Raw genomic sequence first — 72,089 nt, 5'->3', positions numbered from 1 at the left:
AATCTGATGAGTTATGTTGAATTTATAAAAAAAGTTAGTGTAGTGATTTCAGAAAGAGATATTTTATTTAGGCTGTCTACTTTTTTTTACGTAAAATTTTAAAGAATTGCAAAATTTCGAAAAAGAAAACTTGACGTATAGAACTCTGTACCTCAGCAACTAAAAACGATATCGGAATTGTGTAAACTACACCTTATAATACATCCAAAGCGGACAGCTATCATATATCCATACACCACCCCGAAATACACCACTAAGTTGTGAATCTTGCATTTGCAAAAGCCTTCCAAACATTATAGCAAATTCACGGAAGTTTTATGGTATAGCAAAAAAAGTTGTTTGCTTTTGATGCTCCAACGGGTACAGTTTATAGAAATGCCATATTTGTTTTTTCATGGCTGAGTTACTGATTTGTAGACGTCATGCTTCTATTTTTGTTTCCAAGTTTACCAACATCCTGCAATTCTTGTAAAAACATTACACTATATTAACGAAAATTCTCATTGCTGCACTCTCTGCAATTTAAGTTTCACTCTTAAATGCAACAAATTTCATTCAAATTGGTTCAGTGGTTTTCTCCTAAAAGCATTCCTGCGTTTTACATGTATTTGAGTATCCGCCATCGAAGATAGGCCCGAGCTAAAGCTTCCTCTTAAACAATGGATCACGCCAGTTCTATAGGAAACCCATGAAGCAGAACCCTGACGTATGCGTAAGACCATGGCCACAGTGGTGCACAAATAAAAGTCACAGGCCTGCGCGGCACACGCAGCAGAATCACAGCGTAAGCTGGTTGAGCGGCGCAAGAGTAGCTCCAATTTCTGCACCACGCACAACAGGGTATTCGCGGCAAGGTGTCTTCGCCTCGATTTTGACGAGAACGATCTGGACTCTCCGCCCAGCGTCGACGGCGAGCTGCGGCTTGTAATGCTCTCTGCACAGCAGTCTGCTGAGCCCGATCAAGCCTGGTTGTAGCCGCGCACGTAGCTGTACGATTCGCTTCTTCAGCAGCGATTTGTACCTTGCGAGGAGTCGCCATATCGTGTACCGAAGAGGTGTCCAGAATACGTGGCACACATCTCGCATCCCTTGACCCGTGGCACGGTACGTTGTTGTTGATGATGATGATTGTTTATTGGAATCTTCAAAACGGGATGGTGACAAATAGTCACCTAGCCTGCTTGAGTGAACCAGGTCCAGTTACATGCAGCATGCAATTGCTATATGCAACTTGCGTTTGCAGGCACCTTAACTAGATTGCGCCACCATACTGACGGAGGCTCGTGGAGCTCGGGATCGCGTTGATTGCGCGCCTCGTCTGAATCGCATCTCGTCGTCTGCGCCTGCACACGCTGCGCTTGAAGGCGTCTTAACTAGATGGCGCCACCATACTTGAGCAGGCTCGGGTCGTCTGCTCCTGCCTAGGGAGCGTTTATGGGGCATTTTTCCAACGCCCGATAGCAAGCGCTTGCGTGTCTCAGTAGTAGAGTATCTGCCTCCCACGCATGCCGCGTGGGTTCGATCCCGGTTGAAACCGGATACTTTTTTCGCATTTCCGGCGATAGCGGTTATGGTCCCCAGTGGAGGCGGCGGTGGCGGACACCATCGCGAACCGAAACGGCTATTGGAATGAGCCCATAACATTACACAGTAAAAAACAAGCACGATTCCACTGCTGTGAATGTGGATTACCAGCGAAGCTGTTTAGCACACGACATACAGGGGACACAGAATTTAGGTCAAAGGTATCAGCAAATTTTACTTCTCTTGAGCAGTGACGGTGGTGATCCCGAAGAACAACACACGCACATTTTATTTTGATCGGCAGCATACATTCACGTGGAAGACTGTCGCAACCTCGGGAAGCCGGAGGAAAGTAGACACGCACGACGGGACTTCTACGCCGGGAGAGCGTATGGAGGAAACTCGGCATGCAAGCGCTTTGAACGACGACAAAGAGAGGGTGGTGCGGGCGTACATATTGGCCGACGCGGGTCGCACATCGGCAAATATTTGAGAAACCCTTATTATCTACCTGACAGTCTACTAATCTTGAAAATAGTGATTACTAGTCTACTGGAAATGCCTATCCAAGTGATGAGTCGTATAAGCTTTTGCGTAAACGAAGCAATTTTGCATCGAATTCAGGAGCTGAGTTTTTGCACACGCAGATTTGTTGACGAATACGAAAAATGAACGCAACTCTAGCCACAGGCAACTTCGCTGTAAAAAAAGAAAAAAAGAAAAGAAAAAGGCTGCATCGACAGGTGACACTACAACCTCCGCCATCGACAAATCAAGTACCAACCAGGAGATCGGGTTCTGGTATGGACTCCTGTCCACCGCAAAGCCCTGTCCGAGAAACTTCTCAGCCGGTAATTTGGGTCTTACAAAGTGTTGCGGCGAGTGAGTGACCTCAATTACGAAGTTCTTCCTGACGGAAGCCAACGAACTCGACGTCGAAAAGAGCCATCCGAGATTGGACACGCTGTGCGGCTAAATTCATATCGCACTGCATAACCACTACGGTCTTTTTAGCAATGGCGGTTTTGTCGCTGACCAATCACTTAGTGCCTGAGTGCCAAAGTGCGCTCTATGAGTACGGATCAGCAGGCTTTTAGTGAGCCGCCATGGTTTCTTAGTGGCTATGGTGTTTGATTGCTAAGCAGGAGGTCGCAGGATCCAATCTCGGCTACGGCGGTCACATTTTGATGGGGTCGAAATGCGAATAAACCTGTTTAGTTAGATTTAGGTGTACGTTAACGAACCGTAGGTGGTCCAAATTATTCTGGAATCCTTCACTATGGCGTGCCTCATAATCAGAGCTTGGTTTTGGCGCGTTAACTCCCATAATTTTTTTTTCAGCAGGCTTCTGTGTGCGCATGTGACTTTTCGCATCTGCTTTTGCAGTGCTCTCGGATTGAAACGCGACAGGCAGCATTTAATAGAACCTTGAATATGTGCGCGTACTACCATGTCATTTCGCTAGGAATCTGGTCACCCAAGGTGACGCAGACTCTGAACTAACTGTACGCGCCAAAATTACGTCGATGTCACACGAACTGCAGACGGTGGAAACGAAAGTATGCGCATTATTTAGCCCTAAATTGACGCGTTTATTCCGTGAGCACTGTACGTTCCCCCTATAGTATGCATGTGTAACCGGAAGTGACTGCAGGTTTTGAGATTGCTTTTTTTCGCTCCCAGTGACTGGAACTGTGTGCATGTGTGTACGTATATATCATTGTTCCGAGCCCGTCTGTGCTACATTGTGTACCTCGAAACAATGTCGCGAGGTAATCAATTTATGATTCACGCGTTCGTTGCTTTCAGGCTGAATGACCTGGACACACAGACCAGAGATTCTTTTAAGGTAAGCGCGCATGTGACCGCCTATGCGCAATATGAGTTCTGCCTGCGTATCTCTAACCAATAATGAAAAAAAAAGAGGCATAGATGTCTACGATATTAATGTCACTCGAACAGTGTACTGAGAGGAAATTTTACTTCAGCTGCTTCTGTCTAAATACATGAAGATGGAGAAGTTGTCTTGCTTTTCATTCACTGCATTGAGTTAGATTTACTCTATTGCATTTAAAAATCAAGGTTAAAGTCTACCACTTGTACACGGACCACGTATATTTTTTTTATTTAGGCCACTACAAATTGCATGAAATATGAAGACAATATGAAAATAAACAAAAGGGGCATCAAGTTTACAGCTTTGTCTTTCAGCACTGAGGAGACATATCACAATTTTGCAAATACTTGGGACAAAACTGACATAGACCGCTTTGAAAAAAATCACAGCATATCCACGGGGTGAATGATGATGAGTGGGCGAAGCTCCGGAGGGAATCATCGGATCTCCCGCTTAAGGGGACGCTAGCCCAAACGCGTTAGAAACGTGCAGTACTCTCTAGTAAGGGGGAGCGGCCACAGCGTCTTACGCAGCCATTTACACATGCCGGAACGTGCACCGCGTTTGCCGACGCCATCACATGACTGCTGAGAGAGTATACCCCCCGTATTCATAAACGCTCCTCGACTTGAACTTGACTTGCCACCGCTTTGGGCAGCGCGTTCGAAACGCATTGAAGGTAAGGTGGAGAGGCCACAGCGTCTTACACCAGCTTCTTACACGGGCCGTAACGCGCTAGCACAAACGCGTTAGAAACGCGCTAGAAACGCGGCCTTTCGTTAATGTTCGGTATTTATAGCCATCGTGGTGCGTTTGTCCATGTCAGCTTCGTGGCGTAGTGGGCTAACGCCGCGCGCTCGGAAGCGAGGGGTCCCTGGTTCGATTCCGCGCTACGGACACAACTTCAGAATTTTTTTCTCATTTTTCTCAGACTGGTTACACACTACTACTACTACTACTATGACGGGGACGGAACGGGTGCCGCCATAAGGAGCTTCGCCCCTAATATACAGCTGGTGGATAAGATTTCAGCAAACACCGGTAAACGATAACGTTTTCATGTAAGCCGTGAAACGATACGTTATATCAGTTATTTCACTCAAAATGTTGTAACAAGCCCGGCGTGGTGGCTCAGTGGATATGGCTTACTGCTCTGTGCAGTCGGGTGTTAGCCTGAATGCCGGCGTCTGCGGTAGCATTCCGATTGGGGCGGAAGGCAAAAAAACGGTCGTGTGGCTAGACTTATTAGGTGCACACTGTAGAACCTCAGGTGGTGTAAATTAATGCGGACCTTCTGCGGTGTTTCACATTGCCTGTGTGTCGCTTTGCGATGATAATCTCCATGCCGTATTTACTCATATGGCTTAGAAGAACTTTTTGTGGGCCTTGTTGGTGCATGCTTGATAAACTTTTTAGAGCGCAAACAAGAGACACGGCACAAAAGAGAGGTCAAACACAGGAAAGGCGCTACTTTCAACTGTTTATTCCACAAGGCGTCATGAAATATATATGAAAAAGGCTCATGAGCAGAAACGTACATGAAAATGAACAAAAAAGCACCATAAGGAAAAAAAAGATGATAAAGACAATGTATAAGAAATTGCTGACTAATATACATGCGCGTCGAGGTATCTAAACATTTTTGCGTGGAGACTTAAAGAGGGTTCACTAATGCAACCTTCCCCCCTCTTTCTTATGTGATAAGCTTCCCGTAACAATCGGGCCTGCTCATTGTGGCTCCTACCAAGAATCCTCGCGTCAAAAAATGATGCCTCACATCCACAAGAGTTCACATGATCCGCCAAATGCGTTCGCTCCTTCTTTTAATATTCAAGGCGTGTTCTCTAAATCGGTCATTAACACACTTTCCTGTTTGACCGATATAGCTTTTGCCACAGAGCAAAGGAATTTCATGGACAACTCCGAAGATGCAGCTGAGATAGGGCGAAAGGTGGCTCTTACGGCAACCTCGCCTTGTTTCACCTGCTGTGGCTATGCGGGGGCAAAGTCGGTCGAGTTTGTTGGGGGCAGAAAAAACCACTCCAACTTCGTGCCTATTGGCCACCTTCTTGAGGTTATGCGAAACTTTGTGGTTGTATGGAACAACCTCAAGCGCACGTTTCTTCCCGCCGAAATCATTGTCCTTTTTTTCTTTCTTAAACTTCTGCAACAGACCCTCAGCAACCGCAGAGATGACTGTTGGAGGGAAACCTGCCACCAGCAGTTACTAGTAACTTTATAACTTTGTTATAGGCCTACTTGCTCTCCACCTTTGTATCTTATGACGACAAATTCTTTTTGCAGAGGGAGGGCATTTGCATTGGCTCTTGTGTGGCGCCAATTTTATGCGACATTTTTTTATCCCAGGTCGACCGCACACTTGACCATGCCTTTAAAGAAGGCGGGAAGGTTTTACATGTTTTTAGATTTGTAGATGATTTTTTTTGTTTTGATAAAGCGACAGGCTCGCATCGCGAGTTGAGGTGATTTTGGCCCTTTTTAATCGGCATGGGAAGGGACTGACCTTCACCCATGAACTCCCCACGCAGAACTGCCTCCAGTTTTTAGACATTAATTTAGTTTTTCTAACGAACATGTGTGCTGGTCTTATAGACCTCGGGCTAGGAAGGGGATCCTACCTTATGACTCCTCTCACTCTAAGATAGTGAAAAGAGCCATAGCTTCTCTTTGCCTCGAGTCCTCGTTTCGGAAATAGTGCCACCACACGATGCAAGACAGCTTCCAGACGCAGGTGAAAAACTGCTGGTGGCAGGTTTCCCTCTAACAGTCGTCTGTGCGGTTGCTGAGGGTCTCTTGCAGAAGTTTAAGAAAGGAAAAAACGACAAAGATTTCGGTGGGAAGACACGTGCGCTTGAGGTTGTTCCATACATCCACAAAGTTTCGCATAACCTCAAGAAGGTGGCCAATAGGCACGAAATTGGAGTGGTTTTTTCTGCCCCCAACAAACTCGACCGACTTTGCCCCCGCATAGCCACAGCAGGCGAAAAGAGGCGAGGTTGCCGTAAAAACCACCTTTCGCCCTGTCTCAGCTGCATCTGTGGAGTTGTCTATGAAATTCCTTTGCTCTGTGGCAAAAGCTATATCGGTCAAATAGGAAGGTGTGTTAATGACCAATTTAGAGAACACGCCTTGAATATTAAAAAGAAGGAGCGAACGCATTTGGCGGATCATGTGGACTCTTGTGGATGTGAGGCATCATTTTTTGACGCGAGGTGTCTTGCTAGGAGCCACAATGAGCAGGCCCGCTTGTTACGGGAAGCTTATCACATAAGAAAGAGGGGGGAAGGTTGCATTAGTGAACCCTCTTTAAGTCTCTACGCAAAAGTGTTTAGATACCTCGATGCGCATGTATACTAGTCAGCCATTTCTTATACATTGCCTTCATCATCTGTTTCTTTTCCTTATGGTGCTTTTTTGTTCATTTTCATGTACGTTTCTGCTCATGTGCCTTTTTGATATATATTTCATGACGACTTGTGGAATAAACAGTTGAAAGTAGCGCCTGTCCTGTGTTTGACCTCTCGTTTGTGCCGTGTCTCTTGTTTGCGCTCTAAAAAGTTTATCACTTATTTACTCGTTTGTAACGCCCCCTTAATTGTGTCGAGCACCAGATCCTCGTGGCCGGAACGGAAAAAAATGCAATGTCATTCAGTGTAAATCGAGTACCATGTTTTGTAATTAAAAAAATTATAAACTCAGTGCTCTTGACTGTTCACTCAAACAGTTTGGACAGTGCTAATAATTTTTTCTCACTTATAAAAAGAAAACTTATTGTGTCCGAGTTACAGTAGACTGAAAATAGATCATCGTCGCGTCAGCCCCTCCCAAAGACAAGTTCATCTGTGAAAAACGCTTATGGCTCCATGCCCAGGATTATAGTGTTCAACAAGTGTAGGTTACTTGCAGAATAAAACAATAGTGACAGAGAATGAACTTGCACTGCGGATGCGTATTGTAACCAGTACTTGGAAAATGTGTGCTTATTGGTGGACCCCCTTCCCGAAAAAAAAGAACTAAATGCTGGCTGCAGTGATAAGTGGTTTTAATTCTCTGCATGTCTTCATATCTTTGTGTTATTTCTTCTCTTAAACTCTATCCCATTAGATTTCGAACATTTTCTTTCAGATTGTCTTTCAAACTGCTTGTGAGTGTGCCTGCGCGTACAGTCTTTTTTTTTCTAACTGCTTTACTTGCAGCCTTTTTGTCACTTGCACCTTGTTCATTTTTTCCTTCTCCTTCCCGTATTTCGATTTCGCATTTGTATGTTGATGTCCACCCCCTTCTTGGGGAGAAGCCAGACGTTGTGGCTCCCCGGTGGCAGTTGCCAGTCTGCTTCTTGCGTTCTTTATCTCTCTTTTAAATATAAGTGACGCTTGCAGGCCAAATATAATAATCAATTATCAATCATTCATTTATTGTGCCCAGGAACAACCATGAGGTCTAAGTGCTGGCGCACGTATACATAGAAAAAGAAATACAGCAGGGGAATATCAGTAAAAAAAACAATGAATAAACAATAACAATATTGACAATAAAAGTGTAGATACAACAAGGCGTAAAAGGCATACATAAGAAAAAAGGAGGAGAAGGGAAGTTGAACAATATGTGAAACTAAGAGACAACAAATATTAATAATAATAATAATAATAATAATAATAATAATAATAATAATAATAATAATAATAATAATAATAATAATAATAATCTGCACAGCCATCGCGACTTTTTAGTTTTAACCAGATATTGTGAAGAAACAAAATAAGCCGGTAAAGGTGTTCAGTCAAATAAAAAAATTATGCGGTTTTACCTGTCAAAACCACGATCTGATTATGAGGTACGCTGTAGTGGGTGACTCCGGAAATTTCGACCACCGGGGGTCCTTTAACGTGCACATAAATCTAAGTACACGGGTGTTTTCGCATTTCACCCCCATCGAAATGCGGCCGCCATGGCCGGGATTCGATCCCGCGACCTCGTACTGCAGCAGCCCAACACCATAGCCACTGAGCAACCACGGCGGGTAGTTGAATAAAAACAATAAATACAGTTCTTGGGCAGCTTGGTTGAGTTACGTTGAAGCGTGGTTCAAGTTACGTGAAAGACCTGGTATGTAGTAAAATGAAGACAACGCTTGACTTACAAATGCATTACCAAAGTACTTTTGTATAGAAATTACGTCCGAAGCAATGCTTTTCAAGCATCAAATGCTTTATTCCAAGATATTTTGAACAACACAGCACTAGTTTGCAAAAGTTTTTCAGGCAGCTAGAAATTCAGGCATCAGTTCACGACTGTTAAGCGACCGACAAAAGAGGCATATTACACGTGAAGGCTCCGGCAAGTTTGCAGGACCAGGAAGTCGAAGCCTTTGGCGACAAACCAGCAGACAGAACCCTGAAAAAAATTAAATACTAATAAAAAAACTATAGTATACCCGCGCATACAATTACTATAGGTATATACAAAGATCCCAAAGTAAGAATCAGTATCGGGTCATAGTTGACCGAGCGAATAAATCCTCCGGGAGGTTAAATCTTCGTGTTGATCAGCTTGGTTTGCCCATAAGCTTACATGCTCATTATTTTGAACCAGATAATTGAGTACTGCATGTCACCCTAGTGCAGGAAAGACTGCGAAAGTAACCTGCTCTGTATGAACACTATCACAGTGAGATATCCGTTATCAAGCAACAAAATAGCTGGTTATTGACATTGTAATCGTTAAGCTATATTTATAATGCCAAGAAGCCTCAGCACGATATCGAACGGACTAGTCGCCCGACGTTCGTCGTAGCAGGATTTAAGATGAAGCATTAGCTCGTGGACTCCTATATAAATACATGGCAAAGGAGAAACCATTTTTCTCGGCACACTGCATCAAATTTGATGAGGTTTGTTGCATTAAAATAAAAAGTTAAAATTTTAGTGATGGTTGGTAGCGAATTTTCCTTTGCAACTTTTCGATAAAAACTGTAAATATTCTAAAGAAATTAATAAATGTGAGCAGAAATTTTGCAATACACTTGTAAAAAATGTAACAAATTCGCGTAAGATATAAATTGATACATCAAATTTGTCCGCTTTGGATGCTCTAACGGATGCAGCTGACAGAACTGCTCAATCGGTTCTTGGTACAGAGCTACGAAATTGTTAACTTCGTCCTTCTATTTTTTAATACCTACCAATTTCGGAACTTTTTTTTTAAACTTCAGGCCATAAATCAAAATTCTGCTACTAACAGTCACTAGAGTTTAACATTCTTTCTAAACTGCAATATATTTCATTGAAATCGATCGACTTAGTTATTTCAGAAAAGCATTTCTGGGTTTTACATGTATTTGAATAGGTGGCATCAGAGGTGGTACTGAGCTGAATAGAAGCATCAAGACTGAAGATGCCGGCAGGCAGCCGCGCAACACCTCTGTAAATAGAGCCAAATGAAGTGTTACAACAACAATAACAACAACGAAATAAATAATTATAGGGTTTTACGTGCCAAAACCACCATCTGATTATGAGGCACGACGTAGTGGGGGACTCCGGAAGTTTGGACCACCGGGGGGGGGGGGGGGGTTTAACGTGCACCTAAATCTAAGTACACGGGTGTTTTCGCATTTCGCCCCCATCGAACCATAGCCACTGAGCAACCACGGCGGGTTAACGACAACGAAGCTGCCTCTTAAGAGGCGAAAGATCTGGCATGCGTGTGCTCAGAAATGGAATGACGGGGACGACGAAATTCTTTCCTATTGATTCTTGCAAGCGTTGACGAGCGCCATTTTACAGTTGCGTAAATTATGCTCAACTTATCGGTAGTGTGTATTGCTTCTATCGTCGTTTAGACAAGCACCTGCGGCGTGTTTGCAGGATCGCAGTGTTGGAGGGAGTGGCGCGGAGCATGGCGGCAGGTTTCCAGGCGAGTGTGGCCACGGAACTGGTGAGTCTGCTCTCATCGGTGGCGTTCGCACCCACGAGCCGCGGACGTCGCGCGACCAAGTTGGTCACACATAATCACGTTGACAGAAAGCGAGCGTGTTTCGCTCAGTCGCTCGCTGCGCGATTTTTTTCAGCTTGGTGACATTGAGTTCCAAAACTGCTGAACTTATCAGCAGAACCGGACGTTAGAATACGCTTATGGTTTATTTGGCGGGGCCATGGTTTCGAGAGCATACGTGAACGGCAGAAGTCACTGAACACTTCGATGTAGCTGCAAGCAGTTTGTCTTTGCCAGTGTGAACAGCGGCTGACGCGTGAGTCGCTGCCTAATCGCCAGTAGGCGTCAGTCGCGCGACCTATATCGCCGCTGTGAATGCCGCCATGGTGCGGTGCAACTTTGTCCCGCTTGTCGGAGCAGAGAGTTCACTTATGCAGAAGTGTTGCATTCCGACAAAGGCAACACATCTGTGATCGTTGCCAATGCACGAGTTTATCATCGTACTAAGCAGTTTTGTTGTAATATCTACTGCCCTTTATTGTGTATACTCTCGTTCATCGTATTTAAACGGAACTGTTCCAAACACACTTTCAAAGCGACGCTTTCTACACGAACCATCCTGGACCTGGCTGACAGCGGCTGCCGCTGCTGTCCTGCCGAATAGATCATACAAAGGACAGCACTCATATCAATAATATCGGCTTCTATGTATCACCATCTGTACTACAGCTGAGCCACTTGCCAGTTTTGTACGGAATTACGCTGTGAAGAAATGAACGTTACCTAACTATTACTCCAAAAAATATACAATTTGAAGCTCATAATTCATTTCGCAAAGCGAAGCTTTCTACACATTTTCCTCCCGGATAGGTTGCGTCTTCTCGGTTGGCTTCTTGCCGAGTGAGGTGAACCGACCCTGCATTTGAATCTATATAATGGCACCGCGTATGGCCACCGTTGAAACGGGTTATTTATGAGGCTTGTACGGCAGCGGGATTTCTATTCCGCGCTTCTCGAGGAACACGGCGCCACGGAAGCCTGCGCGTGGCCTCCGAAATGCATGGCACGCTGGTGCGTGCGAACGCTGAGAAACGCGCATGCGGCAACCGCGATCCTCTCTCGCGATTCTTTCTGGACACACTGCGCTATCTAGAGGCATTACCTAGAAGTCAGCGCGTGGCCTCTGAGACGAGAAGCGTGGCGCGCCGGTGCCTGCAAATGCTGAGAATTGTTCCCTCGCACACTCCGTGGCACATAGTGACACAAGTTGCCGAGAGGTTCATTAAAGAGCGGCGCATACCCTGTGCATTCTTGGGGCAGCTCGCTGAAGCGCTGGCATGAAATGCGTTCATTGAAATGCGGCAGATACCAAGCGAATTTGTGGCGCAGCCTGCTAATGCGTCGGTTTGCTGTCCTTGGGGAACGCTTCAGACGTGGGTTCACGTCTGAAGACGGGACGACGAAATTCTTTCCTATTGATTCTTGCAAGCGTTGACGAGCGCAATTTTACATTTGCGTAAATTATGCTCAACTTATCGGTAGTGTGTATTGCTTCTATCGTCGTTTAGACAAACACCTGCGGCGTGTTTGCAGGATCGCAGTGTTGGAGGGAGTGGCGCGGAGCATGGCAGCAAGTTTCCAGGCGGGTGTGGCCACGGAACTGGTGAGTCTGCTATCATCGGTGGCGTTCACACCCACGAGCCGTGGACGTCGCGCGATCAAGTTGATTACGTGTGACCAACTTGGTCGCGCGACGTCCGCGGCTCGTGGGATCGCGACGTCCGAGGGATCGTACACTCAGCATCCGCAAAATTGAAGGGATCTTTTTCGTAATTGTAGAGCAGCACATTCCCCTTGGCACAGACCTAGTTACCCTGGTTGGCGGCAAAGACGTGCCACACACCTGCTGGCGCATAATCAGTGGCCCGATTCGGCATCAAAGAGGTTCCTTGAAGACCAGCACAGACCCAGTGGCAACTACCCATTGCGCCAAGTGGGCATCACAGTTTCTTTTAAGAGCGGTATACCTACCCAGTCCCGCATTCACAGCGACCCATGTCAGCGTAAAAAGTGGTTTGTTGAATAGCGGCACATATGAGAGCATTGCCACCTAATCAGTGACCCAAGTTGGTTTCGAACTCTGTTAGCTCAGCACAGCAGACCGATGCGCTATCCATTTGGCCACGGACTATATACGCAGTGTCTCAGGTTGGCAGTTAAACGGCTGCATACCAACATATAGATAGATACAAACATAGATAGTAGTTGGCCCCCAGAAAGTACGTGAACTATCCTAAGAATGCGAATGCATTACAATTTTTTCCCTTATTTGCTTCGCATCTATTTCCTTCCCATCTCGGTATTATCTGTACACTCCGCTCCCTGATAACAGGCAGATGTCTCCCTTTCCGCGATAGGTACACCGCGTAGCCTACGGTAACTACGGTTCAGCTACGCGGTATGGAATGTGGATATATGTATATATATATACATATATATAATATCAGAGAAAGGTTGAGAGATCGGCCTGAATCAATGTTCTGACCTGCTACTCGGCGTTGGGGGGAACAGGAATGGGTGTTGAAAGAAGGAAAAGAAAAGACGTTCATTATGAGGATGAAGATGGTGGTGAAAAAACTTGCACGAACCAAGACTCTTTAAAGTCTCTTGTCCATTCCGCTTTCATACAAACATTTCTTGAGAGCCTTCAGAATAACAGGCTGATGACGAGGATCAGGCGAAGGTCCCAATAAAGCATTTTGACTTAGTGGTGCAACTACACACTTGGACAAGATGTCTCTCATCGATTTTCTCTACTTCAAATCGCGGGCAGATGCACAAGAGGTGTTCTATTGTCTCAGGAATACCGCATTCCTCACAATTCGGACTGTCGGCCCGGCCGATGCGAGGCAGGTAGCAACGTGTGAATGCCATGCCTAACTGTAATCTGTCCCGCAAGTTTGCATTGCAATTTTCATGGCGGGTGCTATCTGTATTTTCATCTCTGGCTCGAGTTCGTCAAGGAGATGATGACGAAGACCTGGCGAACACAAATATACTGCGGTATTATCGCGCAGAAGTCTATACACTAGGGCTTTAGTATCTGGTCATGAAAATGGGATGGACACTGGTGTGGCATTAATGTTTGCCTCCACGTAAGTGAACTCATTTCCATGTAAGCCACAGTGTACCAGTATCCACTGAAACCTCATGCAAAGGCCAGCTGTTAGTGCGACATCGTGTGATTCGATCACCTCTATAGCAAGGACATAGTAAGGTCCTCGTCTAAGTGCAGAATCGATCACTTGAAGTGCCGGCTTGGAATCGCAAAATATAATCCAAGCCTGATGCGGCTCCATCGAGATATAATGAATTGCCTTGCGAATGACACCAATCTCTGTGGATAACGCGAAGAAAGTCTCTTACTCACGCGCCTTCGCCGATGACAAAACCTGTCTCGACATGAAGCCTAATGTGACTGAAGAGGCTATCATTGGTAAAACGAAAAGTCTGCTGTGGTTGTACGGTGGTGTCCGATTGCGCTGCATTAATTTGTCGTATAATTTAGGGTATTCTTTCTCTCTCTCTCTCTCTATATATATATATATATATATATATATATATATATATATATGTTGAAAGGCGGATTTATTGAAACTCGTCCGAGGGATTGCAAGTGGCTTTTTAGGCACAGTCCTAGCTGTTGGCATCCGCAGCTCGAGCTCGGGTCTCGCGCCGAAGCGACGGCACTGCCTACGGCGCCTACATGCATATTCCCCACTACAATTGCCCCCGCTGCAAAGGTGAGCCATCCTGGCGACCTAAGGTGATGACACTACGAGGGGGTCGTGGTACGGCTTCAGGCGGCTGGTGTGAACCGTCTCGCGGCCACGGCGGCGCTTGTCCGAAGATGGTGTCACCGGTTCGACCACATAGTTGACAGGCGATGTACATTCGACGATCCGGTACGGACCCTGATATTTTGGAGCAAGCTTTGGGCTAAGGCCTGGAGATTGGAATGGCAGCCGAAGCCAGACGTGAGAATCCACGGCGAAGGACTGTTTTGGCTGATCGTGGTCGCGGCGATCTTTTTGGATGCCTTGCCTATCCGGCGTGAATGAGAGAGCCAGTTGATGGCACTCTTCAGCATGTCGAGCAACTTCTGAAAGGGGGGTGAATTCAGAGGCGTCCGGGTGATACGAAAGTATGTGTGTCAAGGGTAGATGATGGTTCACGTCCATAAAGAAAAAAAATGATGAAGAGCCTGTGGTAGCCTGAGTGGCGGTATTGCACGCGTAAGTCACAAAAGGGAGGACGTCGTCGCAATGGAATGATCCGACGCAACGTACATTGTGAGCATGTCACTAAGAGTGCGGTTGAACCGTTCCGTTAGACCGTTAGTCTGTGGGTGATACGCCGTAGTGGTGCGGTGAATAGTGCGGCATGCTGCCAGTAGCTCATTAATAACGTTCGACAAGAAGACGCGGCCTCGGTCGCTGAGCAGCTCTCGCGGTGCGCCCTGCCGTAAGATGAAATGCCGTAAGAGGAACGCTGCGACATCGCGAGCAGCAGCCGAAGCAAGTGCAGCAGTTTCGGCGTATCTTGTTAGATGGTCTAATCCGACAATTATCCAACGATTTCCGTTAGCAGTGCATGGAAGGGGCCCATACAGGTCGATCCCGACTTGGTCAAAAGGACGTGCAGGAGACGGTAAAGGTTGCAGTGGGCCTGTCGTATGAGGAGTTGTGTTGCATCGCTGACAGGCTGCACATGACCGAATGTATTTGCGCACCTAAGAATACATGCCTCGCCAATAGTACCGCTGGCGGAGCCGCTCGTACGTTTTCAGGACGCCAGAATGTGCTTGTTGTGGGTCGGCGTGGAAATACGTGCATATGTCGGAACGCAAAAGGCGAGGGATGACGAGCAGCCAATTGCCACCGTCTGGCTGATTGTTCCGGCGGTACAAGATGGCGTTCCGCAGCACAAAATGGGTGGCTTGGCGACGAAGGGCTCGAGGACATGTATCCGATGAAGAAGTAGTTAGAATGTCAATGAGAGACGCAATCCACGGATCCTTTCTCTGTTCAGAAGGCATCTCAGAAACAGTAAGCGCAGCAACCGGGCAGTCCCTGGATTGCGGGTGGCGTGTCATCGGGTCGCATGGGTGAACTGGAGAGGGCATCCGCGTCAGAATGTTAGATGACGGAGCGATAGATGACGCGACATCCGGAGCGATAGATCCGACATCCCGGAATGATAGATGACGCGAATGTCAAATTCCTGGAGTCGAAGAGCCCAACGTCCAAGACCCCCCGACGGGTCTTTCAGTGACGCAAGCCAGCCCAGCGCGTGGTGGTCTGTCACAACGTCAAAGGGCTGGCCATACAAGTAAGGGCGAAATTTGCTTAAAGCCCAAACAATAGCCAAACACTCTTTTTCTGTGACAGAATTATTGGTTTCTGCATTTGTGAGGGCACGACAAGCGTAGGCAACCACATATTCCGGGAAGCCAGGCTTGCCTTGCGCAAGGACGGCTCCAAGACCAACGCCGCTAGCGTCCGTGTGAACTTCGGTCGGAGCACTCGGGTCGTAGTGGCGGAGAATGGGCGGTGAGGTAAGTAGACGACGCAGAGTGGTAAAGGCTTGTTCACATGCCGGAGTCCAATCACGAAGGTCACCAGGCCCAGCCAGGAGCTTCGTCAGAGGTGCGACGATGCAGGCAAAATTGCGCACAAAGCGATGAAAATAAGAGCAGAGACCTACAAAACTTCTGAGCTCTTTCACTGTAGTCGGCCGCGGAAATTCTGCGACAGCACGGTGCTTGTCAGGGTCGGGACGGACGCCGTCTTTGGAAACGACGTGACCAAGTATGGTCAACTGGCGGGCTGCGAAGCGGCACTTTTTCAAGTTAAGTTGAAGGCCGGCGGTGGCAAGGCAAGTCAGAACTTCGCTTAGACGAGTGAGGTGAGTGGTGAAATCAGGGGAGAAACTACTGTGTCGTCTAAGTAACACAAACACGTCTTCCATTTGATGTCTCGCAAAAGATTGTCCATCATTCTTTCGAATGTCGCGGGTGCATTGCATAGGCCGAATGGCATCACCGTAAATTCGTACAGGCCGTCAGGCGTAATGAAAGCTGTCTTCGAGCGGTCGGACTCATCCCTCGGGACTTGCCAATAACCCGATCGCAAGTCCAAAGAAGAAAAGAATTCGGCACCATGTAGACAATACAGGGCGTCATCTATACGCGGTAGAGGGTAGACATCTTTTCGTGTAATCTTGTTAAGGCGACGATAGTCCACACAGAAACGAATCTAGCCATCTTTTTTCTTAACTAGTACCACGGGAGACGACCAAGGTCTACATGAAGGTCTGATAACACCACGTTTAAGCATATCCGCAACTTGCTCAGTAATGACACGATGCTCGGTGGATGACACGCGGTACGGTCGCTGGCGTAATGGTGCGTGTCGCCCCGTATCAATGTGGTGAGAAACAGTACTGTTGTGGCCTAATGACGCTTGGTTCAAGTCAAAAGAGGCGTGAAAGTCAGTTAGAAGGGTAAGTAGGCGATCACGTTGTGTCGGGTCGAGGTCATCGGCAATAGAGCGACAAAAAACATCTGGTGAAATCCGGTCAGATGGCACATGGGGCGTCAGTGCTGTTACGTTAGTTGTAGCCTGGTCGTCGGCAGCAGTGAAAGACACAATAACGTCAGCGTCCACAGTCTGGATGGTGCCAATAGTCTCGCCACAGCGCAAAGCCAAAGCGTTCGAATTTGGGTTAGAAACCAGTATTTCCGCAGCACCATGGTGAACCGTGAGGAGGGCGAAAGGCAACGATATAGGGTGGCGGCGATTGAAGACGGCAGCGGCTGTGAACAAGACCATCGCGTCGGCAAGCGATGTGCATGAAAGAGGGACAAATACAGCACTGTGTGGAGGAAGGCCAGTATCTGAAGCTACACATATCCTGCTAACATCAGGAACTTGCAAGTCGTGAGATGGCAAATCGCACAGAACGGAGAACTGAACCTCAGCACGTGCACAGTCAAAGACGGCATGATGGCGCGACAGAAAATCCCAGCCGAGAATCACATTGTGGGAGCAACAGGTTAGCACAAAGAATTCAATCGAGTACAAAATGTCTCGAATCAGCACCCTGGCAGTGCACATAGCGACGGGCTGAACTTGTTGAGCGGTGGCTGTTCGAAGCGATAGTACCGAAGGCGTCATGATCACCTTCCGCAATAAACGACAAAGCTTTTCAGTAATCACGGATATGGCGGCACCTGTATCGACGAGCGCAAAAGATTTGATGCCATCCAATGACACTTCAATAAGGTTAGCGGGGGAAAAGCGAGGACTTCGATTTTCCTACGACGACGCAGTTCGTGCCTCAGGAACTGCGGAAATCAGTTTTCCGCCTCAGTACGGGCACTGGGCTGACGACGCATAGGTGAGAGAGAGCGACGGCGAGGGGAAGGCGAGCGACGAGCACCAAAGGACTGGTACACCGGAGCTGGGACGTCATCAGCAACGTAGACTTCCGGTGGCGGCTGTTGTGGCATACGAAATGGTCGGAATGCGTAGTTGGGGGCTCGCATGGTGCCCATCAAGGCCGGGAAACGCCGGCGGCAGAAGCGCGCTACATGTCCCGGGGTGCCGCAGGCGTAGCATATGGGGCGGTTATCAGCAGTGCGCCAAGGATTTGCATCCTGCTGTTGTGCACTGAAGAAGTGAGCCGCCGGCTGCCGAGGCAAAGGCTCAGGAGAGAACAGCGGCGGGCGAGGCGTTGAAGGCGGAGGAGAGAACACCGGAAGGCGAGGAGCCCGTGCAGCCGCCTCAGCATACGTCAGAGGTGTGGCCACGGGAGCCGGCTGAGACGAAGATGGAAGAGCTTCGGTCACTTGATCTTGAATCATCTGCCGGATCGCTGGAGCCAAAGAGTGAGAAGGCTTCTCCGTGGTCGGCAAAATGGACAAAATGACGAATTCAGCCGCCTACACAGGTCAATGACATCTTCGATAAAGCTGGTGAACGTTTCACCGTGATGTTGTGCGCGCCCACGTAGGTGTTCTTCAGCGCGAAGCTTGCGCACAGCGGGGCACCCGATAATTTCTGCAAAACTGGTCTTGAATGCAGTCCATGTGGTGAAATCGTGTTCGTGGTTTCGGAACCAGAGGTTCGCGACGCCGGTAAGGTAAAACAACACGTTGTGCAACTTGGTGGCGTCGTCCCACTTATTGTGCCGGCTTACCATCTCGTACGATGACAACCAATCCTCCACGTCATGATCATCAGTGCCGCTAAAGACGGCAGGATCACGCTGGCGCAACACACCAGAAACGATGACCGCTGGAGGCTGAGGAGTATCTTCCTGGGCGGTGTCGTCAGGCATGGTTGTAGCAGTGGGTAGCGGCTGGCTTCGGAGTTCCAGTTTTCGAAGTTACCCAGCACTTCCTCCAAATGAAAGGGGGATTTATTGAAACTCGTCGGAGGGATCGCAAGTGGCTTTTTATGCACAGTCCGAGCTGTGGGCATCCGCAGCTCGAGCTCAGGCCTCGCGCCGAAGCGATGGCAGTGCCCACGGCACCTACATGCATATTCCCCACTACAATATATATATATATATATATATATATATATACATACATACACAGGGTGTCCCTGCTATCACGCAAAACGATTAAAAAAAAGAACGGCTACACGCGAAGCCAACCTCGTGCGTATTGTTTCCAGTACAGTGGAGTAGCAGCCAATAACTTTTTCGTTACTGAGATTTATTTAATTAATCGTGATTAGTTATATAACTCGAGAAGTACTGTCCTAATTATCAAAGCGTCAATGAGAAAGTTGTAGCTAAAGCAACATGAAAAACTCCCGATAAAGCTTTTGATGCTCAATACGTGCTACATAAATGTGTTTTTCCGAGTGTGAAAGAAGCCCGCGAATACACGCCAAATCGCCGCACGACTGGCCGCTTGAGGCACTTTGCGTGTCTTCGCGGGCTTTTTTCAAGCTCGGAAAAACACTTTTCCTTCCTTGTTACCTTTTGCTTTCCCACTTGGAACGCGTCTTCTTCCTGCCTCTTTTTTTTTCATTTTAGTGACGTCAGCGACCACACAGCAGCATTCGCGTTCCCGTGCTACCGGAGGGCAGCCCAGCCACACAGCCACGCCGCAAGAATGTCAGGTTGGATATACGACACATCACGCTTTTGCTTCGAAATAAATTCCATTCCTAGACCTCTTAGGTGAAGGTTATGGTGGTTTTGCCATGCCACTGATAGCCGTTGAGGAGGGAAAAAAACTTAGAAGGGAGCATGACGTCATGAATAGTCAAGGCAACTCTCTCCGAGGCCGCCTCGTCCCTTTTCCTGCTTATATTTGTGGTCTGTCAGGGCGTTGACATTGCAAAATCGTGCCTAACGTCTAGCTTAGAGACCTTGCAATTTAAAGTTTTGTACATTCTTCTTTAGTACGTCTTGCATTTAGAGATGTTAAATAGAACACTCTTCTCTCATGCATAGCGCTTTATTTAATTTTTCATGATTAGACCTCAAGGTTGTCATGTGACGCTGCCTCGTAGCTTTTTTTCTTCCTCCATTTTGTTCGCCATGAGCATGACTAACTGAGCAAATTAGCGAACAAATGAAACGGGGCTTCCATAATGAAACAGTGTATTGAACTTTGGGCTAAAAAGAAAACGAAAGAAACGCACGAAGTAAATACTAAAAAGGGGACACGAGAATAGCACTGACTGCTCGAGTTTGTTACCCCTGATGATAATGCTTATTAAAGAGCTCGGGTTGAGCAGACAACGTCGTGGACCTCTACAGACAAATGCGCGCAAAGCGTCGCCACAAATGTTTTCTTCGTGTTCGCACTAAAACGTTTTACTCTGTGAAGCTCCTGCCAATGTAGCGTTTGGGTGATCAGTAACGCGTAATGTTTACGTGAGCGTTCCAAAGTGGCCAAACGATCATTTGGCCGGAAAAAAGGATCAACGTGGTATGGCCAGCAGCCAATGTCTTCCTCTTCTCGGTGATGTCGAAGTTGCGCTAACTTTAGACCTTTTCGAGGAGCGTAAGCTACACCACGCCCGGCTACATGGGCTTTTTCGTATATGGTTAACCAGGACCCGACATATGTCAGCGCCGCTAATACTGCACCATGTGTCATTCGCTAATAGCTTGTCTGAGGCTCTAATGTCGCTGCGCGTAAGCGCCTTTTTGTCGAATTGTACTTTTTTGAAATTTCTCGTGATTTCTTTGCACCCCGAACAACTTAAAACAATATCAGCTGTTTCATCGGCAAGCAATTATTTGTATACCTCTCAATAACGCTCTGCAAATTCGGCACTGAAGATATTGCGCTTAATGTAATTATAAAGGCTGGCTAATAAACGAGTGGTAAATAAAGATCTAAAGTCCTAGTAAAACCTACATTGGGTTGCTCAAGAGGACAGTGAAAATACTAAGCTGGCTGCATTTTCGTAGTGCATATATGTGGACTTTTTTAAAGATTTGGCACAAGTTAGTTGAAATACTCCGTATGTATCAAGTCCAGGAATCCGGGACATCAACTACTACGGCGAAGCCGACCCTGGGCCGATGCGGTCGTTGTAACTCTATGGGAATCATTTTTAAAAAATCGATTACTAGCAATGCCTCATTTTTCGCGCATTGCACTTTAGGCACTTATTCGTGACAACGGTCTCACGCTATTTGTGGCGTCTCGTTTACAGCATTTCAATGGCTGGATTTTTTTTCCTGGGACGCTTTTGTAGGCCTTTTTAAAATGCATGGGGTGATTTTTTAAATGATGATTGCAGCCCAGCGAGAACTCATCCGCTAATTACACTTTGGTGGCATATACTCGATGTCTCCCTCCATATTTAGGTCAAGTTTGGTTTTATTCCGCTTGCTGAATTTTTTCCCTGGGACGCTTTTGTTCAGCTACTTTGAGGCGAAGGGGCAAAACATTCGTCTGTCCTTATATTGAAGGGAAAGAGCTCGTCGACAACGTTAAACTCATGGACTCGAATGTGCAGCTATGATGCACATTCGTGCCCAGATGTACAAGCAAAGATGACACTGCCCAATTCTGCAACAAGTAGCGGACCCATTGGCTTTATGGAATGACATCCAAACATTAAGCCCGGCTATTCACGCTATATATTGTCAATTTACAGCGCATGATAAAATGTTTTATTTGGTATTTTTATTATGAAGATAAACATTACGTTCAAGCCTAACCAATGAATACCCATCAGAAATAACACTGAATTATTGACCAAATAAATAAGTAATCACACAATGAGCTAATTAATAGAACTATAGTAACTAGTGAGCACTAGTTACCGACATACTGTGTTTAGTTCTCTCGGTTTTACACAATTGCAATTTAATGGATATTAAATGAAATATAAAACAAGTAATTTAACAATGAGGCCAGCTGGGAACATATATGATGAAGTGAGTAGTGACAATGAATCGGTTATTTTAGTGGTACGTCAGTTGATTTGATCCGTGCACGTTGTCATTGGGGCCATTCACATTTTAAGATAATGAGCATCTTGCTTAACATTAATAACTGATAACCTTTTATAAAGCATTGCGTCATGGATATCAAATGAAAAGTCATTCAAACAGTGACTCAATTATTATAACTAGGAGTGGCAGTTCTGAGTTACTAGTGATCACAGATAACTTTACTTAATGTGAAAGCGGTAGCGTTTATTCATATACGTCGTCGTTGATATCAATCCAAAATTCATTTAATTAGTCATATATTTGGTTACCACTGCTGACCGATTACGCTGAGTTATTAGTGATCACTAGTGATATGCCCAGTTAATGATCTCGCATTTTACACAGTATAGCTGAATGGATATCAAACGAAAAGTCATATAAAGACTGATTCAATAATAAAAAGTAGGAGACGGTAGAACCAAGTCACTTGCGATCACAAACCACTTTGTTTACTTTGACAGGGGTAGCCTTGATTTGGGCACGTCGTCATTGGCATCAATAAAGAGTGATTACATGAGTATCTTTGGTTACCATATTTAATTGATGATGCCGTGTCTAGTGATCACTAGTTATACGTTCCGCTCGATGTGCTCATACTTTTAAGCAGCATAGCTGATTCGAAGAGTTGAGCAATGGCCTGCCAGTTTGTTTCAGGTGTTGCCGTGAAGGCATTCCTAGTTCTAATAACAGCGCCACCTAGATGTTACCCGCCATGGGTACTCAGTGGCTATGGTGTTGGAGTGGTGAGCACGAGGTCGCGGGATAGAATCCCGGCGACGGCGGCCGCATTTAGATGGGGCCGAAATGCGAAAACGCCCATCTACTTAGATTTAGGTGCACGTTAAAGAACCTCACGTGGTACAAATTATTCCGGCGTGCATCATAATCACTACCGCGTGCCTCATATTCTTATCGTGGTTTTCGCACGTAAAACTCAATAATTTTTTTTTGGCTGCAGAAGCGATGAAGGCGGCCGCGGAGAAATTGAAACCCTCGTTTCCTAAGACCTCCAGCCTCGATATCGCTATCTATTGGGACATCACATACAGTAGAGGTTACTTTGCGAGTAACAAAGTATGATGATAACTTTTGAAGCAAACAGCTTTCTGCGACTACCGTGGAAGCTTTCTTAAGCCCGGCCCACATTCAGGATTTTCAACGGCGTCTCCGGCGTCTGTCTCGGCGTCGTTGCATCAACGGCGCCGGAGAGGTCACCCAGCTACATGAGACGCACGCAAACAGCGCCAGTCCAGCGTCGCACAATGTGACCAGACAGATTTAACCAGAAGGAGTGTGCAATGTCATTCAAGTGAACTATGAGAAATGTTCCCGATTAAGGTTTTTAAGCCCTGTTTATAGTTCTGCGGCACACACGCACACATACACAAAAAAAAAAAAAAACATTCACGGCAGCGCGCTCGAAGGTACGAGTGGCTGCTTTCTCAGACGGCACCGCCTCGCCGACGAGACACTGGCGCCACATGGTGGCACGCACGCGAATTGGTTGCTGCGGAAGTCGCTTGCAAAAGTTGCCAGCAGTGCGGCCGTGGCCACGCGCTGATTGGCCCGCGCCACGTCGGCGCTCATCGAGCCACTTCCGGCGGCGGCGCCGGCGGCGAGATCTCTGGTATCTCTGGTGTGCCTTGAGCACGACGTTTCGGCTTGGCTCCTCCCTCAGCGTTTCGGCTTGGCACCTCCCTCCCCCAACGCTGAATGTGGTCGGGCCTTTAATCTGACTGAGTGACGTCACCGCTTGAGAAACGAGGCTTCCCATTTCTTCGCGGCATGCTTCGTCGTTTCTGCAGCCAAAAAAATAAAATAAAAAATAGGCGATGACGTCACTCAGTCAGATTAAGAAAGCTTCCAGGGTAGTCGCGGAAGGCTGTTTGGTTCAAAAGTTATCATCAGACTTTGTTACTCTCACAGTAACCTTCACCGCATGAGATGTCACTAGATAGCAATATCGAGGCCGGAGCTCCTCTTAGATAACAGGTCCGTGCGCACTGAGTATAACGTCATCGTTGAATGCCGCCGTTCCCGTAGTTACATATATAAATTACTAGAGGGAACTGTGGTATTAGTGCCCACGGGAGGTGCCACAAATACGGCTTCATTGAGGTTTAGAAAGAAAAAGAGTGATTAAGTAAAGCTAAAAGACTCTTTGAAGGCACACGAGTGATGACTTGACAAATCAATGTACATCCCTTCCTTCTCTTTTTAGCTCAACACCAAGGTACGGTGTAGTCATTGTTATAGAAACGTTTGTTACGCTATTTCTCACTGATATCCATGTTCTAAGAAAAAAAGAAACAATGCGATAAAGGTCGCGAAAGTCGTCTGCCAATGAAATTTCTTAGCTGCCAAACCCCCTACGTGATGTCACCGCGCTCAAAATGCGCGAAGATATTGTTAATTTTCGACGTAATATTGTCAAACTTAAGCCGCCAATGTCGTCCATAATGAACATAGCTAAGTTAACTACTCCACAGCGACTTTTAAGGAATATTTTTAGTAAAAGTGATGGAGTTTGTCTCCGAAAGCAAGACAAAGGTGACGCTGCTTTGGATGCTTTCCAATTAATGTAGGTCACCTGGGATTCTTTCACGGGCACCTCAATCTCGGCACAGAACAGAAATCGAACTCTCGAGGTAAAGCTGAGTAGCAGGAAGCCATCGCAACCGAGTCACTGTGGCGAATGAATCAGTATTTAACCTTCTCACTGTTTATATAAGTATTTCAGGGTGAATACTCTTTCGCTGCCTTCGTATTGCTTAATATCAAGTGAAGATATTCAGTTTAACAGAGTTTTAAATCCTGATCAAGTAAACGTGGAGCTTATTCATGTCATCACTCTTAAATCCCATAATTTGAAGAAGATCGCGCAAAGAGCAAACCTCCATGTCTTCTTTCCAGCGCTAGAAAAGTTGGCCAAAATATGCAAGCTCGGTTATAAAGATTGCGAAATATCAGTAGGATGTACTAAAACACAAAATTGTTGGTTTCCTGCTCGAAGCTTTTTGTTTATAGATTGCCTTTACCTTGTGGGAAAGGATATGAGGGCCGAACGGAAAAGTGTGTCTACACAATATTACTTGAGCAAGCTAGGGCTTACAGTTGACAATTATCGTATTATTGCGATAGCAATCATATGGACACTCAAAGCGGATTTCTGCAGTCGGCGTCATCGTCGCCGTCGCCGTCACCGTGAGGTTCCGTATGACGTCAACGGCGATGAAATCGTTGCCGCGCACCGTATGCTGTATGTGCGAGTGAAAGCGCGCGAGGGAAGCGCGCTTTAACGGGGAGCGAATACACGGCGGAGAGAAAACGCGCGTTCTGCGCCGTGCTCCCTGAAGGGCTGCAGAATTAAGCGTCTCTTTCCTCCTTTACAATCACCAAATATATATATATATATATATATATAGCAAACGCGACTTCTTCCGTCGCGCGAAAGGCCGTGGGGGAACAGGAGGGAGGGAGGGGAGGCGACGTTTAGCTGCGGCACCAAATGTGTAATTATATAAAAACGTTGTGAGGCAAGAAGGTGGTAAAGACTTCGGACGCTGCTCGATGAGTAACCCCCCCGCGTTCGGTGCGAAGGCGGGCAAAACGCCGCCGGCGTCGACAACAGTTTGCGCGTTGCTGGTGTTGCTGCATGTCCAAGTTTATACAGCTGATAAAACTACTATCCTCACTGCGTATAGCTCTCTACTAATTTGCTATCGCAATTGATGCTTCGCCTTTCGGATGAAACTGCATGCGACATTTTTTACTTATCCTCTTATTTCGCACGATGTGGTTGCGTTCCTGTGTATGACAAGTGCAGTATTAGGTGCAGCAAAAAAAGATTTACTTACAAGAAAGATAAATGAATCGGAATCGTTTGACTGAACAGGGGAGCACTCTTTGCGTTTCTTTACAAGTGTTTGCAACTTTACAACTTTTGTTGGCACACCCCTACTAAGGAGGGCTATGTATCTCTATGGGTATTATCTTTCTATTTTATTTCTTTCTTGAAATTGTTAAAAGCTACCAGTAATCTACATTTACAATATCATAATGAATAAATGTTTTAACTTCGCAAAGTACACATTTTTGTGCAGGTACAAGGCATTACACTTTTCACTTGACAGAGCTTGGAAGCTCGCCAAGGAAAGCTTACATTTTAAAAAAGTTTGAAAAACACACAAATCGACGTTGGCATAGACGGCCGTGCACACGAGCAGTATATATATATATATATATATATATATATATATATATATATATATATATATATATATATATACCGCTGCTGACGGTGCAGGTACAGTTGTGCGCTCTATTGCCAGGAGGAAAATTTATTTCGCTCATAGGCCGACGTGTGGCGCATTGACATACGTTCCAAAACTTGCATGCAGAAGAATTTTCACCATTTCTTTGTTGACCTGTAGGTGGCGCTCACCATGCGGAAACCTTGCATCACCCAGATATCCCCCGACTGTTTGTTGTTCGTGGAGGAATATGGCACCAAGTGGTGGCCGCTTCGTACCGCGGTCGACGGATGGTGCAGCTGCGAGAAGCCCAAGCTGCCGTGTATTCGTCCTGCCGTGCCGCTAGCTTGCGTCGACACCCACGGACAGGAGTCTAATTGAATAAAAATTCGGCAGAGACACTAAAGATTGCTTACGTGTGGGAATGCGAAAGCATAATAGTCACTTTGGTGAATTTTTTTCCGCGTGTTCCTTGTCCGCGCAATCTCTCAACTGCGCCTCAGTAAGGCCATATCCAAAAGTGCCAAGCATCTCATTGCGCTCATTTGCCAGCGAAAAGTTCATAACTCGAAGGACTGCTCAGATATGTTCAATTGTACATTCGTGCTTTTTATTTTATACACTCAATTTATACACTCATGACGTGGCGCCGCCTCCTCCCCATTGGCTGTGCCACCACGTGCACAACGACGCAAGCACTAGGCCACACGTTTAGTCAGCCAGATGGCTGTGTCGTGACGCGTCCAGTGACTCACGCACTCGGCTCACATTTAGTCAACGAGAACCGTCGAGCGTATAACGCCAGCAACGAAAACGTTTTTCTTTAAGCTGCACACTTCCACCCTGTCAGTTAAAACATGGCTTCATAAAAAAAGGTTATATGAACCCTGGAATGCACACTGTAGACTTTGCAACCAACCCGGGACATTTGAACATTGCTTTATTTTTTCTCATGACGCATTTTATTTTTGGGACATCTTACAAATAACTATTAAAAAAGAACTTCCTCTCAGATCTTACGGTATCCGGTTCTTTCCTTTCAAAAAGACAGTCAGTAATACGCCATAGGATTTGCTTATGTTGTTAGAACTTTATTCATTATAGGGAAGCCGCATGATTGACACATGCCCAGCTACCTCGCTCGACAAAATCTGTCTTTCGAGAAGAGGCTGCTCAAGTGCGTAGTGCGGTCGGAACCTTTGTTCCCGTTCCTGAGTGGATTTCGTATCTAGGCGCTTGTTTTTTGGCCGATTTTTAAACTTTCATTGAACGGCTTAACATGTGTGCACTTGTTGTCCATGTGTGTCTAAGTGTAATGCTACTAAGTTTCACATGACAGTACTGATTATTCCATGCAATGGAGAAAAAGGAATAGAGCCGCTGTGGTGTAGGGGACGCGGGCTCGTCTCGCACTACGGATGCCCGAGTTCGATTCTCATCCAGACCGATATTTACTTACTTCTCTTTTCAAAGGCATTAATTTACTTTGTTTACAGGAATCTCCCTGAGAAATGTGGCGTCAATCCGAGCATTTTTTTGACGTGTTTTTACTCTTTGCGGCGTGGGTCATTTTTGGTACTATCTTTCGGTCACGCCGCCGGAGTTTCGCGTAATGGGGCATATAATGCTTTCGCATTAAAATGTTTTCGTACATGGTGATAAAGGCCTCTTGCGGACTCGCTGAAGTGCGTCATGCCTTGGCAGACTGGATAATGTAGAATTGTTAAAGGGATGCTGGAAAATCATTGATATGAAATCTTTATACCGTTGTTTTCTTGACAATGTGTAAAGATACTGCGTATAAAACCGAACGAAGAGGAATTGCACAGCGAAATACACTTGATACTTAAGTTTCAATAAACAAGGTGGTTCATAACATTGGGATGAAAATACCAGGTTGAGGAAAACATTAGCTCATTTTGCTTGTATGAATGATCGTAGTATGGGGTGTGACATATCTAAAAAAAGAAAAACCGACAAACAATCGGTCACACAAATAGATGCAACAGACCAAGTCCACCAGCACATGCGAGTTAAGGATATCTCGCATCATAGGCTCAGAGGTAGAAGGGCGCATTCGCACTTGCGACTAGATGACGTCCCGCGACCAATTGTGACCGGAGACCAGAAAGCCACTCTAGACGAACGATGTTAATTCACACTGACAAATTCGACCGACGAGTTGCCCACCCATTGCGCCAAGTGGGCATCACAGTTTCTTTTAAGAGCGGTATACCTACCCAGTCCCGCATTCACAGCGACCCATGTCAGCGTAAAAAGTGGTTTGTTGAATAGCGGCACATATGAGAGCATTGCCACCTAATCAGTGACCCAAGTTGGTTTCGAGCTCTGTTAGCTCAGCACAGCAGACCGATGCGCTATCCATTTGGCCACGGACTATATACGCAGTGTCTCAGGTTGGCAGTTAAACGGCTGCATACCAACATATAGATAGATACAAACATAGATAGTAGTTGGCCCCCAGAAAGTACGTGAACTATCCTAAGAATGCGAATGCATTACAATTTTTTTCCCTTATTTGCTTCGCATCTATTTCCTTCCCATCTCGGTATTATCTGTACACTCCGCTCCCTGATAACAGGCAGATGTCTCCCTTTCCGCGATAGGTACACCGCGTAGCCTACGGTAACTACGGTTCAGCTACGCGGTATGGAATGTGGATATATGTATATATATATATACATATATATAATATCAGAGAAAGGTTGAGAGATCGGCCTGAATCAATGTTCTGACCTGCTACTCGGCGTTGGGGGGAACAGGAATGGGTGTTGAAAGAAGGAAAAGAAAAGACGTTCATTATGAGGATGAAGATGGTGGTGAAAAAACTTGCACGAACCAAGACTCTTTAAAGTCTCTTGTCCATTCCGCTTTCATACAAACATTTCTTGAGAGCCTTCAGAATAACAGGCTGATGACGAGGATCAGGCGAAGGTCCCAATAAAGCATTTTGACTTAGTGGTGCAACTACACACTTGGACAAGATGTCTCTCATCGATTTTCTCTACTTCAAATCGCGGGCAGATGCACAAGAGGTGTTCTATTGTCTCAGGAATACCGCATTCCTCACAATTCGGACTGTCGGCCCGGCCGATGCGAGGCAGGTAGCAACGTGTGAATGCCATGCCTAACTGTAATCTGTCCCGCAAGTTTGCATTGCAATTTTCATGGCGGGTGCTATCTGTATTTTCATCTCTGGCTCGAGTTCGTCAAGGAGATGATGACGAAGACCTGGCGAACACAAATATACTGCGGTATTATCGCGCAGAAGTCTATACACTAGGGCTTTAGTATCTGGTCATGAAAATGGGATGGACACTGGTGTGGCATTAATGTTTGCCTCCACGTAAGTGAACTCATTTCCATGTAAGCCACAGTGTACCAGTATCCACTGAAACCTCATGCAAAGGCCAGCTGTTAGTGCGACATCGTGTGATTCGATCACCTCTATAGCAAGGACATAGTAAGGTCCTCGTCTAAGTGCAGAATCGATCACTTGAAGTGCCGGCTTGGAATCGCAAAATATAATCCAAGCCTGATGCGGCTCCATCGAGATATAATGAATTGCCTTGCGAATGACACCAATCTCTGTGGATAACGCGAAGAAAGTCTCTTTACTCACGCGCCTTCGCCGATGACAAAACCTGTCTCGACATGAAGCCTAATGTGACTGAAGAGGCTATCATTGGTAAAACGAAAAGTCTGCTGTGGTTGTACGGTGGTGTCCGATTGCGCTGCATTAATTTGTCGTATAATTTAGGGTATTTCTCTCTCTCTCTCTATATATATATATATACATATATATATATATATATATATATATATATATATATATATGTTGAAAGGCGGATTTATTGAAACTCGTCCGAGGGATTGCAAGTGGCTTTTTAGGCACAGTCCTAGCTGTTGGCATCCGCAGCTCGAGCTCGGGTCTCGCGCCGAAGCGACGGCACTGCCTACGGCGCCTACATGCATATTCCCCACTACAATTGCCCCCGCTGCAAAGGTGAGCCATCCTGGCGACCTAAGGTGATGACACTACGAGGGGGTCGTGGTACGGCTTCAGGCGGCTGGTGTGAACCGTCTCGCGGCCACGGCGGCGCTTGTCCGAAGATGGTGTCACCGGTTCGACCACATAGTTGACAGGCGATGTACATTCGACGATCCGGTACGGACCCTGATATTTTGGAGCAAGCTTTGGGCTAAGGCCTGGAGATTGGAATGGCAGCCGAAGCCAGACGTGAGAATCCACGGCGAAGGACTGTTTTGGCTGATCGTGGTCGCGGCGATCTTTTTGGATGCCTTGCCTATCCGGCGTGAATGAGAGAGCCAGTTGATGGCACTCTTCAGCATGTCGAGCAACTTCTGAAAGGGGGGTGAATTCAGAGGCGTCCGGGTGATACGAAAGTATGTGTGTCAAGGGTAGATGATGGTTCACGTCCATAAAGAAAAAAAATGATGAAGAGCCTGTGGTAGCCTGAGTGGCGGTATTGCACGCGTAAGTCACAAAAGGGAGGACGTCGTCGCAATGGAATGATCCGACGCAACGTACATTGTGAGCATGTCACTAAGAGTGCGGTTGAACCGTTCCGTTAGACCGTTAGTCTGTGGGTGATACGCCGTAGTGGTGCGGTGAATAGTGCGGCATGCTGCCAGTAGCTCATTAATAACGTTCGACAAGAAGACGCGGCCTCGGTCGCTGAGCAGCTCTCGCGGTGCGCCCTGCCGTAAGATGAAATGCCCTAAGTGGAACGCTGCGACATCGCGAGCAGCAGCCGAAGCAAGTGCAGCAGTTTCGGCGTATCTTGTTAGATGGTCTAATCTAACAAGATACGCCGAATTATCCAACAATTATCCAACGATTTCCGTTAGCAGTGCATGGAAGGGGCCCATACAGGTCGATCCCGACTTGGTCAAAAGGACGTGCAGGAGACGGTAAAGGTTGCAGTGGGCCTGTCGTATGAGGAGTTGTGTTGCATCGCTGACAGGCTGCACATGACCGAATGTATTTGCGCACCTAAGAATACATGCCTCGCCAATAGTACCGCTGGCGGAGCCGCTCGTACGTTTTCAGGACGCCAGAATGTGCTTGTTGTGGGTCAGCGTGGAAATACGTGCATATGTCGGAACGCAAAAGGCGAGGGATGACGAGCAGCCAATTGCCACCGTCTGGCTGATTGTTCCGGCGGTACAAGATGGCGTTCCGCAGCACAAAATGGGTGGCTTGGCGACGAAGGGCTCGAGGACATGTATCCGATGAAGAAGTAGTTAGAATGTCAATGAGAGACGCAATCCACGGATCCTTTCTCTGTTCAGAAGGCATCTCAGAAACAGTAAGCGCAGCAACCGGGCAGTCCCTGGATGCGGGTGGCGTGTCATCGGGTCGCATGGGTGAACTGGAGAGGGCATCCGCGTCAGAATGTTAGATGACGGAGCGATAGATGATGCGACATCCGGAGCGATAGATCCGACATCCCGGAATGATAGATGACGCGAATGTCAAATTCCTGGAGTCGAAGAGCCCAACGTCCAAGACCCCCCGACGGGTCTTTCAGTGACGCAAGCCAGCCCAGCGCGTGGTGGTCTGTCACAACGTCAAAGGGCTGGCCATACAAGTAAGGGCGAAATTTGCTTAAAGCCCAAACAATAGCCAAACACTCTTTTTCTGTGACAGAATTATTGGTTTCTGCATTTGTGAGGGCACGACAAGCGTAGGCAACCACATATTCCGGGAAGCCAGGCTTGCCTTGCGCAAGGACGGCTCCAAGACCAACGCCGCTAGCGTCCGTGTGAACTTCGGTCGGAGCACTCGGGTCGTAGTGGCGGAGAATGGGCGGTGAGGTAAGTAGACGACGCAGAGTGGTAAAGGCTTGTTCACATGCCGGAGTCCAATCACGAAGGTCACCAGGCCCAGCCAGGAGCTTCGTCAGAGGTGCGACGATGCAGGCAAAATTGCGCACAAAGCGATGAAAATAAGAGCAGAGACCTACAAAACTTCTGAGCTCTTTCACTGTAGTCGGCCGCGGAAATTCTGCGACAGCACGGTGCTTGTCAGGGTCGGGACGGACGCCGTCTTTGGAAACGACGTGACCAAGTATGGTCAACTGGCGGGCTGCGAAGCGGCACTTTTTCAAGTTAAGTTGAAGGCCGGCGGTGGCAAGGCAAGTCAGAACTTCGCTTAGACGAGTGAGGTGAGTGGTGAAATCAGGGGAGAAACTACTGTGTCGTCTAAGTAACACAAACACGTCTTCCATTTGATGTCTCGCAAAAGATTGTCCATCATTCTTTCGAATGTCGCGGGTGCATTGCATAGGCCGAATGGCATCACCGTAAATTCGTACAGGCCGTCAGGCGTAATGAAAGCTGTCTTCGAGCGGTCGGACTCATCCCTCGGGACTTGCCAATAACCCGATCGCAAGTCCAAAGAAGAAAAGAATTCGGCACCATGTAGACAATACAGGGCGTCATCTATACGCGGTAGAGGGTAGACATCTTTTCGTGTAATCTTGTTAAGGCGACGATAGTCCACACAGAAACGAATCTAGCCATCTTTTTTCTTAACTAGTACCACGGGAGACGACCAAGGTCTACATGAAGGTCTGATAACACCACGTTTAAGCATATCCGCAACTTGCTCAGTAATGACACGATGCTCGGTGGATGACACGCGGTACGGTCGCTGGCGTAATGGTGCGTGTCGCCCCGTATCAATGTGGTGAGATACAGTACTGTTGTGGCCTAATGACGCTTGGTTCAAGTCAAAAGAGGCGTGAAAGTCAGTTAGAAGGGTAAGTAGGCGATCACGTTGTGTCGGGTCGAGGTCATCGGCAATAGAGCGACAAAAAACATCTGGTGAAATCCGGTCAGATGGCACATGGGGCGTCAGTGCTGTTACGTTAGTTGTAGCCTGGTCGTCGGCAGCAGTGAAAGACACAATAACGTCAGCGTCCACAGTCTGGATGGTGCCAATAGTCTCGCCACAGCGCAAAGCCAAAGCGTTCGAATTTGGGTTAGAAACCAGTATTTCCGCAGCACCATGGTGAACCGTGAGGAGGGCGAAAGGCAACGATATAGGGTGGCGGCGATTGAAGACGGCAGCGGCTGTGAACAAGACCATCGCGTCGGCAAGCGATGTGCATGAAAGAGGGACAAATACAGCACTGTGTGGAGGAAGGCCAGTATCTGAAGCTACACATATCCTGCTAACATCAGGAACTTGCAAGTCGTGAGATGGCAAATCGCACAGAACGGAGAACTGAACCTCAGCACGTGCACAGTCAAAGACGGCATGATGGCGCGACAGAAAATCCCAGCCGAGAATCACATTGTGGGAGCAACAGGTTAGCACAAAGAATTCAATCGAGTACAAAATGTCTCGAATCAGCACCCTGGCAGTGCACATAGCGACGGGCTGAACTTGTTGAGCGGTGGCTGTTCGAAGCGATAGTACCGAAGGCGTCATGATCACCTTCCGCAATAAACGACAAAGCTTTTCAGTAATCACGGATATGGCGGCACCTGTATCGACGAGCGCAAAAGATTTGATGCCATCCAATGACACTTCAATAAGGTTAGCGGGGGAAAAGCGAGGACTTCGATTTTCCTACGACGACGCAGTTCGTGCCTCAGGAACTGCGGAAATCAGTTTTCCGCCTCAGTACGGGCACTGGGCTGACGACGCATAGGTGAGAGAGAGCGACGGCGAGGGGAAGGCGAGCGACGAGCACCAAAGGACTGGTACACCGGAGCTGGGACGTCATCAGCAACGTAGACTTCCGGTGGCGGCTGTTGTGGCATACGAAATGGTCGGAATGCGTAGTTGGGGGCTCGCATGGTGCCCATCAAGGCCGGGAAACGCCGGCGGCAGAAGCGCGCTACATGTCCCGGGGTGCCGCAGGCGTAGCATATGGGGCGGTTATCAGCAGTGCGCCAAGGATTTGCATCCTGCTGTTGTGCACTGAAGAAGTGAGCCGCCGGCTGCCGAGGCAAAGGCTCAGGAGAGAACAGCGGCGGGCGAGGCGTTGAAGGCGGAGGAGAGAACACCGGAAGGCGAGGAGCCCGTGCAGCCGCCTCAGCATACGTCAGAGGTGTGGCCACGGGAGCCGGCTGAGACGAAGATGGAAGAGCTTCGGTCACTTGATCTTGAATCATCTGCCGGATCGCTGGAGCCAAAGAGTGAGAAGGCTTCTCCGTGGTCGGCAAAATGGACAAAATGACGAATTCAGCCGCCTACACAGGTCAATGACATCTTCGATAAAGCTGGTGAACGTTTCACCGTGATGTTGTGCGCGCCCACGTAGGTGTTCTTCAGCGCGAAGCTTGCGCACAGCGGGGCACCCGATAATTTCTGCAAAACTGGTCTTGAATGCAGTCCATGTGGTGAAATCGTGTTCGTGGTTTCGGAACCAGAGGTTCGCGACGCCGGTAAGGTAAAACAACACGTTGTGCAACTTGGTGGCGTCGTCCCACTTATTGTGCCGGCTTACCATCTCGTACGATGACAACCAATCCTCCACGTCATGATCATCAGTGCCGCTAAAGACGGCAGGATCACGCTGGCGCAACACACCAGAAACGATGACCGCTGGAGGCTGAGGAGTATCTTCCTGGGCGGTGTCGTCAGGCATGGTTGTAGCAGTGGGTAGCGGCTGGCTTCGGAGTTCCAGTTTTCGAAGTTACCCAGCACTTCCTCCAAATGAAAGGGGGATTTATTGAAACTCGTCGGAGGGATCGCAAGTGGCTTTTTATGCACAGTCCGAGCTGTGGGCATCCGCAGCTCGAGCTCAGGCCTCGCGCCGAAGCGATGGCAGTGCCCACGGCACCTACATGCATATTCCCCACTACAATATATATATATATATATATATATATATATATATACATACATACACAGGGTGTCCCTGTTATCACGCAAAACGATTAAAAAAAAGAACGGCTACACGCGAAGCCAACCTCGTGCGTATTGTTTCCAGTACAGTGGAGTAGCAGCCAATAACTTTTTCGTTACTGAGATTTATTTAATTAATCGTGATTAGTTATATAACTCGAGAAGTACTGTCCTAATTATCAAAGCGTCAATGAGAAAGTTGTAGCTAAAGCAACATGAAAAACTCCCGATAAAGCTTTTGATGCTCAATACGTGCTACATAAATGTGTTTTTCCGAGTGTGAAAGAAGCCCGCGAATACACGCCAAATCGCCGCACGACTGGCCGCTTGAGGCACTTTGCGTGTCTTCGCGGGCTTTTTTCAAGCTCGGAAAAACACTTTTCCTTCCTTGTTACCTTTTGCTTTCCCACTTGGAACGCGTCTTCTTCCTGCCTCTTTTTTTCATTTTAGTGACGTCAGCGACCACACAGCAGCATTCGCGTTCCCGTGCTACCGGAGGGCAGCCCAGCCACACAGCCACGCCGCAAGAATGTCAGGTTGGATATACGACACATCACGCTTTTGCTTCGAAATAAATTCCATTCCTAGACCTCTTAGGTGAAGGTTATGGTGGTTTTGCCATGCCACTGATAGCCGTTGAGGAGGGAAAAAAACTTAGAAGGGAGCATGACGTCTTGAATAGTCAAGGCAACTCTCTCCGAGGCCGCCTCGTCCCTTTTCCTGCTTACATTTGTGGTCTGTCAGGGCGTTGACATTGCAAAATCGTGCCTAACGTCTAGCTTAGAGACCTTGCAATTTAAAGTTTTGTTCATTCTTCTTTAGTACGTCTTGCATTTAGAGATGTTAAATAGAACACTCTTCTCTCATGCATAGCGCTTTATTTAATTTTTCATGATTAGACCTCAAGGTTGTCATGTGACGCTGCCTCGTAGCTTTTTTTCTTCCTCCATTTTGTTCGCCATGAGCATGACTAACTGAGCAAATTAGCGAACAAATGAAACGGGGCTTCCATAATGAAACAGTGTATTGAACTTTGGGCTAAAAAGAAAACGAAAGAAACGCACGAAGTAAATACTAAAAAGGGGAGACGAGAATAGCACTGACTGCTCGAGTTTGTTACCCCTGATGATAATGCTTATTAAAGAGCTCGGGTTGAGCAGACAACGTCGTGGACCTCTACAGACAAATGCGCGCAAAGCGTCGCCACAAATGTTTTCTTCGTGTTCGCACTAAAACGTTTTACTCTGTGAAGCTCCTGCCAATGTAGCGTTTGGGTGATCAGTAACGCGTAATGTTTACGTGAGCGTTCCAAAGTGGCCAAACGATCATTTGGCCGGAAAAAAGGATCAACGTGGTATGGCCAGCAGCCAATGTCTTCCTCTTCTCGGTGATGTCGAAGTTGCGCTAACTTTAGACCTTTTCGAGGAGCGTAAGCTACGCCCGGCTACATGGGCTTTTTCGTATATGGTTAACCAGGACCCGACATATGTCAGCGCCGCTAATACTGCACCATGTGTCATTCGCTAATAGCTTGTCTGAGGCTCTAATGTCGCTGCGCGTAAGCGCCTTTTTGTCGAATTGTACTTTTTTGAAATTTCTCGTGATTTCTTTGCACCCCGAACAACTTAAAACAATATCAGCTGTTTCATCAGCAAGCAATTATTTGTATACCTCTCAATAACGCTCTGCAAATTCGGCACTGAAGATATTGCGCTTAATGTAATTATAAAGGCTGGCTAATAAACGAGTGGTAAATAAAGATCTAAAGTCCTAGTAAAACCTACATTGGGTTGCTCAAGAGGACAGTGAAAATACTAAGCTGGCTGCATTTTCGTAGCGCATATGTGGACTTTTTTAAAGATTTGGCACAAGTTAGTTGAAACACTCCGTATGTATCAAGTCCAGGAATCCGGGACATCAACTACTACGGCGAAGCCGACCCTGGGCCGATGCGGCCGTTGTAACTCTATGGGAATCATTTTTAAAAAATCGATTACTAGCAATGCCTCATTTTTCGCGCATTGCACTTTAGGCACTTATTCGTGACAACGGTCTCACGCTATTTGTGGCGTCTCGTTTACAGCATTTCAATGGCTGGATTTTTTTCCTGGGACGCTTTTGTAGGCCCATTTAAAATGCATGGGGTGATTTTTTAAATGATGATTGCAGCCCAGCGAGAACTCATCCGCTAATTACACTTTGGTGGCATATACTCGATGTCTCCCTCCATATTTAGGTCAAGTTTGGTTTTATTCCGCTTGCTGAATTTTTTCCCTGGGACGCTTTTGTTCAGCTACTTTGAGGCGAAGGGGCAAAACATTCGTCTGTCCTTATATTGAAGGGAAAGAGCTCGTCGACAACGTTAAACTCATGGACTCGAATGTGCAGCTATGATGCACATTCGTGCCCAGATGTACAAGCAAAGATGACACTGCCCAATTCTGCAACAAGTAGCGGACCCATTGGCTTTATGGAATGTGTCATGACATCCAAACATTAAGCCCGGCTATTCACGCTATATATTGTCAATTTACAGCGCATGATAAAATGTTTTATTTGGTATTTTTATTATGAAGATAAACATTACGTTCAAGCCTAACCAATGAATACCCATCAGCAATAACACTGAATTATTGACCAAATAAATAAGTAATCACACAATGAGCTAATTAATAGAACTATAGTAACTAGTGAGCACTAGTTACCGACATACTGTGTTTAGTTCTCTCGGTTTTACACAATTGCAATTTAATGGATATTAAATGAAATATAAAACAAGTAATTTAACAATGAGGCCAGCTGGGAACATATATGATGAAGTGAGTAGTGACAATGAATCGGTTATTTTAGTGGTACGTCAGTTGATTTGATCCGTGCACGTTGTCATTGGGGCCATTCACATTTTAAGATAATGAGCATCTTGCTTAACATTAATAACTGATAACCTTTTATAAAGCATTGCGTCATGGATATCAAATGAAAAGTCATTCAAACAGTGACTCAATTATTATAACTAGGAGTGGCAGTTCTGAGTTACTAGTGATCACAGATAACTTTACTTAATGTGAAAGCGGTAGCGTTTATTCATATACGTCGTCGTTGATATCAATCCAAAATTCACTTTAATTAGTCATATATTTGGTTACCACTGCTGACCGATTACGCTGAGTTATTAGTGATCACTAGTGATATGCCCAGTTAATGATCTCGCATTTTACACAGTATAGCTGAATGGATATCAAACGAAAAGTCATATAAAGACTGATTCAATAATAAAAAGTAGGAGACGGTAGAACCAAGTCACTTGCGATCACAAATCACTTTGTTTACTTTGACAGGGGTAGCCTTGATTTGGGCACGTCGTCATTGGCATAAATAAAGAGTGATTACATGAGTATCTTTGGTTACCATTTTTAATTGATGATGCCGTGTCTAGTGATCACTAGTTATACGTTCCGCTCGATGTGCTCATACTTTTAAGCAGCATAGCTGATTCGAAGAGTTGAGCAATGGCCTGCCAGTTTGTTTCAGGTGTTGCCGTGAAGGCATTCCTAGTTCTAATAACAGCGCCACCTAGATGTTACCCGCCATGGGTACTCAGTGGCTATGGTGTTGGAGTGGTGAGCACGAGGTCGCGGGATAGAATCCCGGCAACGGCGGCCGCATTTAGATGGGGCCGAAATGCGAAAACGCTTATCTACTTAGATTTAGGTGCACGTTAAAGAACCTCACGTGGTACAAATTATTCCGGCGTGCATCATAATCACTACCGCGTGCCTCATATTCTTATCGTGGTTTTCGCACGTAAAACTCAATAATTTTTTTTGGCTGCAGAAGCGATGAAGGCGGCCGCGGAGAAATTGAAACCCTCGTTTCCTAAGACCTCCGGCCTCGATATCGCTATCTATTGGGACATCACATACGGTAGAGGTTACTTTGCGAGTAACAAAGTATGATGATAACTTTTGAAGCAAACAGCTTTCTGCGACTACCGTGGAAGCTTTCTTAAGCCCGGCCCACATTCAGCGTTTTCAACGGCGTCTCCGGCGTCTGTCTCGGCGTCGTTGCATCAACGGCGCCGGAGAGGTCACCCAGCTACATGAGACGCACGCAAACAGCGCCAGTCCAGCGTCGCACAATGTGACCAGACAGATTTAACCAGAAGGAGTGTGCAATGTCATTCAAGTGAACTATGAGAAATGTTCCCGATTAAGGTTTTTAAGCCCTGTTTATAGTTCTGCGGCACACACGCACACATACACACCAAAAAAAAAAACATTCACGGCAGCGCGCTCGAAGGTACGAGTGGCTGCTTTCTCAGACGGCACCGCCTCGCCGACGAGACACTGGCGCCACATGGTGGCACGCACGCGAATTGGTTGCTGCGGAAGTCGCTTGCAAAAGTTGCCAGCAGTGCGGCCGTGGCCACGCGCTGATTGGCCCGCGCCACGTCGGCGCTCATCGAGCCACTTCCGGCGGCGGCGCCGGCGGCGAGATCTCTGGTATCTCTGGTGTGCCTTGAGCACGACGTTTCGGCTTGGCTCCTCCCTCAGCGTTTCGGCTTGGCACCTCCCTCCCCCAACGCTGAATGTGGTCGGGCCTTTAATCTGACTGAGTGACGTCACCTGCTTGAGAAACGAGGCTTCCCATTTCTTCGCGGCATGCTTCGTCGTTTCTGCAGCCAAAAAAATAAAATAAAAAATAAGCGATGACGTCACTCAGTCAGATTAAGAAAGCTTCCAGGGTAGTCGCGGAAGGCTGTTTGGTTCAAAAGTTATCATCAGACTTTGTTACTCTCACAGTAACCTTCACCGCATGAGATGTCACTAGATAGCAATATCGAGGCCGGAGCTCCTCTTAGATAACAGTTCCGTGCGCACTGAGTATAACGTCATCGTTGAATGCCGCCGTTCCCGTAGTTACATATATAAATTACTAGAGGGAACTGTGGTATTAGTGCCCACGGGAGGTGCCACAAATACGGCTTCATTGAGGTTTAGAAAGAAAAAGAGTGATTAAGTAAAGCTAAAAGACTCTTTGAAGGCACACGAGTGATGACTTGACAAATCAATGTACATCCCTTCCTTCTCTTTTTAGCTCAACACCAAGGTACGGTGTCGTCATTGTTATAGAAACGTTTGTTACGCTATTTCTCACTGATATCCATGTTCTAAGAAAAAAAGAAACAATGCGATAAAGGTCGCGAAAGTCGTCTGCCAATGAAATTTCTTAGCTGCCAAACCCCCTACGTGATGTCACCGCGCTCAAAATGCGCGAAGATATTGTTAATTTTCGACGTAATATTGTCAAACTTAAGCCGCCAATGTCGTCCATAATGAACATAGCTAAGTTAACTACTCCACAGCGACTTTTAAGGAATATTTTTAGTAAAAGTGATGGAGTTTGGCTCCGAAAGCAAGACAAAGGTGACGCTGCTTTGGATGCTTTCCAATTAATGTAGGTCACCTGGGATTCTTTCACGGGCACCTCAATCTCGGCACAGAACAGAAATCGAACTCTCGAGGTAAAGCTGAGTAGCAGGAAGCCATCGCAACCGAGTCACTGTGGCGAATGAATCAGTATTTAACCTTCTCACTGTTTATATAAGTATTTCAGGGTGAATACTCTTTCGCTGCCTTCGTATTGCTTAATATCAAGTGAAGATATTCAGTTTAACAGAGTTTTAAATCCTGATCAAGTAAACGTGGAGCTTATTCATGTCATCACTCTTAAATCCCATAATTTGAAGAAGATCGCGCAAAGAGCAAACCTCCATGTCTTCTTTCCAGCGCTAGAAAAGTTGGCCAAGATATGCAAGCTCGGTTATAAAGATTGCGAAATATCAGTAGGATGTACTAAAACACAAAATTGTTGGTTTCCTGCTCGAAGCTTTTTGTTTATAGATTGCCTTTACCTTGTGGGAAAGGATATGAGGGCCGAACGGAAAAGTGTGTCTACACAATATTACTTGAGCAAGCTAGGGCTTACAGTTGACAATTATCGTATTATTGCGATAGCAATCATATGGACACTCAAAGCGGATTTCTGCAGTCGGCGTCATCGTCGCCGTCGCCGTCACCGTGAGGTTCCGTATGACGTCAACGGCGATGAAATCGTTGCCGCGCACCGTATGCTGTATGTGCGAGTGAAAGCGCGCGAGGGAAGCGCGCTTTCACGGGGAGCGAATACACGGCGGAGAGAAAACGCGCGTTCTGCGCCGTGCTCCCTGAAGGGCTGCAGAATTAAGCGTCTCTCTCTCTCTCTCTATATATATATATATATATATATATATATATATATATACCGCTGCTGACGGTTCAGGTACAGTTGTGCGCTCTATTGCCAGGAGGAAAATTTATTTCGCTCATAGGCCGACGTGTGGCGCATTGACATACGTTCCAAAACTTGCATGCAGAAGAATTTTCACCATTTCTTTGTTGACCTGTAGGTGGCGCTCACCATGCGGAAACCTTGCATCACCCAGATATCCCCCGACTGTTTGTTGTTCGTGGAGGAATATGGCACCAAGTGGTGGCCGCTTCGTACCGCGGTCGACGGATGGTGCAGCTGCGAGAAGCCCAAGCTGCCGTGTATTCGTCCTGCCGTGCCGCTAGCTTGCGTCGACACCCACGGACAGGAGTCTAATTGAATAAAAATTCGGCAGAGACCTTAAAGATTGCTTACGTGTGGGATTGCGAAAGCATAATAGTCACTTTGGTGAATTTTTTTCCGCGTGTTCCTTGTCCGCGCAATCTCTCAACTGCGCCTCAGTAAGGCCATATCCAAAAGTGCCAAGCATCTCATTGCGCTCATTTGCCAGCGAAGAGTTCATAACTCGAAGGACTGCTCAGATATGTTCAATTGTACATTCGTGCTTTTTATTTTATACACTCAATTTATACACTCATGACGTGGCGCCGCCTCCTCCCCATTGGCTGTGCCACCACGTGCACAACGACGCAAGCACTAGGCCACACGTTTAGTCAGCCAGATGGCTGTGTCGTGACGCGTCCAGTGACTCACGCACTCGGCTCACATTTAGTCAACGAGAACCGTCGAGCGTATAACGCCAGCAACGAAAACGTTTTTCTTTAAGCTGCACACTTCCACCCTGTCAGTTAAAACATGGCTTCATAAAAAAGGTTATATGAACCCTGGAATGCACACTGTAGACTTTGCAACCAACCCGGGACATTTGAACATTGCTTTATTTTTTCTCATGACGCATTTTATTTTTGGGACATCTTACAAATAACTATTAAAAAAGAACTTCCTCTCAGATCTTACGGTATCCGGTTCTTTCCTTTCAAAAAGACAGTCAGTAATACGCCATAGGATTTGCTTATGTTGTTAGAACTTTATTCATTATAGGGAAGCCGCATGATCGAGACATGCCCAGCTACCTCGCTCGACAAAATCTGTCTTTCGAGAAGAGGCTGCTCAAGTGCGTAGTGCGGTCGGAACCTTTGTTCCCGTTCCTGAGTGGATTTCGTATCTAGGCGCTTGTTTTTTGGCCGATTTTTAAACTTTCATTGAACGGCTTAACATGTGTGCACTTGTTGTCCATGTGTGTCTAAGTGTAATGCTACTAAGTTTCACATGACAGTACTGATTATTCCATGCAATGGAGAAAAAGGAATAGAGCCGCTGTGGTGTAGGGGACGCGGGCTCGTCTCGCACTACGGATGCCCGAGTTCGATTCTCATCCAGACCGATATTTACTTACTTCTCTTTTCAAAGGCATTCATTTACTTTGTTTACAGGAATCTCCCTGAGAAATGTGGCATCAATCCGAGCATTTTTTTTTGACGTGTTTTTACTCTTTGCGGCGTGGGTCATTTTTGGTACTATCTTTCGGTCACGCCGCCGGAGTTTCGCGTAATGGGGCATATAATGCTTTCGCATTAAAATGTTTTCGTACATGGTGATAAAGGCCTCTTGCGGACTCGCTGAAGTGCGTCATGCCTTGGCAGACTGGATAATGTAGAATTGTTAAAGGGATGCTGGAAAATCATTGATATGAAATCTTTATACCGTTGTTTTCTTGACAATGTGTAAAGATACTGCGTATAAAACCGAACGAAGAGGAATTGCACAGCGAAATACACTTGATACTTAAGTTCCAATAAACAAGGTGGTTCATAACATTGGGATGAAAATACCAGGTTGAGGAAAACATTAGCTCATTTTGCTTGTATGAATGATCGTAGTATGGGGTGTGACATATCTAAAAAAAGAAAAACCGACAAACAATCGGTCACACAAATAGATGCAACAGACCAAGTCCACCAGCACATGCGAGTTAAGGATATCTCGCATCATAGGCTCAGAGGTAGAAGGGCGCATTCGCACTTGCGACTAGATGACGTCCCGCGACCAATTGTGACCGGAGACCAGAAAGCCACTCTAGACGAACGATGTTAATTCACACTGACAAATTCGACCGACGAGTTGCTAAACCGAAATGTCTCGCGATATGCTGTTCATGTCTGCTTGCAATGCCATCGCCGCGTAAAATAAGCGTCAGCGTATACGGGCGTCCCGTTCATTCGCATTTGATTGATTCAGCTGTTGTGCGACTGCGGTCGCGCGACTGACAAATGGAGCAGCGTGCGACTGGCCAGTGGCCCGAAACGGTTTCTTTTCGAGCAAATCGACCATTTGCGACTACTTGCGACTGGTCGCTTTGCGACTAATACCCGTGCCACACGGCAAAGTAAAGTGCACTTCAGCGCGCTGAGTGTCACTTTGGCGGTGCGCTGCTACACGAGAAAGAAAAGTGTTCTTTCAAATTGATGACCATGGCAACCGGGAGTCAGACGGGAAAGCATATATTTACTAATATAAAAATGTGTGCACACACACAGTTTATTATTGTTAGAAGCAACATTTACAATCCACCTTTATAAGCGCCGTCAACGACGGCAACTTGACCAGCAACAGTCAAAACTACTCGATCCGCCAAACAACTGCGCACTCATTATCCGGCGTGGTCGTGAACAGCCCGAGAGCGAGAGTAGTTTTTTTTTTTTTTTGCCGTTCTTGTTGCGGTGTGGCACATTTTATTATCTTGTAACGAAGCAATTTAAAACAATGTTATTAAAAATTACTCCGGACTCATCTTTCAATATCACTTTATGTATCTTCTAAGCATTGCTAACGAGGCCACACACTTCGCCGCCGCGAAGTGAGTTCGCCGAACACACTCGTCGGCGAGTGCACTCTGCAGTGAGTGTCACTAAGCGTTCCCATGTGGCAGCCTGCGAATGACACTTGCCGCGAAGTGCACTCGCTCAAAGTGCACTTTACTTTGCCCGTGTGGCACGGGTATTAGCTTATATGTATCAAAAGGAACACCGAGGTATAATGCACGGGGTATCTGCAGCCGGTGGTCAACCTAAATGCTATCAGGTACGACGGCGCTTCTTTACCGTGTGTCAAAAGTGCTGACGCACTGTTAGGCCGATGCGTATAGCTGAGGCAGCTCACTTCGCCAGGGTGCGCGCGCACGGTTGTCTCGCTCGAAGCACGACTGAGAGCGCTGCAATACGGCAACGCATGAGCATAGTGACGTGGTTTTATTTCATATTGCGCCGGCTTTCTTTAAACGCCGGCAAAAATTACCACGCAGCATGTACGTTGCCTAAAAAAATTGGATCGGTCGTGTTGACATGCCCTCATCGACACGAAAGCCCGTCGCATTATATCTGACAACTCGCGTTCATCGGTGGCGTCGTTGTCGGCCTGGTATGATCAAAGCCCCTGTATATAAAAAGTAGCGCCATTCTTAGATCTTGCCGCCACCGCGCTCACCCCGGCGTTTCCTCCTCGACGCCTCCTGTCGCCCCAGCCTCCTCCGCTCCTCTATATATTGGCCAATCCCTGTCACGTGGAAGCACGCGTTGCGCTTTTGTATATTTTTTTTTCTTTCCAGCGCGCTCCGACTGCCATTCTCGGGCCTGTGCGACGAAAGTGCTGTACGCACAAACGGATCAAACGTGTTAGGGACAAGAACTTCGTTGTGATAACATGCTGCTGCGCCTTAAGTTGCCGCAACCGACAAGGCGAGGGCAAAAGGCGTTTTTTTGTTTACCATCCGGCGTGCGCAAACGCTTGCTGCACACTTAATATTAGCGCCGTCTCGCATCGTCACGTTGCTACTTCCAAAACGGCATTATTAAGAAGAGTTACTGACTGACGAAGCAAAATCGCGCCTCAAAAACTTCTCCGCAGGGTGCGATCGAAGTTTTCCTCGGATTTCCTCTGGTAGCGCGTTAGCTGTCGTCTGCCACGGCAGGCCCGACGCAGGCGGCGCCACTGTCGATATCGCGCCTCGATCGCGCTTATCGCGCCGAGCGCGACAGTGGAACGGAGGAGGAGGGAAGTGGATGGCGCTACTTTTTATATATAGGGGCTTTAGGTATGATAAAATGGTCTCAGCGACACAATGTGCTGAATATTCGGCCAATCATTGGCGTCGGTGTCTTGTCGTTCTCGTGTTAAACTAGTGTTACCACGCCTTAAACGAGTACGTGAAGACAGGGACGCGCTGCCACCACCAGCAGGAAAGGGTCGACGCTGCAAAAAGATTTTGACAGCTACGTGATCTTTTCGAAGCGTCGGCCCTTGATAACACAAGGATTCTTCGATAATTTTCTAGCCATCAATCAAAGGCGACTACTGTGTGGTTCACGGGGCAGTCCGGACGAAGGCCTGGCCGATTTCCATCTTTAAACGCGGAGTTGCAGTGGCACGCTGCGCACGTTTTCGGCACCACGCCCATGTAGAGCTACCGTTGCAGTTGCAATGCGGTACAAGGCATGAGTGTTCGCACCAGTACGCCTCCGTATACTTTTTAGTGGCAAGAGCATCGAGTTACACTCTTGTTTCTTGCGCAGCACTTCCAGTTCACCTCCTGACACGACCGGGGACGAAATTAAAAATAAATCATAAACAAATATAAAAACAATAGTACAGCACAAAATTCATGGGTTTCATTATAGATATGATATCAGAGCATAAGTTTAGTTACAAGTTGAGTTACTGAATGCCTGGAATACTTTGAATTATTTAGGAATCACTGACTACCGTACACAATAGAACAGAATCACAGACTTCAAAGACCCGTCACGTGAGCACGAGTTTGGCGAAATTCCTGGAAACTCCTAAGTGGAAAGCGGAAGTAATGACGTCACTAAATACGTCACACACAAGAAGTTGGCATAATGGTTACCCGCTAATTAATGGAAAAGAGTTGCCTGGCATAGATTGAACATCTGCCTAGCAGAGCGGATGTGACGTCACTCCCTGCTCGTTTCTTTTCTCCCGGCGCGCACCTACTCGCTTGCTCGCAACAGCTGCACGCGCGCGCTCGTTACAGGCTCTGACATCATCACCGGAGAGGGCGCCTAAGGTGCGCTTCATGCACCGCTCGCTAGGGGGCTACGTTCCGCCAGGTGGCGCGTGCTGTGCTTCCTCCTCGCCCTCCCTCGCTCCTCCTCCAATTATCGTGCCAGGGGAAAGACGTTCGCTCGCTTGCTCCTTGGACTTCGGTTCCTGCGTTGCATTAACCATGGAGGTAGTCGACGAGCAAGCCACCGGGCCAAGCACAGCCTACCCAGAAGAAGAAGGATACCTATAGATCTTTTGAGCCGCTCTTTTTAAAAAACGAGTGAGCCGTTGTTCAGTAAGTGAGCGGCCGTTCTTTCGCAGAGAGGAAGCCCGTTCTCTCTCGTTTAGTGAGCCGTGACGAACTGTTCCGCCTAGAGATGGGTCGCTCAGGAGCGAGCCGGATCTTTTGAGGCGCTCTATCAAAGAGGGAGTGAGTCGTGGTTGAGTAAGTGAGCGGCGGTTCCTTCGGAGAGAGGAAGCCCGTTCTCTCTAGTTCAGTGAGCCGTGCCGAACTGTTCCGTCAGAGCCGGGTCTTCTGCTGGGCTTCGACGTTTCGATTTCTGACCGACGAATGGTGGCTGGCGTGGGCAGACTCGCGCTTCTCGTACTCGATCGCAGTGTGTTGTGTGCGCAGTAGTCCCTTTGGTTTTTTGTGCGTCCTATGGTGTGGCACCCCATGCCACCGAAGGGAGAAGTAAAGAAGCCTTAATTGGCCAAGGATGGTACCGTTCGTTGCCTACTGTGTTCGAACGATGTCTCACGACTCTCACCGATCGCACATCGTGCGCTGGTGCAACAACACTTCGAAGATGGTCTTCCGTGTCTTTAAAGACAACAGGTGAACGTACAGCTTACGTCCTGGTGTTCATTTGTGATAATTAGTCTAGTCATGAAAATGTCACCCATGGCATCCACTTCTGTACATTTTCTGAGCGTGTATCACCAGCACGTCAATAAAACGAGGGGCCAACGATCTGTTGTGTTGTAATAGAACTTAATTTATATTTCTTTTTTTTTTTTGTCCTGGCGCATGATGGCATGATCGCCAGTATCGCGCGGGCGCTCAAGAGAAGAGAAAAACGAAAAAAAAAACGAAAGGTACGTGCGGCAGTTTTGTGGATCTTTCGTACGATTTTTGTATTGTACTGCAAGAAATGATTTCGACATTCATTTTGCAAGGCGTTACAGCTCACTCACATTATATTGAGCGTGTGTATGTGAATAATTGAATAAAGTTGAAAGATAATGTACAATAATTTTGTGTTCTTATTTTGACCAAAGTTGATTTTAAAGTACCACAAAAACAGAAAAGCTCCTGTAATGAGATGAGGTTACATTTTTTTTTGTCTGCAAAAAATACGTCGCATTGTACCTGTTACAGTATCATAAGCATTTTATCCCCAATGTGAGAAAAGAAAGTTTCATTACAACTAAAAATTCATGCTTTTAAAATATGTAAAAATATTCTCTAAACATAGCGAAAATACCAATACCAAGGTTATTCAATTATGCATATATCGTTTTTTTTTTTCAAAGTAAAAAAAAACTATAGAATATGCATACCACAGGTTACACATTTAAGTGAACCGGTGAGCTGTTCGAATGATCCGGTTCATTTCAGTGAGCTGAGCCGTTCCAAGCCGCTCACTGAAGTGAGCCGTTTTGCCCATGTCCGGTCCCTGTCCATCGCCAAAGAATGTGGCCAGGAGCCAACAGGAGCCAACAATGTTACGAGCAGCCAGCGGCCAGCAGCAGCGGGAAAGGCGAAGGAAGAGGCAAAGAAGAATCGCTTTAATATTACACTGTTACATGATGGAAGTGTAACCGGGGATGGAAACACCTGTGCTTCTCCGACATAGCCAATAACGCTTCTAATTCGCAACGTGCGCTCGTGAAATCTATTAGTTCGTTTGCAGTGTTTTCTCTGCGTGCGCGTGTTTGCACTCTTTCTTTTGTTTCAAGAAGGACGAGGTTGCAGACGCCATCGAAACTAGTCTTTGGGGATTCGCATAAAGGCGAGCCAAAAGCATATTTTTATCGTGTCCTTCGGGAACGCTCATTGCCTCAACGATGCTGCGATCCTGCGTTAAGAGACCATCCGAACGGCCCGTGGTTGTTTCGGATGGGATCGCTCTCTCTTGTTTTGCCAGGGACAATGTTTCCTGATATTACCTATCGGGAACACTGCCGTCTTCATTTTACGTACGACGGCGTGGGCGCGACGCTACGTCGAGGGTAGTCCCGGCATTGCACTCTCGCCGGGACGAAAGCCCTTCTTAACGAATGCCAAAAACAGACCGACCACTCTAGGCCAGTCCGGCTTCCTGCGAGGGATTGCGGGATTTCTAGGCGTCAGCAGTTCGAGTTAATCTATCGCATCTCAGGTTACTTGGAGCACGCACAACCTGCTTTAAATGCATTCGAAACTTTGCAGAGATAAGCGGTAAGTATACTCTTGCAGGGGTAGCATTCTTTGCCTCATTCTAGGCACTTCATGGTAGATCGGTGCAGGTTGCTGTCTCCCGTCGCTGCGGGTCTCTTCAACGCCGCAGGACGGCGCTGTAGCCGCTGCGTGCACTGCATAGCATCTGTAAACGTTAATAAGTGGACGCAAATGGCGAGACCTATATACAGTGATTACACGAGAGAAGGGGAAAATAGCTGTGAGACGCAAGAAAAGTAATAGCTTCGTCGACTAAAGAAAGAAAGAAAGCTAACGTGCAAGGCTATCTGATTTCATTCGTAAGGTAGGCCCTAAAGAGGCACACGTTCCCATTTTCTTCATATTAAAACAAAGAAAAAGTTCGGATGTGATACCAAAGAAAAGGCTAAAGGTTGATGATCGAAGTCGTAGTCATGAGCATGACTAAGGCTTTCGCCTTAAGGCCTCTTAGGTGTAGCTAAAGGGCATCCTGAGGACTCATGACATTCTTACGTGTCATGTAGGTCATGAAAGAGCCGCCTACGTCTTGGTGCTCTCGTGGTCGTTTCGTTAACTGGCTAGGCTCCCCACAAACTGCTTCGCATAACATCGATTTCCACAGGGCGTGGGATCTGTCGGCTTTTTCGGATGATATCTCTTCATCTTTCTTGGAAGTAACAGTCCAGCCCGATATTACCTATCAAGACCGCTGCTACCTTTTTTTAACGTGCGACGGTGTGAGCGACGCTCCGTCGGGGGTTGTCCCGGCATTGCACCCTCAACCCTCACCTGGGTGAAATACCCTTCGTAACGAATGCCGAAAACCGACCAACAACTCTAGCACTGTCCGGCCGCCTGTGTCAGGTATTACGGGACATTAGGGCGTCAGTGTGCGTCCCGAGTGCACGCACAACTTGATCAAAAGACATTTGAAGCTTTGCAGAGGTATGCGTAAAGCAGGCAAAATATGGCATTTTTAAAGCGTTTAGCATTCTTCGCCTACTGCAGCCGTTTTGAGCCTGCCTATCTATCTATCAGCAGGCGCAAGTTGGAATCAGCTATTGTATACCCAGGAGGCGCAAGTTGGAACCAGTTAACGCAAAACAGTAGTAATTGTAGATCGCAGGGAGAGGCCTTCGTCCTGCAGTGGACATAAATATAGGCTGGTGAAGATGATCATGATCTATCTATCTATCTATCTATTATCTATCTATCTATCTATCTATCTCTCTATCTATCCTCTTACGCCGACCCAGGGCCAAACCAGGGCCGTATCAGTGCGTTTTGCTCCGTGTCTTACTTTATTCCGCCTTAGCCTACGTCTGAAAACAAACGACGCAAGGTAAGTTTCACTGCACGCCACACAAGTGCCGGTGGCCGCCGGTGTTCAGTCACAATTGCCTCAAAACTTCATGCTGATATTCTGGAACACTAAAGTGCTCACGAGCTGTAAACAAATAAGACGGTCGTTGTCACTACAACGCATGCGCAGACTGGCCGAAGTACAATAGCAAATGTCGAGTATTATTGAGTTATTCGTTCACTTATGTTGTGCGTAGCGAAGCATGCCGTTAACACCTCTATTAAGAAAACCCACCAATATCCGCGCCTATAAGAAATCTTCGAATTATTACCGTCTTTTTTTCCCTCCTATATTTCCATTTTCACATTTCTCCCTCTCTTCTCTACTCTCCTTGCTGTTCTAACGGTAACTTATTTGCGGAACTAGGCTTCCGGCCTTCCTTTGTGGCGTCAGCCCCTTCAGATAAAGAGAAGTTTATTTCAAACAGGCATTCATGAAATACATGTGCACTAGTTTGGATTCATGTACAGGAAAACAAACACTAGCGGCACTGGCACATACAATCAAAATGGCACATTATGAAAATAAAAGAACACACTAAGGTGGCATATGGATCTGGCAGGTGCACTGGCCTGCCAGACATTAATGAGCTAGTACGGTAACAACTGTGCAGTGATGCGCCCATTACGGGGCTTTATGAATATTGTGGACCATTTACGCAGAAACTGGTCTTCGTTCAGAATGATCCAGTCTGCGCACGCTTGTTCGTACATAAGCTTACGCAAACGGCGTAGTAGCGGATACATTGCTCTATTTGGCTGCCCCTGCATTGCCGCTGATCCTCGTTGGCGCCACAAAACAAATGCTCCTATACACCACAAAACAACATGGAATGGTGTTCGCGGTTGCTTTCTTGCCTGTATTCGTACATGGAACAGCCCCTTCAACTTGTTAATCACACTTCTTTTTTCGAAGCTGTGGGAGGCCACCGGAGGTGAAAAATGCTTTCGGCCATCTACACTCCTCCGGGCAGTCCCAGTTTGAGCGGAAGTTCTGTCAATGGAAACATTAAAACGCGAATTTAGATGCATTCCATTTCTTGTGGCGGATTTACCCTTATCCAGCTACATCCGTTTCTTATTTCGGAAATTGTTTCCGCTTCTTGCGTAAAAGTGCAACGTTAAATTGATCTCCTCGAAAGTGTTATGCGGCATTCCACAATGAAGTAAGGACGCATTCAGCTCGAAGACGACGTAGCAGAAGCGGAGACGCTCGCAGACGAGCACGCGCACTCGGCTGGCCGCACATTGAGCTCTGCAGTGTCACGTGATCACTTTCAGGGTATTTAAGGAGCCGGAGGACGGGCACTCGGTCAACTATAGGTGACGAAGAAGATCGCCTCAAATGGGTGATATAGGATGTTCTCATTGGAACAACTTGACTGTAAAAGTCGTCCCTGAATAAATGCAAAAGCCTAGGTGGCAGGGAGGGGGAGCTGAGGGAGGGAGGGCGGTTTGCTCCCCCTCCCCCGTAACAGTGCAAAAGAAAGAAACAGCGTGGACGCAGGACACGTGGCAAGATATTCAGTAACGAGAACATGCTTTCATCACCTGACAATCATTATCACCCGAGCGTGCATAAACAAGTTTTATTGCGTATTCATGGTTATAAACGGCTGTGCTGTGCAGTGCTTTATAAAGATTACAGACGAAAGTGAAGAATTGCACATAGAGCAGTTGTGTAAACATGACCAACAACTACAAAAGGATCCTTCGACGTTTACACCGGGAAAAAAATGGGATTAAGAAAACATATTGAACTTTCTGATTGCAAATATTAGTAATTAAAGACAATATGGGATATTTCGTGTGCAATGTAAACAAAGGTGAATATTTTGTCGAACATACATTATGAGTACATAGACAAAATACTTAAGGACAGAAAAACACATGATCTCCTGTTAGGTGATATATCACAGAATCATTGTAATTTGCTTATAGAACTGAAACATGTCGGCATCTCTTCAAACTTATTACTCAACATTCTGGGTACCCACATCTTCCAATGATAGAGAACCGTCCAGATACACACAGATACAAGCATTGTTTCAAGACCATGAATCACGACATCCTCTCTCTGATGCATTTATGCTCATCTATATACTTCAACTGTCGGAACTCGGCAGTGTAAACCAGCGCCACCACTAACGGCCTTGGTGGCGGATGTGGAATATCCTTTCTGTCGCTGGCGTCGCGTCTACGTGAAATTTTTGGGTGAAGGTCACCGGTCAATAAACCCGCACATGCTACCTGAAGGTATCAAAGCTGCCGCATGAACCGAATGAACCGAATGAACCAGAAGAAAGGAAACCGAGCAGCCTGACTTTTATTAGTCATTTCATAAGAAGCCAGCAAACAATGACACCGCGGACATCACAGGGGAAATTATCCCGTGGTTCTTAATTGAATGGACGAAAGTGGAATAAAAAAAGCAATTGGCCGCACGAGGGATATGAAACCAAAGTTAGCGTAGACGTGACGCCTCCTGCAGAAAGGATGGTCCACATCCGCGGCCAAGGCCGTAAGTGGTGGCGCTGGCTAACACCGCCAAGGTTAGTTGTAGTAGAGTGTACTAGACAATGGTCGAGTGGGCCGAACGGCGCTCTGCCGCTGAGGCGCCGCGTGTGGAAAATAGTGCGACGGCGCTGCGAGCGAACTGGATTGGGGCGGAGACGCGCTCCGCGGCATATTCAACGTACTTTCGCTGCGGGTGCCGAGGCCGATTGCGCGTAGTACGCTCTTAAAATAGTGTTTTATTTCAACTGCAAATTTATGTTTACACCATTTTGCCAAACATATATATTTGAGGCATGGATTATACAACGCGACGTCTTCAATTTTGCTGTCGTTGTCAAGCGCGTCGTCTGCTAGCGAGCGCGGGACGCCCAGTTTTTCTCGCAGAACCTCTGTGCAGTACATTTTTTTAACGTTTTAGTTGCTTCGGTGTGCCCATGACTCTTGACGGCCTGTACCAAATGTAGTTTTAGCCAGGTGAACTGCTGTTTTTACCACTGTCCTCTAAAAGTAACTGGTATCTCCGCACCATGAAGGCTACGTTGAAAATTTTAATATTGATACTGTGTCATTTTACGCGCTCTTCTTGTTGCTGGATATTGATCAGGGACAATGATCGAAGAAAAGAATAATAGAGTGAAATAAACCAGGTTTATTAACTGCGTGGCGCGAAGAATGACCAATGTGTTTCTAGGTAATTAAATCAAAGGGTACATAGACATAGATATTCACGATATATATGTAAGGGAAAAAATAACAAATCTGCTAAATGCAATAATTGAAAAAGTGAGAACTCCCGACCGGAATAAGCGCACGTGTTTGCAGTAACAAACACACTTACTAGTGAATACTGCAAATAAAACTCGCATTCGCAGAAATAATATTCATAGCAGGCAAAACCATCTTATATATATCTGTGTGCGCGCGCGCGTGTGTGTGTGTGTGTGTGTGTGTGTGTGTGTGTGTGCGACGCCGAATAGTCGTTTCCGTTCGAATGTAACGCATAACAGCACTATTGAAGTCTCAAAGGTGAGTCACTGCATGCAAGTGAGGACTGTCATTCCGAATGATTGTGCTGCCGCAGAGTCGTGGCTGTTGCGCAGGGGCGCAGTTCCTGAGAGAATTCACGGACGGGTGGTAATAAGTCCTGCTTAACAAGTTCCTAGCTCTCAATCAATATAAACGCCCCGTTTTAGGGCAGCTTGTAAATCTGCTAACTTGATTCAGACAAGGAATTTTGACAGTCTCACCGTGTTTTCAACCCATTAAAACTGAGTGCCCCGTGTGGTGCCACACTTCTTCAACGAACGCAACGGATCTGCACATATCTCTACGTGTATGTGAGACATGCCGTTCCTTTAATTGTTTCATTATGGTCGTTATGATAGTGCACCGAATAACTGAAAGCAGCTGTTTATAATATACAAGCTGCTGAGTTAAGCGGTCATACATTTTAGAACGGCATTACATTTATGCATGAGTTGTAGGATAAGCGTAACATGTTTTTCTCGGAAATCAGACTCGAGAATAATTTATGTTGTTGACATACCCAGAAATAAGCCTAAGAACGCATCCACCTGCCTTTTTCTTTTTTTAATATAAGCAAATTCTTCGGTTTTACTTGGCAAAACCACCATATGATTAAGGCACCCGGTTTATATAGTTTTTGCCACCTGAGGTTCTTTAACGTGCACCTAAAAAGAAGTACACGAGTCTTTTTCCATTTCGTTCCCATGGAATTCCGCGACCTGGATGGAACCCGCATGCTCAAGACCGTATCTACTATACCTATAGCCACTAATTAGGCTACCGCGCAGACTTTCTTTTCTTTTTTTGAAGTATCGACTGGAAAAAAAATTCACGTACGGCTTACGGCCAAATATTAGCATATAGAATGGCCGCTTTAGGCTATGGGACCAAATATCTTTATACGCATTTTTTATATTATTGTCTAATAAAATTCCCCTTTGATTTGATTTAATTAACTAAAACCGTTTTCGGCACTCGAGGTCCGATTGCAATAAGTGACCCCTTAACGATTACTCCGCATTCTGTTACGCGAGAAAGGCGAAAATTTGAATGAAATGTTGGGCTTTAGCTTTTTTTTTTCTATAACAATACTTCCCGTAAATCTGAGGACAAGGCGCTGGATGGGCAGCTATGTTTTATTTGTTTGAAGCGGCAAGCAGGAAGGTTCAATGTCTTTCTCCTTCTGCGTTTCGCAGGACCTACTGATGAAAAACTTTATGTGCAACAATACACACGAGAGATACATGCTGCTTGAACAACAAGAAAAATATTTTTTCTCCGATGGGAACCGCACAATAACATAGTAGAATGAAAGCCGACACTGCGGCCGCATGCACGCGCAATGACCGAGCGGTATTAAAAAATAATAAAAAATAAATAAAGAAGAGAAATAAATTAATTTATTCTTAAGGCATAAATACATGTCATATCTAATTATGAACCCCATTTCAGCGGTCTGAACGCAAATACCAGCGCGCGAAGTAGTACGAATGACCCTGCCGAGCAGTATCGCCAGCAGTTTACAACGGCGCGACCTTGATGCGGCCCAATGCACTTCGACCGCAGCGCCGCCTCAGTATTTTTCCACGTCGGGCGCCTCACGGCAAAGCATGCGCCGCCCCAGCCGCTCGTCCCACTCGACCATATTCTAGTACACTCTAGTTCTAGTAGAGAAGCATTAATACCCCATAAACTGACTGCGAAACGACGCCGCGGTAGCGTAATTGGTAACACCATCGTACGCGAAATGTGAAGACGTGGTTTCGTATCCCACTTGCATATGCGGCCAGTTGTTTTTCATCCACTTTCATTTCCGTTTATTTATCATTTATTCAAGTCAAATAAAAACCTCGCATAATTTCCCGTATGCTGTCCTTGGCGTAATAGTTTGTTGGTTTCTTATGATATCACTAATAAAAACCGGGCCCCCTCTTTCATTTCTTGTCGTTCCTTACATAGCGAGGGTCTCGAATCCAGCAGCTTTGTTGCCTTAAGATAGCGTGTGCGGGTGTATTGCTTTATTTGTTTCACCGAAAACTAGCGCCTAACTGCCCCGTTAAGCGGTAGTCCATCCGGTCCGCCCAATAATCGATAGATCGAAAGAGAGTATTCGCATTTGACAATAGAACTGCAGGGGGTACTCCAGCAAGAAAGCCCTTCTGCAGCAGTTTTTCAGATCTTTGGCGGTCAAACCTCAGGTCATAGACCTTTTCAGAAATCGCAGCGCCGCGCCTTCCCCTAGCGGATCGGCGCAAGGTACTGTGGGAAGCCGGAGCGCCGCTGGCGTGTCGTCTGCTCGCCTCGTTTGCAGTTCGAGGGCACGCGGACGTACGAGTGCAGTAATTTTGCAGCAACAGCGCTTTTTTTGTGAATTCGCTTCAAACTTTGCTGACAGAAGAGGCGTGCCAAAGCACTATGGATAACAGCCAGCACGCAGTAAGTGTTGTACGTTTATTGATAATATGATATTAAAGGGACACTAAAAGGCAAATAAAAAGTCAAGCTCATGTGATAGAGTAATGCTCTAGAACATCTAAGGCGTCAACATAACCACGAACAGAGCTTTAGTAATCGAGAAATTGAAGTAAGTGCAGGCCACGATAAGAGACTCGTCAGGAACATTCAGGTACTTACCTGATAAAGAAGTCACTCCTCAAACAAATTATATCATTAGTACTCAACCACACGGATTAAAAAGATCATTTCGTTGGATTACAAGACGGAAGAAAATGCTACTTATTTACTTCTATTCTAGATTCTTAGAAAAAATAACTTCTTGGCGTTACCCTTGATAACGACATGGTTGGTGTAGACGTTTCGTTTTCGCTCTACTCTGCGCCACGCGCTTTCGAGTTTCAGTAGTTCTGTTATCGCGTAGTGCGGCGCATGTGTTACTCGCTTCGTCGCCCGACGTCGCATTGCTGGAGTCCTCGCTGCTTTCGCTCTCGGAAAAGCCTGTGTCGAGGCAGCCGTCGTAGTACGCAACGACGCCGGCAGCGCGGGCCCTCAGCAGCATGTCACGCTCATCGGAGCTTAAATAGCTGAAATCGAGCCCAGCATCGCGAGCAAATGTGTCGTTGTCAGTGTCGTCAACAAAGACCATTGCGACGAGCGTCGACGATCATCCTGTTTACAATTCGGCGCATGCTTTTTCTTCCGCTTTCGCACTGCCGTCGGCTCTCTCTTGGCTCTGTTTCTGGCCGCGCGTCTGCGTTTTCCGCAAAAGAGCCGTAGCGCCGTCTGCGGGCGGCCTTTTACACCTGAACGTCGCCCTCGAGGGCTCCGATGTCGCTGAGCATGCGTGGGCTGAGAGAAGGTGAGAAAGGAGAACAACTCTCCTTTGCCGGATGTGACGTCACATTATTGTTTGTTTTTTTTTTGCTTTTTGAAATAGCTACTCTAGAACTCAGACACTATGGTTCGCGCCTCGTTCGCGCGCGCATTGTGAGCATTCAAGTTTCGTTTTTTGCACTTGCTTAGTAGCTGAAATTGCGGACATTGCAGGGTTGGGCTTGATGACATTTGTTGCTTAGCTGCCGCGACGCATTTGGAGCAAAGGTGAGTGTCGTGCGATTGCCCGTTCTCTAGCTGACACTTGTAAAAACAACCGGTTGCGCATTTGAGCTGTGGCCGATGTGATCTCGAAATTCGAAGGAGCACGAAACGGTTGTCGCAGGTCTCGTAGTGATCGCAGGATAATTTATTCGTTCGTGCCTTCAACTAGTACTATCACAGTTCCTACGCGTTACTCCGATGTAAAACGAACGGCGAAAGCGTTCACGCGCCGGAAAATGCATGCACTCAACTAGCTCTATCGGTGAATGCCGTCCTTTGGTATATATCTCGTGCGTAGGTCTTTGTTTCTCCATCTCTATGGGATGACTACGCTATGCGCCTCTTATTTACCCATGCAATTCAATTACCTTGCTGCTGCATTCAATTACCTTGCTCACTGCTTGCGCTGACCGCGGTAGGTGCGTCAGAGGCTTTCATTTGTTGCAGTGAGATAACGAAAGCGTATTTCTTTCACTTACAGCTTCTTAGCAACTCTTTTGAGAGCCGTGGAGTTAAATCGTGCAATGTGTACGTTGTGAGCAAGCTGTTAAACAAACCCGCTTTGCTGCTGCTGTCGCTTTTACGGGCACCTTCAAAATTAAACATATATGAGTGTATGAATTCAGCTCACCTTTCTATACACGTCCGTTGCTTTCGTTGTTCGTAGATCATGTGCGTACCTTTGCAACCGTAATCGACATTGTAAAAACAGCAGAAAGGCAGATGACACAAATGCTGTGTCCGCCTTAATTGTTGTCTGTGCTGTTTTTATAATGTAAACAACTCCACACAATTGCTGTTTACACCAAAACAATCTTGATATTTTTTTTTCTTGTAGGAGGATTTGCTTCTAACTGCGGCAGTGACGTTGTGTATTGACCTCAGGAACGCTTGCGGTGTGCACATTTGTCTAATTTGTTTCACTGTGCTGCTGCTGTCTTTACAGCTTCTGCTTATTTCCTTTGGCCGCACCTTATATTTGTTGTCTTTGTCAACATCTGACCTGTTTCTGCCTTGTTGAAAGCAAGTGGCCACAAGTACTGCTTAGTTTGCTCAGTCTAAACCCGGTATGTATATCTATTTGCTAAGGGCATGCTTCTGCTCCTTTAAAGGTTGCTTTAACTAATAGTGGTTTGAGTCATTGTGTATGACACCAGATAATTATTGTTCTAAAATGGTGGCAAAGCTTGTCCGTGCACAGATTTAAAGTATGGAGATGCTAAACATTAAAATGTTCCAAGTTGCCACAAAGTATTACACGCATTTAAATTTGCAGTCGCAAAAGACGTACTAAAAGTATAATCCACAAAATTTGCTTCGAGGTGTCTTGAGACAATGAATTGTAGAGAAAGAATTCTATTGTGAGTTGCCAATGCTTGTCGTGAGCTCTAGCCCATTTTTCTATGCAGCCACTGTTGCTTCGTTGTCTGTGCTTGTTACTAACAAGAAATTGAGCTCCGTGGTTCCCCTGATTTTTGTAGCTCATAAAATGCAAATGTCTCGACATTGGCAGCCTTAGTGCCTCAAGGTAGAACACGAGTGTTCATTGGCCAGTTGCCTGCTTTTAAGATAATGTTGTATTTAATGTCAGGGGTTTAAAGGATACTTCACATCTGCCATCATGGCTGTTAGTTCTGCTGCCTAGCACTTCCAGGACAAAGTTTGGTACACTTGTGAAACTATCCAAGAAAATGGACATTGGGACAACTGCTGACGTAGCTCACTTGGTAGAGCATCGCAAGCGCAAAGCAGAAAATGTTGGTTAAACTCCAACCGGCAGCAAGTTGTCTCTTAATGCTGTGATGAGCAGGTTCTTTTGTTTAATATTTTCTGGCGGTTCTCTGAGGCGAAGCCTCCCAGAACCCAATCGAGGACAAACCGTTTGTGGAACGCACACACAAAACGTTTAATGTAACTAGAACGAAAAAAAACCCATAAAATAAACACTCAAAAAGAACTCATAATACAACACACATGTGGCTAGAACGCTTACTGATGTCGGACAAGTTCGGGCAGGCTGCGGGTGTGAGTATGCACTAGAGTATCGATGCGGCGAAGCGGAGACGACGATAGAAGCGTTGTTTGTCTCACCAAAAGGTCGCTGTCGGAACGTCGTACAAGCTACCAGAGCGTGGCAGCTCTGGCTCGGTGGGAGAAGACAGGCGACTTGGCAGCACGGGTTGACGGCGGCGGCGTCCTGGCCGGGCAGCTGGTCGTAGAGCTCGGGCCCGTAGCCCGACAGCTCTCGTTCTGCCCACGGGCGCAGACGCTCACCGGCCTCGGGCAGCAGCAGTTGACAATCGGGCAGGGTGGCGATGCCCGGGAAGGCAGGCGGCTTGGCAGCAGGGGTTGACGGCGGCGGCGTCCTGGCCGGGCAGCTGGTCGTGGAGCTCGGGCCCGTAGCCCGACAGCTCTCGTCCTGCCCACGGGCGCAGACGCTTGCCGGCCTCGGGCAGCTGTTTACGATCAGGAAGAGTGGCGACTCCCAGGAACGGGTTGGCAGGAGGCCCCGGCCGGGTGAAGTCCTGGTGGCTCGGGTCCGGAACCCGACGGCCGTCTTCAGCTCCCGATCCGGTGGCCGACCTTGTCCTGGTGTCGCTTCTGGAACTCCTCCCCCTACTGCCAGCGCGGCTCCTTTTTCTGCTGCTCTGGTCGATTCGTCGATTTCTGATTGGCTGCTCGAGGCTCCGTGTTCTTTTGTGATTGGATTGGCTTTTTTCTTTTGATTTCTTTTCTTGTGCCGTGTGTTCACGTGCCGGACGGTCTTCGGCGTCGTCGTTTTCGGCGCGGCGCGGTAGAGCGGCGCGCGCTCTCCTTGTCGTCTGCTTCTTGTTTGAATGCACCGCACCTTGTCGCACACCACAAATATCACCGTCGCGCACCACACATCACATAAGCCCCTTTTTGGGACAAGTTTTTCCACAAGAAAAACTGCCGGTTGTGCGCGACAAGTTCACACAGCTATCACTAAAAGTTCACTTAATCTTGGTTCAAACACATAGCACTCTCATGTCCCAAAGAAGGTTCACAGGGCATGCAACGCATAACAATCATGAGTTTCTAACACAGGCCCAAGCAGAATAGCAATACACTTAAATGTTTTGATTCGGTCCAGGGTCAAAGATCTTGAGAGGGCAACCGGCTATTTATCAGCTACTTAAGTGATCCCGTCCCAGATGAGACGAACCGCGCGTCTCTTTTGCGTTTGGGACGACCGCCCTGGAACCACCCTGTTCAGTCTTGGGAAGTGCGTCCCGGTGATACCCTGATTTACCTGACTGAGCGGCTTCATTGGTTCGAAAGTCACAGACTGGGAGTGCCTGGCATGAAACGAAATATGTGCTGCATACGTGCACTGAGACACATATCTCGCAAAGACCACTCCAGCGATGCTGACGTGTCTCTTTGACTGGTTGCACAAGCATTCACTCAGCATCCCTGATGAAATGCTTTCTGCTTCAGCCGACACCAAAGAAGACCGATCCGCCCCGTCACCATTCACTGATGAATGCGTAGGCGATGCATCGTCGTTACAATCTCACAGATAAGCTTCCGACATGTCCGTAGCGCGCCCTCGGGAAGAAATAAACCATGATTTGTCGAACATCCCTCCTGGCATGCAATCCTGCACACTTCCCATGAGCGCGTTATTAGTATACGCTGCCCTGCCATGCGGATTTTCTCTCAATTCATTTGTTTGATCCTTTGCATTCGTTGTCTTTCTACTGACTACTTCTGTACTAGTACAGTTGCTGAATACATATGTACTCATGTACATTTTACATTGGCCTATGTGGCCTTCGGGATTGCAGGCAGGCGAAAATATCCTCATTTGAGGTGAGTTATTCGAGTGGTCCTCAACCATATTGAGGCCACTTATCACCACCGCAAGTGGTACACCGGAAGAGTGGGGGAGCATTTCATCGCTCGCCTCGCACTCTTCGAGGCCATTGGCTTTGCGAACCTTTGCCCAATTAGTCGGGCTTTCTTGAGGTATCTGCGCCTCTTTATGCCATGTGCTTTCAACTGCACTGGTTCGCAAGCGTACCTGCTTGTCGGTGGTGTCCTCTTCGAGGTCACTACCACTGCGCACCATTGCCCAGTCAATCGGGCTTTCTGAAGGCATTTTGCCTCTTTATCCAATGTGCGCATGGGTGCCTCGATCTCATTGGCAGTTGCCTGCTCCCTGCTCTCCGAGCTATCATCAGCCTCCTTGAGGTTAATTTCAGGATCTAGGCTGGTCTGTTCCTTGTTTAATTCTCGGCTGCCCCCTGGTTGCGTGCCTTTTTCGAACGGAAGGCCGCGACGGCGTTCGGGGCAATCGCTAGACAGATATTTCGAACTGCTGAGTCTGGAACCTCCGTCAAACGTTTGCTCAATAGAGCTTGCATAGGACTCCAGCTCGCGAATCTGTCTCAGGGAGCGTGGCCGTTCCGCCTCCGCGATCTTGAGACGCAACTGCAACAGACGTGCCTCGCGCTCAAGCTGATCTCTTTCCGCTTCTCGTTCGGCGGCCCTTTCTTTTCGCTCCGCAGCGCGTTCTTCTCGCGCTCGTGCCTCCTGCTTGGCGAACCACGCTTTTATCTCTGCTCCCTCAAGCCCCATGCGTTCCGCTAAAGCTAACAGCTCTCGCGTGCTAGCCATGTTGCTACGCTCTTAAACTAACAACAACAAAAAAGAAAACAAACGGCTTCGTCCTGTCCTGTCGCGGACGCCAATTTGTGATGAGCAGGTTCTTTTGTTTAATATTTTCTGGCGGTTCTCTGAGGCGAAGCCTCCCAGAACCCAATCGAGGACAAACCGTTTGTGGAACGCACACACAAAACGTTTAATGTAACTAGAACGAAAAAAACCCCATAAAATAAACACTCAAAAAGAACTCATAATACAACACACATGTGGCTAGAACGCTTACTGATGTCGGGCAAGTTCGGGCAGGCTGCGGGTGTGAGTATGCACTAGTCTCGATGCGGCGAAGCGGAGACGACGATAGAAGCGTTGTTTGTCTCACCAAAAGGTCGCTGTCGGAACGTCGTACAAGCTACCAGAGCGTGGCAGCTCTGGCTCGGTGGGAGAAGACAGGCGGCTTGGCAGCACGGGTTGACGGCGGCGGCGTCCTGGCCGGGCAGCTGGTCGTAGAGCTCGGGCCCGTAGCCCGACAGCTCTCGTTCTGCCCACGGGCGCAGACGCTCACCAGCCTCGGGTAGCAGCAGTTGACAATCGGGCAGCGTGGCGATGCCCGGGAAGGCAGGCGGCTTGGCAGCAGGGGTTGACGGCGGCGGCGTCCTGGCCGGGCAGCTGGTCGTGGAGCTCGGGCCCGTAGCCCGACAGCTCTCGTCCTGCCCACGGGCGCAGACGCTTGCCGGCCTCGGGCAGCTGTTTACGATCAGGAAGAGTGGCGACTCCCAGGAACGGGTTGGCAGGAGGCCCCGGCCGGGTGAAGTCCTGGTGGCTCGGGTCCGGAACCGGACGGCCGTCTTCAGCTCCCGATCCGGTGGCCGACCTTGTCCTGGTGTCGCTTCTGGAACTCCTCCCCCTACTGCCAGCGCGGCTCCTTTTTCTGCTGCTCTGGTCGATTCTTCGATTTCTGATTGGCTGCTCGAGGCTCCGTGTTCTTTTGTGATTGGATTGGCTTTTTCCTTTTGATTTCTTTTCTTGTGCCGCGTGTTCACGTGCCGGACGGTCTTCGGCGTCGTCGTTTTCGGCGCGGCGCGGTAGAGCGGCGCGCGCTCTCCTTGTCGTCTGATTCTTGTTTGAATGCACCGCACCTTGTCGCACACCACAAATATCACCGTCGCGCACCACACATCACAAATGCAAAGCATTATCATGATCTATTTTCGAATTTCTTAGTACACCTGCCCAGGTAGCTTCATTAATAATTAGTAATGCTCCTGATGGTGGGTATTGAACGCGAGTCCCTAGTGCAGCAGCCCAATTATTTGCCCATTAGGCTACAGATACATGCATAGCTCGCCAGATTAACTGCACTGGTTCTCTCATAGCAGCTAATGCTTTCAGGTGTTATGTGACACTCGCAGAGTTTGGGATTCACCCGTTTCAGCTCATATGCAACATATAAAGCAGGTGTTGTGTTTGCTTTGGTGACGCGTTGTGCGTGCAATTGTTTTTGGTTTCTCTATTTTGGTGTATTGTGCTTTGTATTCGATATGGTGCTGGGCATTACCTCAATCACAGCTTCGATACTCTGCCCAACGAAAAAAACATTTGTAAGCAGGTGCTCGATTGACGTGAAGCTCACTCTCCCTCATTCTCTCTTGCAGGTAGTGCATCCAGTTTAGCGCCGTGCACATGTGTGGGGCATTTCCTTGTTCTTATTGTGCTGATGTGTCGTGTTGTACATAGGAGGAAAGCCGGTCCTCCACAATATGGTTGTCAGTGTTGCTGAATACAACACAGTCTTGCTGCCTTGACACGCCACATCATTTGACATCTTGGGGTGAGGTGGCATCTTGCTGTTCCTTGTGGTCAGGCATAGCCAAGACTGGAGGTAGAGTCCGCACACAAAGTTCAAGGTTGAACTATAGAATCAGCACGCCCAATAAATGTGTGTGCAAATTTAGCTCTAAGCGTGATTTATGTCAGGAATAAAGATTCACAAAACGGGCTTGGTCCATGGCCAAGCAGAGTGAGCACGAACAACAACCGTCTTCTTTCACATCCTTTGTTGGTGCCTGCCTTTGCCGCTACATAGTAATTAATTAGTAATTAGTTTGCTAAGCTATCCATAACTGAGAACTCGATCGAGCATAGAAAGAAACATGACTATAGGCTCCTGTGTTTCTTATGTTTAAATCACAATTTGTAGGTATCAAACACAGCATAGCGTAAATGATACATTGGGCACTGCAACCCTGTGATGTGCACATTGAGTGCCTTTTCGCGTCTTCTTCAGAGGGTACTCGAGATTTCTGGTTGGGTTGCCATAGATGTGTTAGCTCAGTGAATCTTCCTTCCAAGGCATTCAGTTTGTTAAAGTTAAGCCACTATAGATGTGTCCTCATTGTTCAGGTTACTTCTGGCGACACGACAACGTTCTTGTGGCTATGATGTGATGCTTCATGACACACATGGTGCTCAATTCTGAATTATTGTTGGCATGCTTTTTCTCAAATGGTTTTAGTAAGATGGTAAGAATGGTTTTAGTAGCACAGGCGACGCAAAATGAGCCACAGCATATGCTTTACCTCCAGCATGTTCGTGATCACCGATGGCATGTAAAACAGTGATTCAGACCAAGCATCGCAAAGAATGATTGTTGCCTTTCTTTCTTACAGGCTGCTGTGTTTCAGCTAAATCTGCTTTTCCTGTGTCCAGTGGCCTTGTCGCTCAATTAGTGCTTGCCAATTTCCATTACACTGCAACCCACTAAAAATATGAAATTTTACAATATGATGCCTCCCCTCTCTTCCCTTGTCCTTCTGACCTTTCACTCTGCTGCAAGCTTTTAGATTTCAATGCTTAAATGAATAATACAAAAATTGATGCTACCATATTATTTGATGGCTATCATGATGGCAATAATTTAGGTGAACCTGAAACTAAATGAGAAAAATTAAAATAGGCATGTGTGAGTAGGACTGACTGTTCCTGGTTTCTGGCTCTATGCTAAATTTGAGGTCTTTGCCTCAAGGAAATGGGTCTTGGATTCTCAGACCCTTTTTGTGATCCTGTGCCTGTATCAGACCTGATATACAGTCACGGAAGTTTTACAAAAAGGAGCACCTTTCTTTTGGGGAACTGCTTTTTATCACAAGTGTGCTAGATAGCGCCAGTTATGCTATGAGCAGGCACAACTGCAGGTACAAACTATAGCATGTAGTTTAAAATAATTTCACATCTATTTGTGAACTTCCCAGGCCACTTCACAACTGCAAGCTGAATCTGATGTAGGCAGGGTCATGGCCCATATTTTGGCGAACGCCAAGAATGCGTCCTGTGACTGAAGTTTGAGCATTTGAGCCCACCTTTTGGAAGTGCTTTTTATGTGCACTCAGTAAGTGACAGTTATCCATGCTTCTTGACATGATTTTAAGTGATCCTAGAGGCAACACTTATTGATCTGCATTATGCAAATGTTTTTATATTTTCACTAATATACTGTGGTCACTATTACTACGCACTGTTTAAAAGGTGTTGAATATAAAAAGCTACTTATTTGCCGTAATATAATGTAGAAATAAGCATTCTGCAGTCTGAAAAGTTAAGAAAAAAAACACAAAAAAAGAAAAAATCACCGCCCAAGCACTCCATACAGATGGTTAACCAGCAAAGCTGAAACGTGCGGCCGCAGTGTTTATGACTGGGTTAATTACGTCTTTGTGTTTCTTAATGAGGTTACACACATGTTCGGCTGCGACGGAGAGAACGACGTCACTGAAAGTGTGTCCGCCGTTGTCGCCTGCTTTCGATGTCTCACGTTTGCTTGGCGGTGTGGTTAGCAGCATTTGCCCGCCATTGCCGCTGCTTGTGATTCTTTGAAATTAAATCTGTCCGTCACGTAAGACAACGAATGGCTCATACCTCCTTAAGCAATGGCTCATGCGGCCTCCCCATTACAACGTCACAAGAGAAGTGAAATTCTACGCTGGAATTATGAGCCGCAACGGAGCCAGCTGTGGAAGAAGACAACGAACGCGGGAGCAGTGGCATGAGCGAAACCCGAGGGGTGCCAACAAGCCAGCTTCGGAAGAGACAACGATGCTCGAGCCAATGCTGATGATGATAGTTATCTGTACACAGGCGACAGACAGACGCTTTTTCGTTTCGCCTAGCCATATGGTCGCCAGATTCACAACCACTTTAGTTGATTATAAAAACATTGAAGTGCACGCAAACAGCCTCTACATTGCATCTGTGAAAAACATTGCTCCATCTTGCTGTAGCATTATGCACCTTAGCTTTGTGTGGAAGCCGTGGTTGTTGCACTGTGCTGCACCGCAATGAACCTTGGTTATGTGAAAAAGACGCTGTTATTGCATTGCTCTTTACTGTTATGCACATCAACCTTGTGGCCAAGCCACCACACTTGCACCGTGCTCCACCGCAAAGCATTTTAGGTGTGTGGAAAAGTACTTACTAAATATTGCATGTGCAGGATTTGAGCATTTTTAACGCAAAGAATTCTTTCTTCATACCAAGCCCTTTGCAGTAGGCAATTTTATGTCCCGGCTCCTGTTAGTCTTTCCGATTGAAAACAAAAATATGTCTGGCAGCGAGTCCAAACCTGTCTCCCAACATAACAGCCCAACGCTTTAGCCATTAGGCCGCTGTTGTGCACATACTTTGCGCTCGCCAATGTGTAGCTAGGTATATGAGGTAAGTGGCCCATGCATTATGGTGCACGATATGTGTCGGAGCATGTGTGCATGTACAAGTTGCTCGTCAAATTGAGAGCATGTCAGTTTCTCCCATTATTCCTTTGTGGCAGCACTTCGAGGTGTTTTAGACTGCTCCAGCTTTGCGATTCACCCACATTTCCCAGTCCCTTCATTGTAGCAGCTTCCACAACATGGACACTGTGCGACATTGTACTACCTTTGCATTGAGGGTGAAGGTGGTATGTGCTCGTTGAGTGAAAAATGTTGACAAGAGGTGTATGCACAGAAAAGTATGACATTTATCTTAATACTACATATAATGATTCTATACTCCTTGTGCCACAGTGACCCATGCCCAAATCAGCAGACGGGCCCAGAATGGGCACATAACCATTTGTGCATACCGCATAAGCCATGCTGTCCACTCGGCAAAACAGTAGCCACCACAGTGTAGGCAGGAAGAGGCAAAGAAACCTTTATATTATAGTACCATTGCAAGGAGAGTACGAAGGCGAAGGGCCTTTGTACTCTCCTCGCAATGCTTGTCACACATGCAATCACTCGCCATACACAAACACGTTGGTCAATGCTGCAATGCTCGGCAGAACCCTAAACATAAATCCCCACAGTGTGTGGGATCTACATAATTATTTTTTTCATTTTTCAGGCATTTGGTGGTAGAGGCCAGTGCGTTACACAGAAATCCCACTACAGTGCAGCAACGTTCAGAATGTAGTACGAGGTACATTATGTAGTTGGCTATAAGTTGAAAAAACATAAATTATATTAGTCGTCAAAATATAGTAGCCAGTGTTGAAACTACACATTTTTTAAAATTCAAAATACCCCCAAAGGCCCTCATGAGGGTATTACATGGGGGGGTCACAGGCACACAGGCACTGGTCATAGATTAAACATCATATTAAAAACAAGACAATATAACAAAAGTAATAATAGAGTGAACCATAGTTAATATACAAAATAAGTCACAATTATTTCAGAGAAAACATTAGTACATATGAGGACAACATAAGGCAACTGCAATGAAAAGCAAAACAGCAACAAACATCGAAAACACTGTAAAAGTCCCAAGATAATAATAATAATAAGATTAGTTGACAAGTCGTGAGCGAATTAAATCTTGAAACTTAGCCAAGTCAGGTTCCGTGGCAATGTCTGATTGTAAGGCGTTCCACTCAGTTATTGTGCGCGGTAAGAATGAATAATGACTGGCAGTTAATGCGTTTGACTTTGTATGGATGGTCACGACGTGTAAAGATAACTGGTGGTGACTGAAAGAAATCATTATGAAGTGATGGATGGTGATAAAGCTTATGGAAAAGTGATAGGCGAGAAATTTTACGGCGAAGTGCTAAGGTGTCCAACTCAGCTTTATTCTTTAACGAGGTGATGCTGGTGTAACGTGAATAATCTGAAAAAATGAATCGCGCAGCACGGTTTTGCAAGGCTTCGATGTTGCTGATGATATAAGTTTGTTCAGGATCCCAAATGGCAGACGCGTATTCTAGTTTAGGACGGATTAATGTTGTGTATGCTAGTTTTTTAACATGCATTGGGGCTTGTTTTAAGTTATGTTTAATAAGTCCGAGAGTGCGGTTAGAAGAGGCAAGGGTAAGATTAATGTGATTATTCCATGATAAGTTTGACTGAAGATTGATGCCAAGGTACTTGTAAGTTGTGGCGAGTTCCACAGCGTTGTTATCAAGGGAGTAGGTTGTTGGAATTCGTGGCCTATTGGTGAAAGACAAGAGTTTAGTTTTGGAAATATTTAATGGCATTAACCAATTAGAACACCATGCACTTATTGCCTCCAGGTCAGCTTGTAGTAAGTGATTATCAGTGTTACTTGTTACACATCGATAAAGTACACAATCATCTGCAAATAGTCTGATTTTGGATAACACGCAACTGGGTAAATCATTAATATAGATTAGAAAGAGTAAAGGTCCAAGTGTTCTGCCTTGTGGAACTCCAGACGTAACATCAGCATAAGATGAGTTAGAATTGTTAACTGATGTAAATTGAATTCTAGATTAGAGAAAATCGGTGATCCATGCAATTATAGTAGGATGAATGTTAAGCTGTGAAACTTTAAGTAACAACCTATGGTGTGGAACACGATCAAATGCCTTGGAAAAATCTAAAAATATTGCGTCAACTTGAAACCCAGCGTCTATCAATGCCTGTATGTCATTAATAAATCCGGCTAGTTGGGTTTCGCATGAGTAGCCCTTGCGAAAACCGTGCTGATACTTGAAAATAATGTTATGGTCTTCAAGGAAGTTGATGACTTGAGTGTGTATTATATGTTCGAGTAATTTGCAAATAGTACTGGTTAAGGAGATGGGACGATAATTCAGCGGACAAGCACATGCATTCAAGGCTGAGCCACAGCATGAGAACACGGATGAGCAGACACACACGGTGGTCACTTGAGTTGGCATTCTGTCTATCTTTACCAACAAGCCCAGCTGCACAATGAGTAATTAATATTATGGCGACTGCAGCACAGCAGTGGTCTAGTGGCATAGTCTCGACCTCGTATATAGCAGGTACTAGGTTAAAAACTTCGGAACTGCCATGAATCTCACAATCAATCCTTATCCCTCGTTTTCCCACAGCTGCAGTCAGATGTGCTGTATATTGGTGGGTGTCCGGAATCTTGAGATCCAGACAGGCTGCCACTGGAAGTCCCTTTGGTCAGGTGATACCTCAAATGCCTCCAAATATTTCACTGTATAAACCTTTATAGAATGAGAAACTTGTCAAGAGCCAAGTTGTTACACACAAAAGAAAACTGTCACTAAATAGTGACCAGTTTCATTTCTTTTGTAAGCCACAGGTTGTGTTCATTTGACATTGCTGACCAACTCTTATCTACTCTCCGATACAATATCCATACTCATTGTATATATATTAAATAAAAATACATATAAGATTGATCTGGTCAGAAATAATTGCCATTTTGGGAGGGGGTAGGCTGGAGGACCAATTTGTCATTCCTTTCTCTTCTCTGTGATCGAGCTGATCAACTTCACTACAATGGTAAACGTACTGCAGTTCCCTGCATTCACATATGTTTTCAGAGAAAACTATTGTGTGGAGCCATGTTTGTGGTAATGCAATGCAAGATATATACTGTGTCGCGTGACTCTTTAGTAATATTGTTAAATTCGAGTTGTGACCAATCTTGCTGCTCTTTATCTGGTTCCTGGTGAGTTCGTGGAAGTTCAGGTCACGTGAAGATACTCGATGAAGTTTCTCTGCGAAGTTCTTTTTAAAACTCTAGCAGCTGGCATCATAAAGTATGTAAATTGAGAGAAAATGTACATGATGCAGAATAGTTCATTTTCGCCTGCCCTCTTTGTTTTATTTCTGGATCTGCAATGAACAGATCCACAGCTTGCTCACAGGCAAGTAGGCGGTGGCTTTCTCAGTGATGCTAATATCTCTATTCTACTGAAAGACAATGTAAGCTACTGTTTTTGCAAGCGTTCCGCAAATGCGGCTCGCCATCAAGCACCAAACTTTTTATGTCTAAAAAAATAACTTGGAGAAGTAAATGCCCAGTATTCTTTTTTAGCTTTCAGTAAGCTTGCCATATAGCTCAGTGTTAACATGCAGGTTAGGTTACAGAAAGCAATAATAAACAATAAACACTGTTTGTATGGCAAAAAACGTGAATCAGATCACTTTTTTTTGGCAATGACTTTTTGGGAAATAGGAGGCTAAGCAATTGGTGATATGGCTATACTGTAAAGATTGGATAAGATGGATGACTGAATCTGCAACAGAACATTTGTGGACATTGTGTGAGCCACATTTTCTATGCTTTTTCGCCGACTAAGCGAGACTACATGCAGTGAGGCAGCATAGCTTACTTTTCTATGCTTTTTTGCTGACTAAGCAAGACGACATGCAGTGAGGCAGTATAGGTTACTTTCCTGGTGCATCAGCATGGGCTTTCTACAGTTGACTTCCGTTAATTCTACCCTGACGGCACCAACGAAATTGATCCAATTATCCGGTGGGTCGAATTGAACATTAAAAAAATGCTAAAACACCGCTGATTCATATGGCAGTATGTAATTGACTTTAAGACGCCTCCGAGACAAACGTGCGCCAACTTTCTATTTTTCCAAACTATAAAACTGAAGTGCAAATGACTTAAAACTTCAAACCCAAGTATAAACCTAACGCATACCTTATTTTTGAGAATGTAAGCTGATTTTCTAAAGTCACCCTCGCTGCAACAAAGCCGTGTTATGCGGTAAAGTGTATGAATGCCGCAAATGCAGTTTTAGTTTCCCACTCGTGTGCACAGTGCAGGCAGTTTCCGGCTTAATTTCCTTCGAAAACAAAATGTGCCCTTTAGAACCAGGTCAATACCATAATCGGACATTGTGAGCTACCGTTATGGCTTGAAAATCTTCCTAGGGTGGGTCCAAAAATAGGCGTTTATAGATGTTTGTTTAATGCATTCACTGTCCCCTAAGCTCTGCCGAGACAGACGCTGCCACTAAAAGGGGTCGTTATTGGGGTCAGGTGCATGCCTGTAGCTTGGTCAAGTTCGGATTATCTGGCGAATGCCAATTTTAGGATCAAAATAACAAATGTTTAGGGCCGTAGAACTGCATGGGAGCTGGCCAAGATCTTTGGTCAGAGTCGAATTAACCGAAAGATTAACCGGAGTTGGATTAACGGAAGTCTACTGTATACACTTTTCTGTTCAACAAGGAGTTGCCATTTTAATATTGCTACGGGGAGGCAAACACAACAGGAAAACGTATTTACAGTATATTTACAAGGCGATCAAGCGTCAACCATATGGCCGAGAGTACGCGCCAGATCATCAGCGTCTTCTTCATCGATGCTCCTCTAGATGAATCATACCGTGACATGACCCCCGGCTGCTCAAGCACCGTCACGGTGCTTGCTATGATCCAGGCGAGTGGTAAGGTTTAAGGCGGGATACGTGAACGTCAGTAGGTGATGAAACGGTTGGCGAGGAAGACTCGAGCGGGCCAATCTCATACGTGACGTCTGTTACATGGCGTAAGACACGGTAGTGTCCGGAGTACCGCGAAAGCAATTTTTCTGATAGTCCAACACGCCGAGTCGGGAGTCCATAGAAGCACAAGGGCACCCGGAGTATAGATAACGTCACGATGACGGGAGTCGTAGCGGTGCTTCTGGTGGCCTTGCGATGTAGTAAGGCGACGGCGAGCAATTTGGCGTGCCTCATCAGCTCGGGAAATGGCATCACGAGCGTACTCAGTTGGCAAATGGACGGCATCGGGGATGATAGTGTCAAAAGGTAACGTTGGGTCACGGCCAAACAGAAGATAGAAGGGTGAAAAAACAGCAGTATCATGACGGG

The 72,089-nt window shown here is 46.5% G+C and overlaps 1 long non-coding RNA gene across 2 annotated transcripts; it reads left to right on the top strand.

Annotated features, from left to right (window-relative positions):
- The first annotated feature begins 11,983 nt into the window (after positions 1-11,983).
- Positions 11,984-41,615, top strand: LOC125942150 (uncharacterized). 2 transcript variants are annotated; one of them, XR_007464855.1, is made up of 3 exons: positions 11,984-12,038; positions 19,487-19,572; positions 41,523-41,615. It is a non-coding gene; the product is annotated as an uncharacterized LOC125942150 (long non-coding RNA). The 2 variants fall into 2 exon arrangements; XR_007464854.1 differs by lacking the exon at positions 41,523-41,615 and adding an exon at positions 26,347-26,439.
- Positions 41,616-72,089: the final 30,474 nt, after the last annotated feature.

This window comes from Dermacentor silvarum, chromosome 1 (assembly GCF_013339745.2).
Source record: "Dermacentor silvarum isolate Dsil-2018 chromosome 1, BIME_Dsil_1.4, whole genome shotgun sequence".
Taxonomy (NCBI): domain Eukaryota; kingdom Metazoa; phylum Arthropoda; class Arachnida; order Ixodida; family Ixodidae; genus Dermacentor; species Dermacentor silvarum.
Note: the sequence above shows the minus strand (reverse complement) of the source record. Positions and strands in the feature narration are given on the sequence as shown.